This window comes from Mizuhopecten yessoensis, unplaced genomic scaffold (genome assembly GCF_002113885.1).
Source record: "Mizuhopecten yessoensis strain PY_sf001 unplaced genomic scaffold, ASM211388v2 scaffold3627, whole genome shotgun sequence".
NCBI lineage: Eukaryota > Metazoa > Mollusca > Bivalvia > Pectinida > Pectinidae > Mizuhopecten > Mizuhopecten yessoensis.
Window position 1 is genome coordinate 621762 of NW_018405139.1, and position 72089 is coordinate 693850.

The following is a 72089-nucleotide window of genomic DNA, read 5'->3' on the forward strand; positions in this document are numbered from 1 at the left end:
GATATAGACATCTTTCGCCCAGTGTTTTTGTCGGAGTAATTTGTTTCAAAATTCGCTCATTCCTTCCGTCCTAAAACGTTAGAACTCTCTTCCTCCCGACCTTAAAGCAGAACATTTATATGGGCGGTCTAGTAAACTTAACGAACATTTATATGGGCAGTCTAGTAAACCTAACGGACATTAACATTTATATGGGCGGTCTAGTAAACTTAACGAACATTTATATGGGTAGTCTAGTAAACTTAACGAACATTTATATGGGTAGTCTAGTAAACTTAACGAACATTTATATGGGTAGTCTAGTAAACTTAACGAACATTTATATGGGTAGTCTAGTAAACTTAACGAACATTTATATGGGTAGTCTAGTAAACTTAACGAACATTTATATGGGTAGTCTAGTAAACTTAACGAACATTTATATGGGTAGTCTAGTAAACTTAACGAACATTTATATGGGTAGTCTAGTAAACTTAACGAACATTAACATTTATATGGGCAGTCTAGTAAACCTAACGAACATTAACATTTATATGGGCGGTCTAGTAAACTGAACGAACATTAACATTTATATGGGCGGTCTAGTGAACTTAACGAACATTAACATTTATATGGGCGGTCTAGTAAACTTAACGAACATTAACATTTATGTGGGCGGTCTAGTCAACTTAAGTAACATTAATATTGTCAGTCTAGTAAATTTAAGGACCATTTATATGGGCAGTCTATACTTTACGAACATGTATTTGGTAAGTTTAGTAAACTTAGGGAACATTCATATGGGCGGTCTAGTAAACTTAAGGAACATTAAAAGGGTAGTCTAGTAAACATAACGAACATTAACATTTATATGGGCAGTCTAGTAAACTTAACGAACATTAACATTATATGGGCAGTCTAGTAAACTTAACGAACATTAACATTTATATGGGCAGTCTAGTAAGCTTAACGAACAATAACATTTATATGGGGGGTCTAGTAAACTTAACAAACATTAACATTTATATGGGCGGTCTAGTAAACCTAACGAACATTAACATTTATATGGGCGGTCTGGTAAACTTAACGAACGTTTATTTGGTTAGTCTAGTAAACCTAACGAACATTAACATTTATATGGGAGGTCTAGTAAACTTAACGAACATTAATAATTATATGGGCAGTCTAGTAAACTTAACGAACATTAACATTTATATGGGCGGTCTAGTAAACTGAACGAACATTAACATTTATATGGGCGGTCTAGTAAACTTAACGAACGTTTATTTGGTTAGTCTATTAAACCTAACGAACATTAACATGTATATGGGCGGTCTCGTAAACTTAACGAACGTTTATTTGGTTAGTCTAGTAAACTTAACGAACATTAACATTTATATTGGCGGTCTAGTAAACTTAACGAACATTAACATTTATATGGGAGGTCTAGTAAACTTAACGAACATTAACATTCATATGGGCAGTCTAGTCAACTTAACGAACATTAACATGTATATGGGCAGTCTAGTAAACTTAACGAACATTAACATTTATATGGGCAGTCTAGTAAACTTAACGAACATTAACATTTATATTGGCTGTCTAGTAAACTTAACGAACATTAACATTTATATGGGCGGTCTAGTAAACTGAACGAACATTAACATTTATATGGGCGGTCTAGTAAACTGAACGAACATTAACATTTATATGGGCGGTCTAGTAAACCTAACGAACATTAACATTATATGGGCAGTCTAGTCAACTTATCGAACATTAACATTATATGGGCAGTCTAGTAAACTTAACGAACATTAACATTATATGGGCAGTCTAGTAAACTGAACGAACATTAACATTTATATGGGCGGTCTAGTAAACTTAACGAACGTTTATTGGGCGGTCCAGTAAACTTAACGAACATTAACATTTATATGGGCAGTCTAGTAAACTTAACGAACATTAACATTATATGGGCAGTCTAATAAACTTAACGAACATTAACATTATATGGGCAGTCTCGTAAACTTGACGAACATTAACATTTATATGGGCGGTCTAGTAAACCTAACGAACATTAACATTATATGGGCAGTCTAGTAAACTTAACGAACATTAACATTAATATGGACAGTCTATATATAGCTAGTAAACTTTACGAACATTAACATTTATATGGGCAGTCTAGTAAACTTAACGAACATTGACATTCATATGGGCGGTCTAGTAACCCTAACGAACATTAACATTATCTGGGCAGTCTAGTAAACTTAATGAACATTAACATTAATGTGGACAGTCTATATATAGCTAGTAAACTTTCCGAACATTAACATTTATATGGGCGGTCTAGTAAACTTAACGAACATTGACATTCATATGGGCGGTCTAGTAAACTTAACGAACATTAACATTTATATAGGCAGTCTAGTAAACTTAACGAACATTAACATTATATGGGCAGTCTAATAAACTTAACGAACATTAACATTATATGGGCAGTGTCGTAAACTTGACGAACATTAACATCTATATGGGCAGTCTAGTAAACTTTACGAACATTAACATTTATATGGGCAGTCTAGTAAACTAAACGAACATTAACATTTATATGGGCAGTCTAGTAAACTGAACGAACATTAACATTTATATGGGCGGTCTAGTAAACTTAACGAACGTTTATTTGGTTAGTCTAGTAAACCTAACGAACATTAACATGTATATGGGCGGTCTAGTAAACTTAACGAACATTAACATTTATATGGGCGGTCTAGTAAACTTAACGAACATTAATATTATTTGGGCGGTCTAGTAAACTTAACGAACATTAACATTTATATGGGCGGTCTAGTAAACTTAACGAACATTAACATTTATATGGGCGGTCTAGTAAACTTAATGAACATTAACATTTATATGGGCGATCTAGTAAACTTAACGAACATTAACATTTATATGGGCGGTCTAGTAAACTTAACGAACATTAACATTTATATGGGCGGTCTAGTAAACTTAACGAACATTAACATTTATATGGGCAGTCTAGTAAACTTAACGAACATTAACATTTATATGGGCGGTCTAGTAAACTTAACGAACATTAATATTTATATGGGCAGTCTCGTAAACTTAACGAACATTAACATTTATATGGGCAGTCTAGTAAATTTCTTTTGTGGAAGTAAGTATGGTTAGAGTCACTATGCGAGGCTCAGAATGGAACGTAGCTCTCTGAATATTTTTTTTTTACTCAAAATTCTCTCGCACATCTATGACCAAGTATTAAACAAAGCGTAGCTGGATCGAGTCATTTCGGTACATATATAACAACCATTGTAGATGTGGACGACTTGTATACATTTTACTCCTTTGTGTGTATACGCTCCACTGGTCATTTGTCTGATGAAGGTGACAGTGTACATGCTAGTCATCGAAACGTCACATAGAAAATTGTATCGCTTTGTAAAAAGAAACTTTTCATAAAATATGTACAGGAGTGGCTTTTGAAAATGCTTCATAACATAATTGTTTGTTTTTGAAGTACTTAAATCTGAATTAGTATCTGCATTTTTTGTTTAACCTCTTGTCCCTGGAAAGCGCACTGCACTCACCCCCCTCTCATAAATGTACAGTAGGCTCACAACGATTCAGCATCGGTATGTACTTATCTCAAATGACCAGTACTTTTGTTTGACGACGTAAGTAGTAACTTCCATTTGAAGAAACTGGATTGATATAAGCTTTAAGCTTGTTTCCATATCCTGTTTCTGTTTGAACTCAAATTGTGTGTAAAATGAAAGAAACGAAACAAATTTGCACTAATATTCCTTGATGGCGAAGCGAGCTCTCCAAGCCGCAATCGTTACAACTGTATTTCTACATACAAGGCCACCATGCAACTATGTGTAACAAAATTGTGATAAATACTGAAAATTGGGTAATAAATGATGAAGAAAAGAATCATCCTATTCCGTCTTTGCGTATTGCAGAGTTATCTTCTCTTGAGAACAGGTATTGATTGTTACGTCATTGGTTTGTGTGAGAAAATTACGTCGTTTTCTCAAAAATTGATGACGTTACTCTCATAAACAAATGACGGAACAATCAATACCTGTTATCAAGAGAAGATAACTCTGCAATACGCAAAGACGGAATATCATGTAAGATAGTAGGTATCAATACAGAGCAGCACTTTAGCAAAAAGTACATTTGAGGTCAAATCTAACGATTTGGTAAACATCGAGCATTACTTGACGGAGGGACTGTTGAATTGCAGATAGTGCTAAAGGACTATCCATCCATTTCATCCATGGTATTCGAGGTTCGGAAATGTAAGCCTCTGGGGAGAGGCCAGGGAAAGCCTCAGCCAGAGGGGCCTATGGTGGTCCGGGTACAGCACTTGGCGTGCTTTAGAACTTTGTGTTTGATGATGTAACTCTATATAATCTGTGAGCTTGTAGATTTGCTGTCGTGTTCGAGAACTATGTTTAAAAGGACTTTTTATCCATTTTTGGGAGATCTTTCAGAAAGGGGAGATGGAGCCTACTCCGGGATAGGGGTAAAGTCTCTTGACTGTCGCAGTCAAAATACGTAATAGTAATAAACCAATAAAACCACAATGGGGTGTTTAGCGTGTTGTGTTTCATATCCGGAACCTCGGAGCTTAAACATGTATATTACAAATTTTAGGTCAAGATGCTGGTTTTATATTTAGATATATGCTGATGTTAAAATTCTAGAATAAAAAGTATTTTATTACGTTAATTACACGGTTGTGAAATAATCTGTTTTCCAACAAAAATTCATTAAGCAAGAACACTCCGTGGTGGTGGAAAATCTTCGCAAAACTGACGCTTATTTCGGCTTAACTTACAGAAACAAACCAAATCACAAAACGTATTCCGGATACTCTAAGCAACTTTTAGTCTAACAAATAAGCTGTATTAAGTCCGGATAGTTATATAACTAAGTATGATCATACTTGTATGCGTAAAAATCACAAATCTACAAGCTGCTTTTAATATATGATTTATTAAATATCGTTTTATCTCAAAAAGAATATAATCTATATCAAATATAATATATATCCAATTATCAGCATACAGGGTCGTTTCAAAAAGTGTCTTTTAACACTTGAACAGATAAAAATAAATGCAACGGTGCAACCATCACGAGTTTTGGGACTTGTTTTTCACAAAACTTTTCATAATATGTTTAAAATCCTGTTTACACACGACCAAATCTTCCCATCTGGTAAACATCATGACGTCATCATAACAACTACATCTTGTGCGACGACACAGGAAACTGTGACGTTGTAGTGTTTAATATAGGTGAAATGCTAATGCCCTGTGAAGAAAACTATGTTATTCCTAAGACACGTTGATATCAACAAAACTGAGGTCGTTGTCGACACACTGTTGAGCGGCGTGTAAATAGAGGTCAGCTTTGTCCGAACCGTTCTCTTGGTGCCACATATCACGGCAGACTTGTACAAGTTTAAAGATATGTTCGTCGCAATCGCGTGACAGAGTTTTGTTGACAATGTCCTGCCAATCTGAGGTAGTGACGGCACTTCGTGTGATTTTCGGTTTGTTCGTTAGGGCAGGACATTCCTGAGAGAGGTAAGCCGCCAACAAAACACACGTGAACGTTCTCAGCGTATCAATGGCATCTGGAGGTTTAAGCACAGTGATAATCTGACGCAGCGACCACGCCGATGTGACACCATGAACAAGAAAGAAGTTGTTAGGCTGTTCCGACAATGCATAAACAGCAATAGCTTGGTCAACCAACCAATCAGAGACGGCCACGGCGAGGCTAGCTTCGTCCTCGCAATTACTTATAACCGGAACTTTGATTTTATATGCATACTTCATAAGAACGTCGCCCATTCCCATAAGAGCAGCTACAGCGTACTGAAATTGACCAGAATCCCAATCGCTTTGTGAAAGCTTCTTTACTCCATCTCTCATTGACTTTCTCAACTGTTCATCGTCCTTCAGTTCGGCAAGTACTGCTAAAATATCGGTTTCTCCTTTCCCAAAATTGCTGATGTCATTATCTGGATTCATCTCGTCAAACATGAGCGGCTTATAGGAGTGGTGTAGATATGCCAGTCCTTCAGTAACAGTGGTCAGACTTTTTGCACTGTAGCCATACCCAGTGTGTATTAACCCGTGGATAGCCGAGCACACTAACCCTCTACTCAACCTTGGGAACTCTTCTCTCAGCATTTCCTCCATTGATCCATATTCCTGTTGTTTCATATTAAATCGATTCCGTATCTTGTAGTACAATTTTCGTTGTCCAAGAAGTTTGTGAAGTTCGTCGTCAGTTGCGGGTTCTGCGTCAGTACTTTCGTCACTGTGAAGTGGGTGATTTGGTGGTTCAAGGTTGCCTTGATTCCCATAGTCGTCAATAAATCTCTTAACCCTGTCTTGGCCTCCGCCAAGCCTGTCTATAGCGATGATGCCATGTGCTATGTGATTGCTCCGGAACGTCTTATTCTCAATGTAGTATTTCTGCGTTGATTGGTCCTCCAGAATCTCATTCAACCAGGAACCGGAAGTGGTGACCGTTGACATGTTAAATCTACAACAAGAATCAACACACATGTTCATTAATGAAGTACAGTGGCACGTGTTTGAACAAAAAAGGAAAAATGATAATTTACAAAGAAGTGTATATTCATAAAATATGACGACATATATCTAGCTTTCATATTATGAATGATAGCATAACACTGTAATCCTCAAATAGTTAAACATCAATGAAGATGGTCTCCGGAAATCAGCGATATGGTCTCCGGAAATCAGCGATATGGTCTCCGGAAATCAGCGATAGGAGTTGCCACTTCGTGAGTACACGCGTTAGTGAACTAAGCAAAGAAGCATTAAGATTAAGAAATGATTGCCAATTGGTTATTAACGAATACATGAAGTAATTAGAGATTGGTTATGTTATTCGTTGCTAGTAATACAGCGCGGATATTTCAGATCGCAAAGGAAACACTACAGAGATTAGAATACTGTCAAAGCTTTGTTTAATTATCAAGGTAAATGTGAATGACGTGATGTTAGACCAGTATTTCCATTTTAGCCGCTGTTTTGGTCCGAGGTTTGTTCTCAGGACAATGCAACAAAACTCTACCCGGTATGGTAAATACACAGCTATGTTCAGTCGTTTTTCGATGATATTAAACTGGAAATGTTGCATAGTAAATATAACATATGATTCGTGTCTTAAAATGTTTTTAGTCGCAAGGTACATGTATATCCATGTCAAGTTCAAGTTCTTTATTACCTTGGGTCTTTTGACCCATCGGTTTTAAAGTGAGATATATTTACAATATTTACACAATACGATACATGCAACACATACAATACAATACCAGCAATGTACAAACAGTACGTATAGAGAGTGTAACAAGTTAGGTTAATTGGTTTCTTCTTACATTTGTCGCTTTTATATATTTGGCCAAATTGACAAGTTCTTTTTGTGTTATTTACATTAAATAAATTTATCATTTTGACCATACTTGGTTTTTATGTTATAACCTTAACAACTTACTTGGGTAGAGATTTCAGCCCCTATAAGTGACGGCCCGTGTAAGTGCTTTGGCTATATTCCCCAAAATTACCACAATCGCTGTTGCCAGAATTTGGGCGGCAATTTAAGCTGACCACAAACAGGCGACCGATGAGGTGTCTGCAGCGACCGGTTATAGCAGGTTTAAACAAAATTAGTTAACACTATCACGTGCTCACATGTACGTTAACGTGCGTGCATAACTTGTGAGAGGATCCGAAGGATATCTTGTCCCTATCGTTAGCTTACAAAGACTATATATTCTCGTTTAGATAATCTAAATTTACTTGAGTATGTTAAATGTATTTATAGTGGCCTCTTGTATATTGTTACCATCGATATATCTAGGTCTCGGTCGTTTGAATGAAACAATGTTCATACAAGTATCTATTTATTTTTGTAAGTTATAACATTAAGTAGAATTCTAGGAAGACTTGATACACGCAGCTACCGGGCACTTCTGCTTACATTTATGTTGGTACATTTTGAGGTAAGTTTTGATAACTGTTGTAATCGAAGTGTATCAAGGTACGCTTTGTTAAAGGTACATTTTCATCACTTTTATAATCCAAAGTTTGGTATACTATCTAGTTTATCAACTTTTATCTTTGGGTACACTCTTGTGTGGAACATATTTGTTTGGTTAATTTTAATACCATAGTGATCAAGAGTGTACGTCATAAAAGAGGACATAAAGGTACTCTATAGAGTTCCGCCGTTATCGGCCATCGTAAACTTTCTTCCTTCATAACTGTATGCCTATAACTATGGGTAGTCATAAACGGTGGTGTTTTAGCATAAAGGTTTTCAATATTATATAGTTTGATATCTTAATTCACAGTAAATGTTGTATGTTATTTAACGTTTGTTTGTTTTGCGGTAACGCACCACAACCAAGGCGCTTGTAAGCAAAATGTGGCCTAATCATATAAATATACGGATAACATTCAACCGTTGCTCAATAGACAAGGATTGACCAACTAAGCGTCATTAATTCCTATGTAGTACAGTGACCTCATCACTTGACCTACAAAATAGTATACGTACCAGACTTAGACTTTCCCACACCAGACATCTATAGTTCAAAATATCTCAGCCTGGTGTTAGGACCAATTGTTATTATTTACGACAGAAAGGCTAGTTTTAAATGCACATCCTGTAATTTAGTTGACTACGACCACGACACCCACTCATATACCCCGGCAGGACGAACTCGGCTGTTATGGTGCATATTTTCTTACATAATTGAACAAAAAACAATAATTAATAACGGAACATCAGAAAAATATCATCATTCAGAATGCACTTCAAATGGAACGGACAAAGTATTAAGAATGATGAAATATGAAATCGGACTATTGCAAGTCTAATCACCCACACCAGATCAGTGTAGACCACAGGGATGTGAGAATGAATTAATCGATAAATTACCAGAATATTATTACACGTGTTTGGTGAATAAATCAGCACTCGTACTTAGATGTGATAAAGTTCGATGAATTTTACATGAGTTGACCTAAACCCCCAAACGTCTAAAAATACTCCCTTTATTGGCTACACACCAGGAAACGTCCCACACGTAAACCTATAAATGATAGTGTAATGTCACTCCACCTTAGCCATCTAATGTACTTACTGACGGTTGTTTCTCCAGCTCAAACCACACACACCTCCAGCCGCTTGCAAACTAATGGCACGACATCGACACATTCGTAGTAAACATGGCATTCGACGTACACACACGGCTAGGTGTGTCATTGAGGTAAGTAAACAACGTCCACGATAAGAAAACAAGGGGGCCAACCGCAGGGTATTCTTTTCCACAATTAGTACGAGTTATTTCCCTTCCTTCGGGCAACCCCCATTCTGTTTCATATAATGATACTTGTGTGTTTTAACCACTTATTGCATTTTCATACATGACACAATAACAGGATGTATTGTAACTGTTTTTGTAATCGAGAATATTAAAGCTATTTGATGTAAAAATGGCAACTATTCGATGTAAAAGTGTAGTGACGATTTAATGTAATAGTGTGTTTTGCAACTTTCTGAGGCAATAGTTTGTAGGAAGGTAGAACTTGATGTCTTTTATTTTATTTTGTTTAATGGCCTATTAACAGCTAAGGTCAATGTGATGATGTAAAACAATTTGTAACTATTTGTTGTTAAAAGACACGCATATTTGTATTAAACATATCAATATTCAATAAAGGCGATCATGTTTAAGTCACATTATGTAATATACAGGACACTCTGATTTACCGTCAACTATGAGATATGTTTTCACGAGTGTTTTATAATCTAATTTATATATCTAATTGCTCTTTAATTGTTTTTCAGTACTTGTCAAATGGAGGCACAATGAGAGATATTATTTTGAGTAGATTTGGTGTAACTGATCTCGCATAGAAATACAAGAATACAAAATTAAATACACTAAATATGCACTTTTTCAATTAGTAAATAAAAGCACAAACGTACACTGTAATAAAACACAATTAATGCCTTTTTTAATTAATCAAATCCCAGAAATAAGGAAGTCAGATGATTGAAAAAGTGCATGGTAACAGCTAAGTAGTAAGGGTAACTCGCTCCTTCGAATACTGCTTTGTATCGTACAGGTAGGGAGTGAGTCACTGGCGTGAGATACGCACGTTAGTACATGTACACTCCCTCGGATGACGAGCCGAGCTGTAGTATAGTCAACTGTCTGAAGACTTAATTAAGGTGTCATCGATACCATATAAAATTGTATTTCCGTAGTCCAGGCGAGATGCAATCAGCGAAGGAATCTTTCGGATATGATAGAACAATGGTTTTTTAATGGAGTTTACTGTTTCTATGGTCAAAGATTTGTAAAATATACAAAAGAAGAGGGAAGTAGCGCATTTCCTTATTTTGAAATAATGTGCTATGTTTGGGGTTCTTCAACAGAACTAGACCTCCTTTATGTGAGATATTAAAACTACTAGCCAATCAAAATGTATTCTGAAACGTGTTTTAACAATGCCAACTCGGTCTGAACAGTGGTGAATAGGAATGTGTCGCCCTTGATTAGGTATTAAAATAACTTTTTTACATTTCAAGAAAGATTTTATTAGCTATCAAATATTTCATGAAAGTAATTGTTTTTTTACATAACGTAGCCTCTTTAATGTTGCTGAATCGGTTATTTTATGATAAGTAACGATTTTTTTATTTGTTTATTTTATTCTTTTATCCCTATCTGATGTTTTTTTTCACTATATTATCATATTTTACAACTACAACTGTCACCACACACACAGACTCGAACATTGAAGACCACGATGACGACGACAACACGGAGGTCAACATAGCTCCGCCCCTACTAAATTCTGCATTGACATTGTCGGTATATCACGGCATTAATTAAACGTTATTTGTGTGTGACACTTCCATACATATTGTGATAATGTTTTGCATGCTCAACAATTCGATACATTAAATTACAATTTGAAAAAAAACACATATTCTGAAGTTTATTATTTTTTTTTTAAATAAATTCAGTTTGTGTGTGAACACTTGGGTTCAACACGATAAACCCGATATACCGCCAAACTCGTTATATCGCCAAAAAACAGAGGGTGGAAGGTGGCGGTATAACGAGGTTTGACTGTACTTTCAGGTAAGCGTACACTTTTGTTAGATTTGTCGTCGCCATTGTCTTCGCTATCCTTGTCATATTGACGACACGCAAATAGATGGTCATCGAACCACAGGACAGTTGGCATACCATATAGGAAAATAGCAGTTCCCAGCTGAACGCCAACATGCTAATAATCGTCTTCCTCGAAGTGTCAGCAAACAATGGCTTTCCAGCTCAAAGTCGGTGCCAGAACTATTGAGACTGGTCCAGCTGTTGAAAACCTGGGGGTATATTTTTACCTGTTACTACCAAATCAGGAAACATCGGATGTATCCGGCAGTTTATAACTGTAGATGAATGCAAGACTTTAGTGCATTCACTTGTTACCTCTCGGTTAGATCATGGTAATGCCCTGCTCTGTGGTATATCTGACAAACTAACTAGTCGTCTGCAGAGGGTCCAGAACACTGCAGCACGGCTAGTTACTCGTACTCGAAAGAGAGAGCACATCACACCTGTGCTGTATTCATTGCACTGGTTACCTGTATGATACAGGTCACATTACAAAAGTTTGGTGTGCACATACAAGGCACTTCTATTATCCTTGTGCTGTAAAGCGCCTGGGAGTAATTTCGGAAATTATATATGGCTCTAAACAAATATGCTGTATATTATTCCTTAACTGGATACGTGAGTCAGCTGTATCGCATTTCATCAGTTGATCCAGAAGTCAGCTGTATCCGATTTCATCAGTTGATCCGGGAGTCAACTGTATCGCTTTTCATCAGTTGCTCCAGGAGTCATCTGTTTCGCATTTCATCAGCTTGATTCAGGCGTCAGCTGTATCGCATTTCATCAGCTTGATCCAGGAGTCAGCTGTACCGCATTTCATCAGTTGATCCGGGAGTCAGCTGTATTGCATTTCATCAGATGATCACGGAATCAGCTGTATCGCATTTCATCAGTTGATCCGGGAGTCAGCTGTATCACATTTCATCAGTTGATCCGGGAGTCAGTTGTATCGCATTTCATCAGTTGATCCGGGAGTCAGTTGTATCGCATTTCATCAGTTGATCCGGGAGTCAGTTGCATCGCATTTTATCAGTTTATCCGGGAATCATATGTATCGCATTTCATCAGTTGATCCGGGAGTCAGTTGTATCGCATTTCATCAGCTTGATCCGGGAGTCAGCTGTATCGCATTTCATCAGTTGATCTGGGAATCAGCCGTATCGCATTTCATCAGTTGATCCGGGAATCAGCTGTATCGAATTTCATCAGCTTTATCCGGGAGTCAGCTGTATCGCATTTCATCAGTTGATCCGGGAGTCAGCTGTATCGCATTTCATCAGTTTGATCCGGGAGTCAGCTGTATCGCATTTCATCAGCTTGATCCGGGAGTCAGCTGTTTCGCATTTCATCAGCTTGATCCGGGAGTCAGCTGTATCGCATTTCATCAGTTTCATCCGGGAGTCAGCTGTTTCGCATTTCATCAGCTTGATCCGGGGGTCAGCTGTATCGCATTTCATCAGTTTGATCCGGGAGTCAGCTGTTTCGCATTTCATCAGCTTGATCCGGGAGTCAGCTGTTTCGCATTTCATCAGCTTGATCCGGGAGTCAGCTGTATCGCATTTCATCAGCTTGATCCGGGAGTCAGCTGTTTCGCATTTCATCAGCTTGATCCGGGAGTCAGCTGTATCGCATTTCATCAGCTTGATCCGGGAGTCATCTGTATCGCATTTCATCAGCTTGATCCGGGAGTCAACTCTATCGTTTTCATCAATTCATCCGGGAGTCAGTTTTCTATCGCATTTCATCAGCTTGATCCGGGAGTCAGCTGTTTCGCATTTCATCAGCTTGATCCGGGAGTCAGCTGTATCGCATTTCGCCAGCTTGATCCGGGAGTCAGCTGTATCGCATTTCATCAGTTGATCCGGGAGTCAGCGGTATCGCATTTCATCAGTTGATCTGGGAGTCAGCTGTTTCGCATTTCATCAGTTGATCCGGGAGTCAGCTGTATCGCATTTCATCAGCTTGATCCGGGAGTCAGCTGTATCGCATTTCACCAGCTTGATCCGGGAGTCAGCTGTTTCGCATTTCATCAGCTTGATCGTAAGTTGGATGATAATTTGTGTAATTATTGTATTTGAAAATATGAGGATAACCCTCAGATAGCCCAAATCGAAAATACTCAAAACACTATTGTACATTTTATTTTTTAACTTTTATTCGCATTAAACACATTTTGAATAAATCATGATCATATCTACTGGAACAGATCAAGACTTATTTACTTTTAAACAGACACAGGATGTATAATACGAAACAAATTATAATTAAGTCTATCGGAACATGTTCGTGTAGTACAGTCATATCAAACAAAGATTCGCAATTTCCAGATTTTACTAACAAAATATTCATGCGTATTCAAGAATATTGTCTTTGCCTGCTTGTCCCCTGAAAATAATTAAGCACAGCAGGATTCGTTCATCTTAATTGTTCGGATTTCAACTAAAATCGTCCAAGCATGATGTGCCCAGAATAATCAACACTAATTAAAGTTAAACTGGAGTGCTTTTGGTTATATCTACTGCATGGTTTGTACAACATTAAAGCTCCATTTTATCACAGTTCTGCACAGGAAGCAAGCTATTGATGATATCGATAAAAATGATAAACATTTATTTGCAACAACGGGAAGGGACATACTTTGTAAAATGGATTTATGATACACCGATACATTTCCATTCATCAAAACTATCAAATGTGACTTTTTCACGAACCCAGAGCACTTAGTCACAGTTACTGACATCATTGTCTTTGTAGAATATCTTACACTGGATACCGCATACCGGAGAATTTTCGCTGCATTTTAAATTTTCGCCTAACGAAATGAGGGCGAATTTATCATTTCAGCGAACATTTGTTAACAACGTACTATACATAGTAATTAATTGTGAAGGGCGAATTTAATATTGGGCGAATATAGACTTTACTGATGAAGGGCGAAAGTTTGATTGGGCGAAAATATACTTTACTGATGAAGGGCGAAAGTTTGATTGGGCGAAAATGGATTTTAATGGCGAAGGGCGAACGTTTGATTGGGCGAAAAATTCCCGGTTTACAGTATTTCACTATGTTTTCAGTACACATCTTTAATTATGTTTAATGGACATATGGTTGATTCTTGCTATGGTAATCTCAATAGGTTGTTGGATTGATTGACTGAATAGAAAGTCAAAACAAAATGATTCACAGTTAATTACATTCGCTTCAAGATCAACTCATCAACTCATAAAAATTAAAACTATCACAGAACAAATTCTTGATTCTCAATGTCACACTGTCAATGGATTAATGATGTGTGTGTTTGTCAGCAATATATACTCATTCTGACATTGCAATATAACATATAAAGCAGGACACATGGTTCGCGTATGAGATAAATAAAATTTGATCTCAATCAGAACGCACGTTTCGTATATGAGATCAATTAATGAATGAGTTGTTTACAATTTACATTTGTATACTTATGATTTACAATGTAATGTTGCATCAGTCCAAATCATATATAATACTTACTCTTGGCAATGCTAATTTCATGGAAATACTAAGCATGGTTAACGTGCATATGTTTACACAAGATAATGGAATATACTCAGATAACACAAAACATTGATCTAATAAATTGGGCAATCAAGCGGCTATATCCTTCTATTCACAATACTGTAATTTACACTTTATTACATTAACGCAACTTTGAGAATGTTCTGTTAGGTCGTTTATATGTCATCATCAACGTTTGGTATGTTTTGTAAGGTTAAATATCTGGGCCCAGTTGTTCAAAAGATGATTAGCTTAATCACTGTTTAAAGACATTTTACAACCTTTAATAATTCCGTCAATATACAAGGTAAATACTCATTATGTTACACGTATATTTACTCTACCTAATATTTGATATCTGGACAGTTTTAACTCAGTCAATAGTTGTGTTTCAAAGATACACAAAAATTGAAATTTGTGCTAATCACTGATTAAGCTAATCACCCTTTGATATTGTAAAATATTAACACCTCTAACAACTGGGCCCAGCTCCTTAAGGACGCACCTGTTGTAAAGAGCCGACGTGACCTTTAACAGGTTAGTAACATACTTCATTCTCGGGTTGGTGCAAGATTTTATAATTCGTCCTTCATGTTGCAGTTTGTTTGTTAGGTAACCTGCCGCATTCTCAGAGTTAAACATGTTTTGTTAAGGTGTAGAATGTATCTTCAAAATTGCAGATATATTGTAAAATTGTACCCCCAGTAAAGAGACTTTCTGTGATATTTTAACATGTCATCCCAAAAGATGGGACTTGTGTATCTTGTAACTGCAACCACCGTGCATGTTTGACAGGTTATAGAGTAAAACAATGTGTAACAAGCAATACTGAATTGTTCTTTATACTGATCTGCGAGTTAGATATTACTTGTTGACACTAAGTCAATTTTATTGTCATCTGTTGTAGTTCGTATATATGCATGTATGTAATGGATTTATTTTCTATCTTGTTTTGGTTGTTCTGAAAAATGCGTTTAATATTTTACAATATTTCTATAAAAATCAATACGTTTAACCGTCCTTTCGACAAAATGCTGATGGCAATAACAAATTAACATCTTCATATAGGAGGACACATATTCATATGTTTTTGCAACAGTAATGATAAAAGCTCTCACTACAATCTATGGAACATCTTTCTTACACTACAATCACAGGTTTGTATTATATCCATGTAACATCGAAACTCTTACACGCACTTTTAACACAATCATATAGGGAATCATTCAAACATTACATTCAAATATACATACACTCAATTTACGTTGCTGAAAAGTCAGCAATTCATTCATGCTTGTTTACTTATATTCAGTCCCAAAAACAGCAGCTAAACTCTCACGAGGATTGCACTCGAAGCCATATTCCATTTTCTGCACGTGCAAATCCACCCTTTTCCAGTTTCGGAGGCATCTAAAATGAAGCAAAAAACTTAGTAAAAAGAAAGTAGTGATATTTGTACAGACCAGTGTCACCTTTATGAAGGTATATTGAGTTGGTCGACCAGGCTGGTTTCAACAGATTATTTAGGTAAAAATCCAAATAAAATTCTTAATTTAAAACTGTTAGGCAACTAAGGCGAGTTCTGGGTACATGGAGTTTATAAGTATCATATAGGGAAGGATTTCACTTATTGTTTAGTGCATTTAAAAGCTGAATGTCAGTGTTTCGACGTCTCTATCAGACAGGACAATTCAACCTGGATGATAACATTTCAACAATCAGTACTTATCCACGGTATTTGGGCAAAAATAGTAAAGAGTTCCAGTGGCAATGCTCTTAACCACTTGGATCAGTGCTGCTTTACATAGCGACATTTTATCCCTGAAACACCGATTTGTTCCTTACAAATAGACCCTTGATTCCACATCAATTTTGATGACAAGCTTTCGTATATTTTCTTTTTAACAAAAATGAGTCCGGTGTTGAATTACTCGAACAATACCTAAACTATTTTAAACCAATGAGATCCGTCGGTTTTTTTGTACTGATGCGTTCATAAGGAATACGAGTTCGCTCCCTTTCCCTTACCTCTGTCTCTGGTGCCGACTCTAACTTAAAATGCTTCAGAAGATGAACTATGGCCAGTTTGATTTCAAAAACAGCAAATTTTGAAGCAAAACAATGTCTGGGTCCTGCTCCAAATGGTACATACGCATATGTAGGTCTTCTGGCTACTTGTTCAGGGGCAAATCTGCAATTCAATCAAACAAACGGACAATGACAGAGAATACTTATTAAGCTTTGACTTAGCATTAGGACATCGTTATTAATAATATGTGCAAATGGCAATTACACTAGTTTAAGCACATCGGGATATATTCGGTTAGGAGATATTAGAACTGAAAGCACGTTGGTTTGGTAACGTCAGCCACATGTTTTGTTCTCTATTAACCCCCAGAACTTGATGCCACATTTTTTAACCATTTCTCATTTTCAATTGCCCATATGATGCAATGTAGCACATGACCACTCTATGGTATTTTGCTGAATGGTAATTTGCAAGAAATTGATCGGTACATTTGAAACAAAAAACTATTTCAGTGACATTTTCATTCAGTTGAAAATGAACCCGAGCTGAATATTTTGTATGGACAAACTTAAAGTTATAATACCTTTCCGGATCAAATTTATGCGGATCCGCCCAAACCTCTGGATCTCTGTGTAGAGCAAAGATTGGAACAGATACGTCCATGTCACGTGGGATGTGTCGACCGCAAACTGTCACGTCGGACGACGCCCGTCTGTTAAACCTATGAGAACATTTATTATTAATCATAACTAAGCCAAATAGTGATTTCATTGTGTCGTGTGGTATGCTGTATTTCTTCGGACAATGCATCCTGGCTATTATGTTTTTATCTGCATTTTCTGAATAGGTTATGATTCAATATCACATTTTCTCCTAAATTCGACCCATATTCTACGCCCCATGGTAGATTTGCCTATTCCCTATATACACATCTGATAGTTTCTAATAATATCACGCGATATGTTGTATAACAATATCCAACTTTAAAAAGGATACATTGCCCTATTCAATCATAGATACTGTATATTCTATGTACACTACTATCGGTAAGATAAATTCAGGAATTCAATGATATTCTTCTGTAATACTACGCTATTTATCCCGATTTCATAACTATTTCTTTACATACCAAAGTAAATATTTCATGTACGTTATATTCAATATATAATTTGTATTAAGAAATAATTGTTAAAATTAAATAATATTCATTACACAACATTATATAAACATACCTCAACATAGGTGGAAACATTCGGAGCGTCTCGGATACGACCTTATCTAAGTATGGCAAATCCATAATGCTGTCGTAGCACATATCCCCCTGCAAAGACAAGATAACACACCCTTTCATTAACTTTAAATATACAAGTAGTAAAGATTGCAATCCCTCTTTATTTGATCGTCAATTGTATCATCACCATCAAGTTATTTTATTAACATATTTCTTTTTTAACGCACTGCCGAAGCTACGAGATTTATTATCAAACTCATGTCAGTTGTAATTTAAAAATGCATATTAACACTTTTAAAGGTACTAGGGTGTATGTTAAGCCTTATAAATTGACTGTTAGTGAGGTTATGTGTGTTCGACTGTGAGTAGGTGAGCAGGTTTATTAACAAAGTCACATTGAGATAATCACGATTGTGATAACCCATGCTTCTGTTTACTGTGAAGGTGTATATTTCCACGTAATGAACATTTTGCTCCAAGTTGATCATTTATTCAGCTACAACATGAACATTCGACCATATCGATACACCATTAAACATACACTGCATCAATAGTGTCAACACACAAAAAAGTCTACATCTCATAAAGTCTAAAGTGTTCAGCGAAATATTTTACACGCAAAAACTGCGACCTTTACCGTAGTATTTATTCTGTTTTAAAATTCAGATGTGTTACAGGACTGTTCATCATACTATAATGACACGTTAACTACATTGTTTACAATCATTCACCGTTTTTTAAGTCTTAAACACTGTCGTGTGGTCTTCAAGTATGCATTATGATAATTTTTATTAATATATTCCGTACCTTTTTCCACTTAGTTGATAAATGGAATGTTCTATAAGCTAACTAGACTTTAGCAAGTGGACTTTGCCTGGAGGTACACATTGCTAAAACAGTACATATTTATATTATTGACTTAGTACTATCACCACTGCGGTTACAACCAGGACACACGTTGTTTATGTTCTAGGATAGGAGTAAGATATGTGTCTCATTCGTCATAGGAAGTATCTGTATGACTTAATAGAACATGACACATCAGAGTCCAGATTACTTAATATATTTCTATGAAGCAGATCACACTTAATTGGATTGGACAGATTTATAAATGATTTATTAAACAATGTTATAAGACTGTCTGTGTATCAATAAACAGCTTATATAATGTAATACCATTTTGTCATATATTAACAAAGGGAAACCTTGAATATCCAGCCCACTCCGTTTCCAGCAACTATGACCTAATTGTGTCTGAATTATATAGGTAATTTTGTACAGAAAAAGATATCCCTAATATTAATGCTAGCCAGATAGTGGAAGAATAAGAATAATGGTGGCTGGAAAGTGGAACAAAAGAAAAAAAGTGAATAGTGAAACAATCAGAATAATAGGTTCTGGACGGGACATATGATTAATGGTGACTGCATTTTAGAACAATAATAACTATAGAGAAACTGTGAGCGAAATAACAATGATATAACCCTCGCTTCATTTTATCTATGTGCTCAACCTTTGAACGCAGGGAGTATAATACGTCAATCGAAATCCCTTTACACATCATGTATGGTCACTTGCCCTTTAACTTAACAATCTAGCAAACAGTTAAGGTGAAGTTACGCTTGCAAGTTTACCGGAGCAGAAAAGCTTCAAGGGCCTTAAACAAAAGCCCCGGAACATAATTGAATCGCCATTTCCTTTCACATTTAAATGATGACGTACTTTCACTGTACAAAGTTATAAAACAAATCTGACGATAAGTAAGGAGGCGTTGCCCTAACAAGGATTTTTGAGCAGAAATTTAAAGTTTCAAGGGCGATAACTACGGAAATCAGATTGAATCGCAAATTTTCTTCTCCATGCACATCTACATATGATGTACTTTCCAAGTCCCAAATGACAAAAAAGTTTCAACAGAAAGTTAAGAAGGATTTGCACTTACAAGATATCTGTAGAAGAAATTAAAGTTTTAAGGACAATATCTTACTGAAAAATAGTCGAATCGTAATTTCTGTCTTCATGCAAATCTACATACACAAATACGTATGTTGTACTTCCTCTGTGCCAAATCACGAAAATTCCACCAACCAATTAGGACTGTATACAATCACAGAATCTTAAAATCAATCATATCTTACGTTACATCGATAAAATAATGAAACTTGTATAAATGAGATCGTTCAACTGAAAAGACATTTTAAAAACCCGGTTGATAGACATTTATCGTGAGAAATGTACATGACAGATAGGACAGTGTTACAGTTTACATTATGATGTTTACAAAAAATGTATATCTCACGGATTACCTGAGAACCACATTTGCGGTAAGGTAAACACATTATATTATTAAAAATCTTCATTTGATAAATTTGCTTTTTCTATGTACACACTTGAATGAATAATGAATCAACCTGTTATTTAACACATTGACTGTCTGTTATTGGATGATTGTTATCGGGACATATTATGTAATACATATGTGTTTCATGAATAACCACTGCAGTATGGTTTGATATTGGCTTTATATCCAAACAGGATGTAACAGCAGCAGCAGTACCGACAAAACGAAAGTCCCTCCGTTTAACAATAGTAATAACAAAACACATGATATAGAACACTAACCATATATTTATTTCTTTTCCTAATATTTTGTTAAGCATTTATTTTTGTTATGCTGGTAGCCGAAGGCTATTGATAGTGACTAAATATCTGAAGATTTTTATGAAAGTAATCAAGAAAGTCTACTCGCTCAATATTCGAGCATGTGTGAAGGGTTCTTTTTTAAGCAGCTCTATTTTTGCAATTTTCGTAATTTTCGCACATGTATAAATACAATAACTTACTTTACAATCGTTTTATACCTACAAGGATAAGCACAAATTTATACTGTTGGAAAAAATGTGCCCCCACACAGTTTAGTTTACGTCTAATGCACTGCACTGCACGTGTTATGGTACGATTTTAGATCATATCATTTTTGTTGTCTAATTGGTATTCATTTATGCAACGAACGAAGATCTGCTTTCTTATTATTTGTTTTCATTGTGAATGATGGTATCGTGCTATGTCGTAGGCCTGTTGTTAACACTCTGGCCTTCCATGCAGGCGGCCGGGGTTCGATCCCCGAAGTCGCCGTACGCATGGAATATTTAGAGAAAGTGTTTTTCTCCTGCCCACACAACTCCAACAACCCAGATGGAGTATAAAATGGTCTGGGTGGGTGTTGCGGTATCTGTGCTGTAGCATTCAAGTGAGGTGGCACTTTAAATGATACCGTTGGAAGCACGGCCCCACTACAAAACAGAACATAATACATCTCCAGCACACACAGATGCATACACACATAGGGAGATATTAGCCAGGTGGCATAGGACTAGTAGTTAGCGCCTGATAAGGCAGCTCCTGCGAATTCCTCAATATTGTATTGATTAATATATATGCTAATTGTATTGGCTGTATATAATTTTATATCTATGTACTGTAAAGCGCTTTAGAGTGACTTATGTTAGCTAGATAGGGCGCTATATCAAATGTTGTATATTTTATTTATTTTATCTATTTAAGAACGATGTGACCTTGTGAGATATCATGATACTGTCGCTAGGTTACAGTATACCTGTGTGATGTCACGCTCCACTGCCTCCGTCTGTTACCAAACATACCTTGATAATGCTGTTGTTTATCTCGTGTATCAGACGCTCCTGACAGTCAGTGTTTGTGGCGAGATTGTAAGCTAGGAAAGCCAAGGCATTCGCTGTGGTGTCATACCCAGCCATTATAAAGAAGAGAATGTTTGCCGTTATTTCTTCTTCCGTTAGACCTGTACAATTAAAAACCGTATATGATATAACATATATGATATTAATAGCAATTTCAAAAGAATATTTTCATGTGTTGCATCTCCACATTTATTGTCTTTATTTAATAGCTGTACCGTAGAAACATAATACCTTTTTTTGTGATGTTTCATTGTTTCAACCTCTTATCAGCTATAGGATATTAGGATTATTTGAGACAAGTGATAATATATTGCGAAATTAATTCGACAATAACCAAATTTCAATGAAAAGCTTCATTTTTAGGTAATAATTGTATAACTTTGGGAAATAATTGTAAAACTTCATTACATGGACATGAATCGTTTTGTTTGATAATAAGGAAAAACAATGGGTGTTTGGGGGATATTTCCTCTACTTAAAATAGAGAGCAGAGGAGACAGCCATCCTTTTTTTTCGTTTTAAACATAGAAAGCGATCCACGTCTCCGTGAACTATATCGCCCTTCACGCGCCTATGTAAAAGAAATGCCCCCTAACTATTAAACGTATTCCTTCTACATGTTTATGCACGGAAGTCTTATAATATACAAGGGTAATCTTATATGACCACAAGACACGCTACACACACAGCAAGCATCACTTATTGCTCTGTCGGATTTGTTCAAACGTTAAGACATGAAGAAAAACACAATGCCTTTATTAATACGATTGGTAATATTCCACTTGGAAAACTTTATAAGATTATTCGACAAAACAATACATCGCTTGGCTCCATTATCATGTTGTTCTTCGCAATTCATTTCAGAACACAATTTGAACAGAATTTGGCTTGAAACTATCAAAAGAGGTTCGTGTGGTTCGCTGATAAATATAATTTATCGGAACATCTATATCCCGTGTATATATGTTGCTACTACCTGTTAATATGAAATAAAAGGAAATTGGTTAAAGTCAAAATTTTGCGTTTTCCATGCCAATCGGTTAATTATTTAAAATTAACTTCAGTGTTTTCGAAATTGTTGCCTGTTTTGCTGTCTGCAGCGATTCGCGACTTTATCACGTTAACACTGGAGCTATATCGTTATCTAACCGACAAATGGTACCTCTTTCCTTGTTCTTAGCTGAATTGTTGTTGTCATTGTCACTTCTTTCTGTCATGAACTTTAAAAAATCGGATCGAATCTGAAAGCAAATTAGGTAAAAATAAAGATACGTGTATTGGGTTATAATGTTTAAAAAATAGTTTTTTTTTATTATATAATAATAATTTCAAAATATAATAATAGATAAATTTTCAGACATAATTTATCTTAAAACATTCTTAATACGATATGAAAAGGTTGGCATATGTTACTACAATTTACACTTAGAGAAATCATTGTTAAACATTTATGTTATGACAAAGATAAAGTCTAGACCTAGTCTAGATGTTAACCAGATATGTATACATAAACAGTATATAGTTACATAAAGCAAATGTCCCTGTATTGTTACAGAGTTATATATATATATATATTAACCAATTTTAATCAAATACCGATGGTAACCAGATATTTAAACAAACGTTATACATAATTCACACAACCCTGTTTTGTTAGAGAATCATATCTTGAATAACAAATATTTCAAACATATTGATGTTAACCAGACTGGATTTTCTTCTGCCGACCAATAGATTATACCCTGAACGTGATATAGCAGGCATATCGAATAAACTGTTTATAATATTATTTACTCTGTATATAAATACTAACCGGCGCATCTGATTGGTTGATTCTGTCCCTTGTGATGTCTGTGAAAAATTCAATGATGTCCTTAGAACAAGGTGACACGTTGAAATAGTTAAGTACCTTTCTCATCGGAGGACATAATGCTGCCGGAATAAACAGTATAACAGGTATTGTAATACATCGACGTTCATTGGATTAATGATTTGTGTTACATGTTCATGTATATAATCATTTTGTGCAGAAATTAGGCTTCTCTTATTAAACATGTCTGTGCCAGATACATATATATATAAGTGCTTCGGCGATTTATGAAGATCACACAATAAGATAGTCAATGCAAATTATTTGGAATTCGTAACATTTTCATGTATTTTGTCCACTAGATACACAGAGCGTCATAGTGCTATTAAGTTTCATATGAAAACATGTAGGGATAGAGAGAGACACATACATGTAGGGATAGAGAGATACACATACATGAAGGGATAGAGAGAGACACATACATGTAGGGATAGAGAGAGACACATACATGTAGGGATATAGAGAGACACATACATGTAGGGATAGAGAGAGAGAGACACATAGATGTAGGGATACAGAGTGATACATACATGTAGGGATAGAGAGAGACACATACATGAAGTGATAGAGAGAGACACATACATGCAGGGAAAGAGAGAGACGCATACATATAGGGATAGAGAGAGACACATACATGAAGTGATAGAGAGAGACACATACATGTAGGGGTAGGAGAGACACATACATGAAGGGATAAAGAGAGAGACACATAGATGTAGGGAGAGAAAGTGATACATACATGTAGGGATAGAGGGAGACACATACATGAAAACATGTAGGGATAGAGAGAGACACATACATGTAGGGATAGGAGATACACATACATGAAGGGATAAAGAGAGAGACACATAGATGTAGGGAGAGAAAGTGATACATACATGTAGGGATAGAGGGAGACACATACATGTAGGGATAGAGAGTGACACATACGTGTAGTGATAGAGAGAGACACATACATGTAGGGATATAGAGAGACACATACATGTAGGGATAGAGAGTAATACATACATGTAGGGATAGAGAAAGACACATACATGTAGGGATAGAGAGAAGAGAGACACATACATGTAGGGATATAGAGAGACACATACATGTAGGGATAGAGAGTAATACATACATGTAGGGATAGAGAAAGACACATACATGTAGGGATAGAGAGACATACACACATGAAGGGATAGAGGGAGACACACATACATGTAGGTATAGAGAGAGACACATACATGTAGGGATAGGAGATACACATACATGAAGGGATAAAGAGAGAGACACATAGATGTAGGGAGAGAAAGTGATACATACATGTAGGGATAGAGGGAGACACATACATGTAGGGATAGAGAGACATACCCACATGAAGGGATAGAGAGAGACACACATATAAGTAGGTATAGAGAGAGACACATACATGTAGGGATAGGAGAGACACATACATGAAGGGATAAAGAGAGAGACACATAGATGTAGGGATAGAAAGTGATACATACATGTAGGGATAGAGGGAGACACATACATGAAAACATGTAGGGATAGAGAGAGACACATACATGACACATACATGTAGGGATAGAGAGAAGAGAGACACATACATGTAGGGATATAGAGAGACACATACATGTAGGGATAGAGAGTAATACATACATGTAGGGATAGAGAAAGACACATACATGTAGGGATAGAGAGACACACATACATGTAGGGATAGAGAGTGACACATACATGTAGGGATAGAGAGACATACCCACATGAAGGGATAGAGAGAGACACACATATATGTAGGTATAGAGAGAGACACATACATGTAGGGATAGGAGATACACATACATGAAGGGATAAAGAGAGAGACACATAGATGTAGGGATAGAAAGTGATACATACATGTAGGGATAGAGGGAGACACATACATGTAGGGATAGAGAGACATACACACATGAAGGGATAGAGAGAGACACACATATATGTAGGTATAGAGAGAGACCCATACATGTAGGGATAGAAAGAGACACATATTGTAGGGATAGAGAGAGAAACACACCCATGTAGGGATAGAGAGAGAGACACACATACATGTAGGGATAGAGAGAGACACATACATGTAGTGATAGAGAGAGACACATACATGTAGGGATAGAGAGTGATACATCCATGTAGGGATAGAGAGAAACACATACATGTAGGGATAGAGAGACACACATACATGTAGTGATAGAGAGTGATACATACATGTAGGGATAGAGAGAAACACATACATGTAGTGATAGATAAAGACACATACATGTAGGGATAGAGAGAGACACATACATGTAGGGATAGAGAGTGACACATACATGTAGTGATAGAGAGAGACACATACATGTAGGGATAGAGAGTGATACATACATGTAGGGATAGAGAAAGACACATACATGTAGGGATAGAGAGAGACACATACATGTAGGGATAGAGAGTGACACATACATGTAGTGATAGAGAGAGACACATACATGTAGGGATAGAGAGTGATACATACATGTAGGGATAGAGAAAGACACATACATGTAGGGATAGAGAGAGACACATACATGTAGGGATAGAGAGTGACACATACATGTAGGGATAGAGAGAGAAACACATACATGTAGGGATAGAGAGAGACACATGCATGTAGGGATAGAGAGAGACACATACATGTGGGGATAGAGACACATACATTAAGGGATACTGACGTATACAGAGATAGAAGCATAAGTCGGATTAGTGAGATATATAGGGGCTGAGACTATGTAGGAATAGAGACACATATTATGATAGTGATATAAACAAAGTATTAGGAAATTGACACATGTAGGGATTTAGACTGTGTATAGATAGAGACATTCGTAGGGATGGAGACATTTAGGTAAAGATAAATTCGTACGGTCCAAGACACTTGTAACGATAGTGGGTTTAATGTGAATGGTGACAGATGTAGGGACAGAGATATGTGTAGAAATACAGACATTATAGAGGTAGATATATATGTAGATAACGAGACAGCAAATGAGTAGATTTATATGTAGATATAGAAAACTTATAGGGCATAAATATGTTAAATATATGAAGATACTATAGAGGTATATATATAAGAAAATATAGAAACATTGTATGTGTACATATAAATATATATTAGACATATATATGAACAAATAAAGACATTATAGGGATAAATATGTATTTGTAGATATAGAGAGGTTAGAGTATATATCTATATGTAGAAATAGAGGCATTATAAAGGAAGATATATATGTAGAAATAGAGGCATTACAGAGGTTGATATATGCATATAGATATAGAGATATTATAGAAGTAGATAAATGTATATATATATATAGAAACATTATAGAGGTTGATATATGTATATAGGTATAGATACATTTTAACCCTCCAATAATGGGTCAATATCATGAAATGATACATGTTGTAATGAAGGAAACACAGATAATATAACTTATTCATGGGACACACATACCACATATTCCGCCAAGCCGAATACAGCCAGCATTCCCTGCTATCCATGCAACATGAGCTTGTTTTATAAGTACATTTTCTGGATCTTTCGCTGAGTTGACTTTCTGACCAATGACACCCCCCATTAGTATGTCCATTGAAAAGTGACTGCAATGTCTAAAATCGAAAATACACAATGAAATATTATATGTCGGCTCAGCGCATTCAATAACTATTATTATAACATGTTATACTGAATGTCAATCATGATCACAATAGGTCTTTCCACTCTTGTTGTCTACCGTTTTAGTTTTTTCTTTCTTTTATAGTCTCTTAGTCGTCTGAGTATTAAATAATGACAATCCAGCACGAAAAAAACCCCTACTAATAACATTCTGTAGAACACAATACTTACTGCATGAAGTCGAAACTCTGTCCACTCTTTGATGAAATCTTGATGTTTTCGACCATTGTGTCTAAACATTCAGTCAACATTGGACATATCTGTAAATACAATCAACAATGCATTTAAAACTTCGCTAGCGATACCAATGAGGGAACGTCATTGGGAATAAACTTTCTATGGCTATGACGGGCTATCCCAGGGTAAGGCAAAATACGTAAATTATAGATATAAATTATAAATATAAATTATAGATATAAATCATAGATATAAATTATAGATTAATTTATAGATACAAATAAAGATTAAATTATAGATATAAATTATAGATTAAATTATAGATATAAATTAAAGATATAAATTATAGATTAATTTATAGATATAAATTATAGATATAAATTATAGATATAGATTATATATATAGATTATAGATAACTTTGTTAATTACCAACTTATATGAAATTGTTTTTGATGTGTATGCCTTTTCCTGAATAAACATTATTTTTATACAATGAAATTGTACATCATAAGATATTAAAGTTAGTAGTATTTCAGAGTATTATTACTTTTAGTAAAATATCACTGTTTCAATGAGATACTATAATCTCTAATGTAAATATACTTTATCACTGAGGTGAGGTGCTACGTGTTTTACGACTACTCAATGTGTCTTACCTTGACAGTGCAGCATAGTAAATGCATGTATGTGTACATTTATATTGTTACACTAATTAAGAAGCGAGTATTGCACTTTAAGTAACGTTCACATTGACTAATATTGTCCACGTATTAAATATACAATTTTAAGATGACAGGTTCCTAAATCGTTTTCGAAATATCTTATGATAAATACAGAGGTTAAACTTACTACGTACTAATTTATGATAATCGTTTTTATCAAATTCAATTTACTTCCATATTATGTTAAATATCTGAGGTCTACCAAGTTTCTTGAGTTTAGAATAACTAACAATAGTTGTTTAAATATTACTAATTACCATGATTTAAGAAGCACTTACATATTTTATCATATACTCATGATATCAGAGTGTACTTGTATTAGCTTATATTGACTTAACAATGTAACTCATTCATGAAGCAACGTGCTTTATTTCCTTTTACAGCGTCACCTTAATCTGTATCTTTATCTTAACCTTTATCAGCTTCTTATAAATTTGATAAGACTTCGCGATTGCTTAACTAAGTTAGCTCAGTCATATGGCCTAACTTTAAAAGTTAAATATTGATATTTAAATATTGCAGTTTTTGATACCTTCGTGTTTTCAACAGTGGCTGAACCATATATCTCAGTGATCATCCAATTTTCTTGATAAAGAAAATTGCAAACACGTGTCCTGTTTTTGATAAAATGAACAAAAACCTCACTTCTTTATTGATAACTGTATAGTGGGTATATAATGATTGTTAACTTATCATTTCCGTTGAAATATATTGTAAACAACGTTATGATTCCTTAACCGGATCAACTACCTACCTTGTCTATCCTATCCTTTGAAAAAATGGAAGACAACTTCCTGTTAAGAAATCTCCAGTGCGTATTATCAGCAAGGGCCACAGCACATCCGAGAGTCCCGCACATATCAAAAGAGGACTGTCAAGACAAAAGCATAATTTTACAATTAACTGCCTCCTTGTGTTAAAACAAGTGTTTGGTCATTGTTTTTGTAACAAGAACGATTAATAAGACAACGTCTTTTGTCGTATTAAGTGTGTATGTTTTGCCGTTTATTTTTTGACAAAATTATCAATTACTCTTATCCATCACACTATCAAATCAATTGTTGCGTCAAAGAGTAATAAAACGATGAAACTATATAATATTCCGGGATAAATGATGGTGTTATAAAAGAGATAATTCATATAGAGCAATAATGGCGGGATGTATGTCTTTAAGAGTGACATGGAAAGAAACGTTTTTCGCAATATTTCCAAAATTTCATCATGTGATAACACGGATCCATTTTATATGTAGTTATTAAAAGGAAGATCGTGTTTGGCATTCGAAATATACTTGCTATAGTTCTTATTAAAACCGCTGTGACCATTATGGCACAGGAGTAACGTCATTATCATTTTGGCTTACTATTTTCGTCACATAGATACATGATATATCTAACAATTTCCTAACAGCTCCTTGTGTATACAACGGCAAAAAGAAAGGCGATGACTATTTCTTCTGTTTTGATTTCATCTTTCATATTCTCTGACAACCAAAAGTATTGACATAAACAATTGATAATCTTTTGTTTCAATGTGACTATCTTGTAAAGTGGCAAAGTTGCAATCATTAACACAAATTTTACATTTTCTGTATAAGTTTGTTAAACGAGTAAAATATAACATACCGCTCTATTGATGAACACATCTGATCTGTTGATGCAGATTTCTCTGATCATCTCGTGGTCAGCTATTAACGTCACTGGGTTGTGTCCATGGTATATTCTGTAGGTTAAAGGCCAATATACAATTGGTTAGGATAATTGTTTGGATGGTAGATTGATGTTAATAGTGAATACTTTTCAAAACTAAGAAATATCATAAAAGCCCCTGATCGCATGGAAATAAGTAATATTTGAAAATAAAATCTTTAAATAGTAACGTAGACCTTGAGCCTGACCTTTGGGCTTCTCGAAAAAAATACTTGAAGTATTTTCATGCGGCCCTTGTATAAATTTGCATTACTGTATTTTATAACAAATGAAGTTGCTGGACCGATGTCACTAAATTGGATGAGAACATTCTATATATAGCAACGTCGCCATTGACATTGACCTTGAGAACACAGACTCATTCAAATTCTTCTCGTGCTTGGCCTTTCATTAAAGCTTGATCGAAATCCGTCAAGGAATGTCAAGAAAAGCCGCAAGAGCGAAGACAGTAAATCGGGACGGGGCTTGGCGGAATGTCACGAGCACTATATGCAGTAGTTCAATTCACCTTAAATGTTGATGCATGTAACTCAGGAAACTTAAATGTGTTGGTTATATCTATCTCATACCTCTCTGGTTATAGATAACTCACCCGATAAATTTTCCATACGTTGATACAAGCTGCAAATCTGTCCAGGCTAAACCCTAGAAAATATGACATTAGTTATGAAAAATAATTCTATTATGCCGAATTGTTATATGAATAACAGAATATTAGCAATACCATGGATTTTCAATGGTGCATTTAAGAAAGTTTTTTCAATATTTTCCTACTAGTCTTTGGACCAAAAGTGTAATAGTCTACGACTGGTCTTATTGCGACCAATAGTGACCAATTTCTTTTTGATGAATGAACATGAACATATATTACTTGTTGTAAATGTGATATAATAGAACCATTTTACTCCAAATTAGACAAAACATGATTGATGCCGAACAAAGAGCCAACGACATATTCAACTGTAACGAACTGTATTGCATTTCACGCCGACGATAAAAAGTTAGCTGTAACGACCTTTATTACAACTTGTGCCATTGACACAGAGCCATCTGTAAAGACCTCTATTGTAATTCGTACCGACGATTAGACCTTTCTCATTTTGGGGTAGACCTAGCACGGAGCAAGGAGACAGAGACCCAGACAAGTAAATACAGGGATCATTTCAAAAATAATTTTAATGGAACGAAGCGTATAGGGTATGTCAGAGTGTGTACACACGCATGCACCTGACTACAGGTAAGCGAACAGGTAACATCATATGGCGACACAGTTAAGAAATTATGTTACCGGTAGCCACAGCCGTTATAGTCTTTAGTGGCCGTGGTAATTGTGTTTGTGTTCAGTATAAACCGTAATTTAAAAACAAAACGTTTCTAAAAAATTACCCCACTAAGGCGAGATCAGCAAAGAATGGTTTATCAGTTGTACACGTAATGAAAATCAGGGGATGATACTGTTGGTAAGGAGCACTAAAATATCGTTCTTAAGTGTTTTGTCGCAAGCAGGGGACAGCAATCCTTAATACAGATGGAATGAAAAATAATTTTGAGATGTTCCCTGATCTTACTAGTCTCGGTGTCTGTCTCTGGCACCGTGGTAGGTCTGCCTCAAAATGAGAAATGACTACTCAAAGTGATCTGTAACGGCCTCTATTACAATCCGTACCGATGATACAGAGCCATGTGTAACGACTTCCATTACAAGTTATGCCGACGACACACAGTAAGCTGTAACGATCTCTGTTACAACTCGTGCCAACGAAGGACAGCCATGTGTTACAACTTCTTTTACAGTTTATGCCGACGACAAAGAGTGAGCTGTAACGACCACTATTCGTGCCGACCACACAGAGCCAGATGACACGATTTCAATTACAATACGTGCGGACGACACATATATGAGCTAAAACGACCTCTATAACAAATCCTGCCGACGACACGAGTAATCTTTAACGACCTCTATAACAATCCTGTCGACGACACAGAGCGAGCTGTTTCCACCTCTATGACAAATCCTGTCGTTGACAAGAGTGAGCTATAACGACCTCTGTAACAAATAATGCTGATGACACGAGTGAGCTATATCGACCTCTATAACAAATAATGCTGATGACACGAGTGAGCTATAACGACCTTTATAACAATAAATGCTGATGACACAAGTGAGCTATCACGACCTCTATAGCAAATCCTGTCGTTGACACGAGTGAGCTATAACGACCTTTATAACAAATAATGCCGATGACACGAGTGAGCTATAACGACCTTTATAACAAATAATGCTGATGACACGAGTGAGCAATAACGACCTATATAACAAATACTGCTGATGAAACGAGTGAGATATAACGACATATATAACAAATAATGCTGATGACACGAGTGAGCTATAACGACCTTTATAACAAATCCTGTCGTTGACACGAGTGAGCTATAACGACCTTTATAACAAATAATGCTGATGACACGAGTGAGATATAACGACCTCTATAGCAAATAATGCTGATGACACGGGTGAGATATAACGACCTTTATAACAAATACAACTGATGACACGAGTGAGATATAACTACAGCTATAACAATTCGTGCCGTTGACACAGGGCGAGCTGTTTCCACCTATATAACAATTCCTGCCGACGACACAGAGCCAGCTGTAACGACCTCTATAACAATTCCTGCCGACGACACAGAGCCAGCTATATCGACCTTTATAACAAATCCTGCCGACGGCACTGGGCCGGCTAGAACGACCTCTATAACAATTCCTGCCGACGACACTGGGCCAGCTGTAACGACCTCTATAACAAATCCTGCCGACGACAGAGAGCCAGCTATAACGACCTTTATAACAAATCCTGCCGACGACACTGGGCCAGCTGTACCGACCTCTTTAACAATTCGTGCCGACGACACTGGGCCAGATGTAACGACCTCTATAATAATTCGTGCCGACGACACTGGGCCTCTATTACAATTCTAGCCTAATACAAAGAGCCAACTATAACGCCTTCCATTTTAATACGTGCCCCGAGGTTCAGCTTAAATGACCTTTATTACAATATGTTGCGATGACCGGCGTTCAGCTGTAATGACCTCAATTGCAATTCTTCTGGTGAGAGGAGGTCAGCTTATTAAACTCTGTAGCGATGGGATTGGTTTAATATTTTACGATTATTTTTTTCAAAATATTTTAGAGGTCACTTTTAAAAAAATATATAGAATGGTATCACCTAGCGTAAATGTCGACTACCGTCTCCACTAATACACACTCTATCATTATCATCTATCGAGGGGAAAAGAATCAACATTCCTGTATAACATATCACAAGCAGTCCCTCTTTTGTTACTGTTTCAACAGTGGCGTCAAATTTCAGGGGAGTTCATAACCCTTATTCATTCATACGAACATGACACCTGAGTCGTCTGTTGTGTGAAGCATGGTTAACTTAACGTCGAGTAACGTTATATTGCCTTAGAAATATTGATTATTTTGCAGACGTAGCAATTATAGATAAACAATTTATAACACCTCCAAGGATCAACTGATACCTAAAATATGTGGAAGTATGTGTTTGAAATATACACTCGTGTTCTGTGTGACGTTAATAAAGCTGATAGAAAGTGAAGTAAATAGTTCGTCAGAATGATACTTTTTTTTTTTTGTCCTAGTTCTGTTGTATTCGATAACAAATTGTATATAGCACAAGCAATCAATCCAGCCTGACACGTTTTACAGAGCGATGTGTGAAAAGAATAAATGAATAACTGTGTGTGACATTTAAAAATGTTCATACTAAATCATTTATCACCAGATATTGATAAACTGTTAAATAATTTCTGCTTTCGAAAAAATAGCGAAAAGTTAAAAGTAAATACCAAATGAAACTTCAGTGCAAAATAAAGCAGGCCATAAAGTATGTTAATTTATCTATTTTGCTAGTTTGAAACGTTTTTTTAGTAAAAAGGTTAAAAAAGAAAACGTTCCAATATTTAGGACAAGGTGAATGCACATTTTAATTCCGTATATTAAAGAGTGAGACAGATAAGTCAACCGATTTCTCTTAGCCGGGCTCTAGTAGACTAATGACTTACGTCTTTCTTGTAAGTAGGTAAAATACCAAATATAAATTTGGGTTTTGGTCCTGGAATTCCGAGCTTTGAGAACAAACTGTGTTTCCATTTGCTGTACCTGCAATGACATATAAAATTAAACTAGTTGAAATATTAAACTGTACCACAATTGAGAAACAGATACTTATTAGTTAAATTTTTGCAACCTATAACTTGTTGTAATTGAGACACATCATAGGCACGTATGGTACCAACAGTTATATATGTATTTAGGAATAGGACTCCTGAATAAAGACATATGAGTGATCTGGGAAACCGTGCATTCCTACTGAGTATCTTAAGTGATCGTGTGAGGCAACGTTTATAATGTCCCTGCATAATCGGACACTTTCTTTATTGTTCTCTTCTATGGGAACCTTGGGGAAAATATTTTTACTGCTTAAATTCAAATCGTCAGATATCTTACACTTCTGTGTCTCTGTTAGCACACCTAATGTGTGTATCAAATAGCTAGCGTGTGGCCCTGTACGACATGGGCCGTTAAAATATATTATATAATACCACTTGATATCACTTGTCTGTTAGAAAAGAAAAAAAAAGGCAAACCGACTTGTATATCATTGATCAAAGCGTGCATATCACGACAACCTTTTGTTTGTTTGTTTGTGCGAGATTTACTATAGCTAATGTTGTAAATAAAGGTACCACTTTCTCCACTGGTAGACCACCTTCAAATGCTAAACACAGTGTATGTCACCCAACGATGCCGCATTGTCCAACCACAACTGAAGTAAGAGTCTAAGCTAGCACTGTCACTTGCGCTAAGCCAGCTTGAAGTGCTGAACATAGTCGCATGACACCAAGATCGTCACACTAAACTGAAACCCTGCTTGTCATAAATGCCTAGTGAGGAAAAACCGAGTCTAAAAAAACCCATACAGATCCCGAAAAATGCAATGGTGACAGCCAATCATTGTTTTTGTAATATGTGTCAGAAATAAATGGATACAGAGAAGAAGGCTTCTTTTATTATGCCTGGGTCGTGTGCTAATTGCCTCTCGAACATCACGAATCAGGTTGTTTAAGTCTTCCTGGATCGAGAGGGGATTTGTTCATATGGCCTGTACCGGTGCGATATTTCATATTGTGGGAAATGCTTTTTGATAACATCAAAATAGATCTCGTTTTTGATAACGGTTAAGAATTTTTATTTTGATTCTATTTTAGTTCTCGTTTAACAATTCAGAATCAGTAATAAAAGTTTACACATGTTTACACATAAAGTATGGTGTAATGACTTAAACTGTGGGAAATTCCCTCAGCCTTTTAAATCTTTGTTATGCCCGCTGCTTATGTATGTTCATAACAATACGTTTATAATGTAACTATACATACATGTTCATTTACATATCGTTTTTATAAAGTAAGAGGTATGCTTCGTTAAAGGTACGATGTTATGTAAATATACTTTCATGATACAATCAAGTGGTGGCTGGAGTGAAACCAGCGCAGAAAACCAAAATTACACGCTCTCCCAAGATGTGATATTTCCGTGTATTGTATTTAAAAGTTATGATTACCTCCTACAGCAAATGGTAAAATGTGCTAAATGAGAGTCAATTAAAGGTGAAGAGGATGGATGTTATGCAGCTAAATCGAACATGTCGCGTATTTGTGAGAATACAGAATAGTCTGGGAGACTAGTAAAATGCTGAAATAATGAACGATAGTAGTCTAGGACATCTCTGTAGATCCCTTTTTTCTTTCTTTATCTATGTAAGCCGCCTTATTGGATCGTGGAGGAATTTTTCGGAGGGCTAATTGTAGATTAATTTATGCATAACAACAATGAATCAAGATTTTAAGTGTTTAATCAACCTTCTTTTGAATGTTAACACAGATGGTGATACGTCATATACATGATTCATGAACATGGTTGATTGTTTGTAAATTAAAAGGCCCTTTATAAAAATGTTGTTATGACAATTGATTATCGGTTAATTATATTGCTGGTTGATTGTTTGTAATTTAAAGGTGCCTTTATAAAGAAACACACCTGTTCCGGGTGATTGATATCATCGCTATTGAAAAGAATTCATTGTGGCGACGTTGTATGTGATCGACTTTTAAATCCTCATCAGCGACGCTATTGAATGGTCTATTGGTCTTTTATGTGTAGATTGTAAGACATGTCATTCTTTTGAATTGTATTTAAAAACCATAAACTATTCAGATGTTTTGTATATTGTATATACAATGCAATTTTATCACCATTTGTTATGCTTAAATTAAACTACAATTAGCCCTCCGAAAAATCCCTCCAGAATCCAAGATGGCGGCATACATGGATAACGAGAGATGTCCTAGACTACTAACGATCATAAACATAACTGAATGTTTTCAAAATCAAGCAATAGTTTTATCATCCAATGATCGGTAACTAATTAAAAGACACACGCTCTGATAGTAACATGATGTTTGGCGTCCGATGGTACAGGTGTCTTTTTGACCCATATACTAACGGCAACAAGTAGGTCGCGTCTCTATGCAATACGAGGTAATGAACTCTTCAAGCGATAATGCCATACGTCATGTTTAAGTAGGATATTTCCATGCTAAATTTTCAATCTGTAGATATCAAGGGTGTTGTAAAGCACTACAGTTTTGTTTGAACAATGTCTGTGGCTTGAATGGCTCGGTTTTTCTGTTTGATCAAGGGACAACGTCCTTCTATTTTAGTAGTTAGTAAAAACAACGAGGGATTCCGTTTGAGCATCATATTCATCGATGCCAGATACACTGTCCGAACATTTAAGTTTGTGTTTGCAAGGAGACCTAATTATATAAAGTACTAAATCTTAGTTTGTGATCACACGGAAACCTTGTTAGTCCGGACATTTTAGTTTGTGTTTACGATAGTTTTCAGTCGGGATACTTTGGTTTATGTCTTTTTTTAACAAAAAAGAAGAAAAGGGACTGATGAAAGCTAATTAACAATCGTAAGAGGTTATCATAACTGTGAAGTATTGCCTACCGTGTTTTTCTTACCTTTATTTAATTTTGTTTATCACATGGTATCTACTGTTCTAATGATTTGGCGGTAATACGGATCAGGCCTTCATCTGGAATGTTTAATATCGGTTGCAACATTTGTCAGACCTCCAAACGTCTACTAGAGTATAACAATGTTCCATTATATTATTTTATTTAAAAAAAAAACCACAACAGTGAAACGTAACACTTTCAGGGTCGAATTTGTGATATATTGTATGAAAACAGTAGCTGCAAGGGTTTCTTTGGAAGATCACCATTGTGTTTGAAAAGGATTTTGTGTTTGAAAAGGATTTTAAGAAAGATAAAATATTCTGCTTTAAATACAGTGTACGTTACCGTGGGAATACATACGACTAAGGATATACGGGTAAATGATTGCTATTAAAACGCTGAGAAAAAAAATCTAATATAACATCCAGCGTGATAGCCCAACTGACCTATTGTGAATTGTTTGAACATGCCACACAATCACGATCTTGAAACCGTACAACTGACTGACATTAAAAGCGGTTGTTTGACTATATCCTAACGTGACGTTTGGTCATTAAATTGTGTCAAATAAAATGGAGTTTGATTTGTTTGGTTGAATTACCAGAAAGTGTTGGAGGGAGCGAACCCTAGGTCTCGGATTGAGGTCAATACTGACATGGGTGACGAAAATTCCGATCGGGACGGTGAAGTTGTTCAAATTTCGCCGGTGGCTGCTGTTTTGGAAAGAACAAAATCAGAATGAACACAACAAAAGAAATCCCGTGTTCCGATCATACAGACAGGTTGTGGTATAATTAAGCTAAGATTAAGAAAAAGGAACAATATACAGAACGAAACCATGTCTGATATATTCAAAATATATAAAAGAAAGCCGAATAATTAGCTATTTGTAGTGATGAGTTGGCTATAGCGCACACAGTAGCATACACAGTTATGAGAGTTACAGTAGGTAGTGTGAATCCATGCGCGAAACTATTCCCTATGGTGCATATAATGTGTACAAAAGGGGTTTCCCTAGGCGATTGACCTTCATTCACAGTGTCGCGAGTGACCAGCAAGATACAATTCTACGAACCGGGTCTATATGTGAAATGAATCTATTCATCTTATAGATACGAGTATTACATGTAACTGATTTGTAAGAGAGTTAATGTTCCTTGTTTACCTGAATGCGACGTTAAATAAAGTTTTTTGTATCTTGTATCTTGTATGGTGACATTGTCCCTAAATATGATGTACAATGTCACAATTAACTTATTGAATTTGGTTGTTACAAAAGGCATACACCCGTTAACAAAGGACAAACATCCAAGCGATTTCAATTCAAACTATAACAAAAGAGAATTACCCCAAACAAATTAAACAATAGATCCTTATGAACATCAATAACACATGCGCCCAGTCACTATCTATTCAAACTGTAACAAAAGAAAACTACCCCATACAATTTAAACAAAGGCTCCTTTGTTCTTAAACAATAGTAATTTCTATGACGTCATCGGGTATCATCCCAAGAGGGAGGAAATCCTTCGGAGGATATATTTTCCCCATGTTAATCCAATGGAGAAATGTGTGCCAGAACCACAACTTTCCTTACTTCTAACACCTACCATGGCACTTCAACGACATCAACACCTGGCAACACCAACCACCTAATTTTATTGACAACAACACATGTACAGTACCTACCACGACACTATAACGACAACAACACATGTAGAGTAGCTACCACGGCACTATAACGACAGAAACACATGTACAGTAGCTACCACGACACTATAACGACAGCAACACATGTACAGTAGCTACCACGACACTATAACGACATAAACACCTGTACAGTACCTTCCAGGACACTATAACGACAGCAACAAATGTACAGTATTTACCACGACACTATAACGACAGCAACACATGTACAGTACCTACCACGACACTAAAACGACAGCAACACCTGTACAGTACCTACAACGACACTATAGCGACAGCATCACATGTACAGTACCTACCACGACACTATAACGACAGCAACACATGTACAGTAGCTACCACGACACTATAACGACATAAACACCTGTACAGTACCTTCCAGGACACTATAACGACAGCAACAAATGTACAGTATTTACCACGACACTATAACGACAGCAACACATGTACAGTACCTACCACGACACTAAAACGACAGCAACACCTGTACAGTACCTACAACGACACTATAGCGACAGCATCACATGTACAGTACCTACCACGACACTATAACGACAGCAACACATGTACAGTAGCTACCACGACACTATAACGACAGCAACACCTGTAATGTACCTATCACGACACTAAAACGACAGCAATACCTGTACAGTACCTACCACGACACTATAACGACAGCAACACATGTACAGTTCCTCACGGCAGTATAACGACAGCAACACCTGTACAGTACCAACCACGACACTATAACGAACCTACCACGGCACTATAACGTCAGCAACACCTGTACTGTACTTGTGCAGTAGCTACCACGACACTATAACGACAGCAACCCCTGTAATGTACCTATCACGACACTAAAACGACAGCAACACCTGTACAGTACCTACAACGACACTAAAGCGACAGCATCACATGTACAGTACCTACCACTACACTATAACGACAGCAACACATGTACAGTACCTACCAGTACACTATAACGACAGCAACACATGTACAGTAGCTACCACGGCACTATAACGACAGCAACACTTGTGCAGTAGCTACCACGACACTATAACGACAGAAACACCTGTACAGTACGTTCCAGGACACTATAGCGACAGCATCACATGAACAGTACCTACCACGACACTATAACGACAGCAACACATGTACAGTAATTACCACGACACTATAACGACAGCAACACCTGTAATGTACCTATCACGACACTAAAACGACAGCAACACCTGTACAGTACCTACCACGGCACTAAAACGACAGCAACACATGTACAGTACCTACCACGACACTATAACGACAGCAACACATGTACAGTAGCTCCCACGACACTATAACGACAGCAACACATGTACAGTAATTACCACGACACTATAACGACAGCAACACCTGTACAGTACCTACCACGACACTAAAACGACAGCAACACCTGTACAATACCTATCACGACACTAAAACGACAGCAACACCTGTACAGTACCTACCACGGCACTATAACGACAGCAACATATGTACAGTAGCTACCACAAAACTATAGCGACAGCAAAACATGTACAGTAGCTACCACGACACTATAACGACAGCAACACATGTACAGTTCCTCACGGCAGTAAAACGACAGCAACACATGTACAGTTCCACACGACACTTTAACGACAGCAACACCTAACTAACGACAGCAACACATGTACAGTTCCTCCCGGCAGTATAACGACAGCAACACATGTACACAACACATGTACAGTACCTACCACGGCATTATAACGACAGCAACACATGTACACAACACATGTACAGTACCTACCACTACACTATAACTACAGCAATACCTGTACAGTTCCTCACGGCACTATAACGACAGCAGCATATGTACAGTAGCTACCACAACACTATAGCGACAGCAACACATGTACAGTTCCTCACGTCACTTTAACGACAGCAACACCTGTACAGAACCTACCACGGCACTATAACGACAGTAACACATGTACAGTAGCTACCACGGCACTATAACGACAGCAGCATATGTACAGTAGCTACCACAACACTATAGCGACAGCAACACATGTACAGTTCCTCAAGACACTTAAACGACAGCAACACCTGTAGAGTACCTACCACGACACTATAGCGACAGCAACACATGTACAGTACAACGACAGCAACACCTGTACAGTCCCTACCACGGCACTATAACGACAGAAACATTTGAACAGTACCTACCAGGACACTTTAACGACAGCAACACATGTACAGCTTCTCACGGCAGTATAACGCAAGCAACACCTGTACAGTACCTACCAGGACACTATAACGACAGCACTATAACGACAGAAACATTTGAACAGTACCTACCAGGACACTTTAACGACAGCAACACCTAACTAACGACAGCAACACATGTACAGTACAACGACAGCAACACCTGTACAGTACCTCCCACGACACTATAGCGACAGCAACACATGTACAGTTCCTCACGTCACTTTAACGACAGCAACACCTGTACAGTCCCTACCACGGCACTATAACGACACCAAAACACCTGTAAAGTTCCTCACGGCAGTAAAACGACAGCAACACATGTACAGTTTCTCACGGAAGTATAACGACAGCAACACCTGTATCACTATAACGACAGCAATACCTGTACAGTTCCTCCCGGCAGTATAACGACAGCAACACATGTGCAGTTCCTCACGGCAGTATAACGACAGCAACACCTGAACAGTACACCCCACGACATTATAACCACAGAAACACATGTACAGTACTGTACCTACCAGTTCCTCACGGCACTATAACAACAGCAACACATGTACAGTACCTACCGAGACACTATAACGACAGCCACATCTGTACAGTACATACCACGACATTATAACGACAGAAACACATGTACAGTACTGTACCTACCAGTTCCTCACGGCACTATAACAACAGCAACACATGTACAGTACCTACCAGACTATAACGACAGCAACACATGTGCAGTTCCTCACGGCAGTATAAAGACAGCAACACCTGTATAGTACTAACCACGGCACTATAACGACAGAAACATTTGAACAGTATCTACCAGGACACTTTAACGACAGCAAGACATGTACAGTTCCTCACGGCAGTATAACGACAGCAACACCTGTACAGTTCCTCACGGCACTATAACGACAGCAACACATGTACAGTACCTCACGGCAGTATAACGACAGCAACACCTGAACAGTTCATATCACGACATTATAACGACAGAAACACATGTAGATTACTGTACCTACCACGGCACTATAACGACAGCAAAACACCTGTAAAGTTCCTCACGGCAGTAAAACGACAGCAACACATGTACAGTACCTACAAGTACACTATAACGATAGCAACACCTGTACAGTACCTACCAGTACGCTATAACGATAGCATCACATGTACAGTACCTACAACGGCACTATAACGACAGCTACACCTGTACAGTACATACCACCACACTATAACGACAGCAACACCTGTACAGTTCCTTACGGCAGTATAACGACAGCAACACCTGTACAGTACCTACCACTACACTATAACGACAGCAATACCTGTACAGTTCCTCACGGCAGTATAATGACAGCAACACCTGAACAGTACATACCACGAGATAATAACGACAGAAACATATGTACAGTACTGTACCTACCACGACACAATAACGACAGCAACACCTGTACAGTTCATCACGGCACTATAACGACAGCAACACCTGTACAGTTCCTCACGGCACTATAATGACAGCAACACCTGTACAGTACCTACCAGGACACTATCACGACAGCAACACATGTACAGTACATACCACGACATTATAACGACAGAAACACATGTACAGTACTGTACCTACCACGGCACTATAACGACAGCAACACACCCTTTAACGACAGCAAGACATGTACAGTTCCTCACGCCAGTATAACGACAGCAACACCTGTACAGTACCTACCAGTACACTATAACGATAGCATCACATGTACAGTACCTACAACGGCACTATAACGACAGCTACACCTGTACAGTACATACCACGACACTATAACGACAGCAACACGTGTACAGTACCTCACGGCAGTATAACGACAGCAACACCTGTACAGAACCAACCACGGCACTATAACGACAGAAACATTTGAACAGTACCTACCAGGACACTTTAACGACAGCAACACATGTACAGTTCCTCACGGCAGTATAACGACAGTAACACATGTACAGTACCTACCAGGACACAATAACGAAAGCAACACATGTACAGTACCTACCACGACACTATAACGACAGCAACACCTGAACAGTACATACCACGACATTATAACGACAGAAAGATATGAACAGTACCTACCAGGACACTAAAACGACAGCAACACATGTACAGTACCTCACGGCAGTATAACGACAGCAACACCTGTACAGTACCTACCAGGACACTATAACGACAGCAACACCTGAACAGTATATACCAGGACATAATAACGACAGAAACACATGTACAGTACTGTACCTACCACGGCACTATAACGACAGCAACACCTGTACAGTACCTACCAGGACACTATAACGAAAGCAACACATGTACAGTACCTACCACTACACTATAACGACAGCAATACCTGTACAGTTCCTCACGGCAGTATAATGACAGCAACACCTGAACAGTACATACCACGACATTATAACGACAGAATTACATGTAGATTACTGTACCTACCACGGCACTATAACGACAGCAAAACACCTGTAAATTTCCTCACGGCAGTATAACTACAGCAACACATGTACAGTACCTACCAGTACACTATAACGACGGCAACACCTGTACAGTACCTACCACGATACTATAACGACAGCAACACATGTACAGTTCCTCACGACACTTTAACGACAGCAACACCTGTACCGAACCTACCACGGCACTATAACGACAGCAACACCTGTACTGTACCTTTCACGACACTATAACGACAGCAACGCATTACAGTACATACCACGGCACTATAACAACAGCAACACATGTACAGTACCTACCACGACACTATAACGACAGCAACACATGTACAGGACCTACCACGGCACTATAACGACAGAAACATTTGAACAGTACCTACCACGACATAATAACGACAGAAACACACATACAGTACTGTACCTACCACGACAGCAACACCTGTAAAGTTCCTCACGGCACTATAACGACAGCAACACCTGTACAGTACCTACCACGGCACTATAACGACAGCAACACATGTACAGTACCTACCACGGCACTATAACGACAGCAACACATGTGCAGTACCTACCAGTACACTATAACGACAGCAACACCTGTACAGTACCTACCAGGACACTATAACGACAGCAACACCTGACAGTACCTTACACGACACTATAACGACAGCAACACATGTATAATACAAATAGTTTTATTGAGGTGATCATTGTTTCAGTATTGTTTTCAGGTCATTATGATTATAATCCAGTACACTGGTAAATAATATAACTGTTTCATGTTCTATGTATTGAAATCATACTTCAAAGTAGAACAAATACGATATTTGCATATCAAACGACTTAACAAAATAATGGAAACAAATGTATCAAACATTTTGACAGGATGGTAGAAAGAGTCAATACATTTTTACTTGGCTTGCATTAATTTACAAGTTAACGAATATGACGTTTTGTAGAAAGGGTGTATGAAAAACAGCCATACATACTAACCACTTGTTGTTTCACGCCATGATATTATCATACAATGAACCACTTATACACACAGGCGTTATCTTTGCAACTAGGATACGAAATGTGCTGGCGAGGTTTTCCAGGATATGAGACATAATCTAACGATGTTTCCTTGAATGTACACAAACATGTAATACATGTAGTCATAAGATCATAATCCTGTGTGTTAAGTTGTCAAGTGTGGCTACACATGGTTGACCACGATAAAGTTTACCTTTAGACTCACTGAACCTAAAATGTTTGACAATAGTTGGAATAAATTGAATTGAAGTTAAATATATAAATTACTATTTGAATTCAACTCACCGTACATTCACAAGTACATTTCCCATATTTTTTAGTTTTAATACATATTGATTTTACGCCAGACAAACATATTTTTAATTTGATCATCGTTTGTAAAACATACACATATTATTCAATCATACTTGAATATTTTGTAGTATTATTATCAACACAGTAAAATACAATGTAAAAATATTAATAAAATTAATAATTAATGAAAGTCATGTTTCAAGTTCCGATAAATCACACTTGCTAAAGTCCATATTTGTACAACTATGGCCGTGATATACTTAAATTGAAGAGAAACATTAGTATTTAGATAAAAAAAATGATTCGTCTAGGTACATATGGTATACCATGAACTGTTTCGTACATCTTTACATATTTCTAGAGATCAACAAATATCAATGTATCTTTTACTGAAAAATATTTTATCCTTTATCACATTGTATACACCTGCTGAATATAAATATGAATATATATAAAGGAGTGTTTGTAAGCAAGCATGTATTCCAAAGCCATCGTTTGTGACACTGAATAAAATCTATGGATAAGTAATCATTCGAATCTCCGCCATATCACATGCTTCAGTGCAGAGCAAATTATTTAGAAAACACTTTTACATGTCAACAAAAGGTTTCGACGTAAATAACACACCTATCTCACGATAGTTTGTATTAACGTGAACGTAATATCCCACCTTGTCATTCTAAAAGCCTTGTGAGTGTGATTGTAATTGTTGCATTTATAACGCTTGAACACTGCATGTTGTTCAAATAATGATAAGAAAGAGAACTGATTAGAATGTAGACTTGACACCGTGTTAGATCAACGGAACGTAACAGTTAGATCTCATAAACATTGATATCTAAATGATTGTACAGTTTGAATCTTATTCTTTTGGGATACGTGCATTGCACCAGCATGGCAAAGCTAGTGTCAGTATTCGATGTAAAATTAGGTCCTGACGTAACGTCAAAGTATATACCTGGTCAATATATAGTGTTTTATCAATATTTCAGGAATCGGCAGTCCGAAAGCAGAGCTGACATGACCAATTAACCCATTCAACACCGACTGTATTTTTGTTTCTAGGTTTCCTCTGCACATCTAGGATCCGTTTTTTATTGGAGTTTAGTTATGGGTTATGGTATTTCCTTAAGGATTGTAAATGATTTGCTTCGTTCAGCTTATAAGGATTTAAAGGAAGTAATTTCCTCTGATATTAATAGAACCACCAATTATGATAAAAAAACACCTTACTACTAAGTTGTTGTCATTTAATTTTCAATTAAGTATATAACAAGAACCATTATAATTTAATCGGAAATGTTCACCATCAACATGTGGAGTCATAGCGACAATTTCTAAGATAAACAAGGGGTGTAGTTATGCGGTATTCCCCCACATCTAGGATGTCCGGGTAGAGATAATATATACATACGAGGAGTGTTAGTTACAGTTGTTTTTTATCATCTTTTTCTATGGTGTCATAATCTATTTTGAAGTTCCCACGAGTACAGTTATAACAGCCAATGGATGGTTTACGCTCAGGTAAAACAAGTTATATTGTCACATAAAGCCATGCGAGAAAGAGAGCAATTGAATCGGTCAGGTGATTTCATTTTTTCTTTTTTTAATATGATACGTAAGATTGACTTGTTTAACTCTTTCAACGAAATATTACTAAGTTGAGGTTTATGGAAATCACACACGTTTATGATGAATATTCAAGACTTTCGGGCTTTTTTGTTTAAACATAGTTGAAGCCAATTTTTCTACAATGCAGTGGTTGTTTTTATGTATACTAAGCCTAAGAGTAAGCAATCAACAGGACCAACAATAAATATTGAATCATCATTATATAAATAAAACATCTCCAGGGGATACAGTATCCGTGAATCTTTCTCCATGTACACGTACCTATCAATGGAACAGGAAGTAGGAGTAGGCAATCAACATGATCAACAATAAATATTGAATCGTCAATATACATGTATAAATACAACATCTCCATGGGGGTTAAATTATCAGTGGGGGAAAAAAACGACCAATGAACAGGAAGTATATCTATAGTATTAACATATTAACATATATGTCTTGATAGCGTCGTGATAAAATCGCATCATTACCAGAACACATTGTGTTGGTCACTAGGCGTAAAGGATGTGGCCTCGAAAAAAAACCCCATAATTATCACGTACTGTTAATGTTTGGATAGTGTTATGGTTAAGGATACACAAATGCTCAAACACCGAATCACTATGGAGCCCTATAGTAATGTCTGACACAACGTAAGGTGACAAACCAATAACGCCAGGTTTAATCTTTAAAACGTATCATCGTAATCGTAATAAAGTCAATTAAATACTGTTAATTATTCTAGAGAAGTTTACTTAAAAAAACTATCTTCATAATTGAGGAAAATAAAATAGTTTAAAGTACTGTTGTCAAGGACCAAAATTAAATTTAAAAGGAGTACAAATAATTAAATGAGAACTTCTGTACCAATACAGTACTCTCTAGTCTGGCAAGTAGAATCTCCATTCCTCAATTCGTTTCTGAAGGTTAAGATGCAGTGGCCCATATTTGATCTTAATACGAATGTGTTGTTTCTCCAGGTTTCATTTTGTCTAGCCTGGTTAGCGTGATGTAACTTTAGAAACATGTGAATAGGAGATATATCCAGAACTGTTTACATCATTTCATCTATGTATCGCTTGAAAAAATGCCACTACTGAAATCTATAACTATGTGAATACCTTAATATGTAAAACAAGCCTTTAAACAACTAGAGGCTGTTAACATGGCATTCAACACCACTTAGTCTTTTTGTTAACCTAAAAGGAATTTGGTTATTGTATGGCAATAGATGAGTTGGCTTGTTTATTTTACTACATAAACAAGGTTTCGGCAAGAAACCACGCTGACAATAGCAAGACATTAAATACGTAAAATGGTCTTACTCTGTGGGTTATTATTTGACAGGGTCTCTAACTTTGTGAGTTAGTATTTGACTGGGTCTCTAACTTTGTGGGTTATTATTTGACAGGGTCTCTAACTTTGTGAGTTAGTATTTGACAGGGTCTCTAACTTTGTGGGTTATTATTTGACTGGGTCTCTAACTTTGTGGGTTATTATTTGACAGGGTCTCTAACTTTGTGGGTTATTATTTGACAGGGTGTCTAACTTTGTGAGTTAGTATTTGACAGGGTCTCTAACTTTGTGGGTTATTATTTGACAGGGTCTCTAACTTTGTGAGTTAGTATTTGACTGGGTCTCTTGACAGGGTCTCTAACTTTGTGAGTTAGTATTTGACTGGGTCTCTAACTTTGTGGGTTATTATTTGACAGTATATCTAACTCGATAGATTTATATGCTTGTACGTGTACGAATCACGAATTGCACACAATGGAACTTGATGTCCACATTTATCTCTCTTGGGTAGTATGGTTCATAATAGACACGTCGTACAAATTATAAAATTTGAAATTATGCAGTTCTCCTCTTATTAATAGTAAAGGGGGTTTACGTATCTGCTCCTCTGTTTTAACAGAAGTTAAGACTATTTGGATTTCGACCTTTTGACTCCTAGCATCATCGATGAGACCTAGGAGTAAACAGCTGTATGATGCAGTGTAGTTAATGTTTGGCTTACTGTTTCTATTTTCATATTTTAAAGGTACAATCACATGTATGTGTGTGTGTGTGTTCGTGTGTGTGTGTGTGTGTGTGTGTGTGTGTTACGTTAATCTTTGATTGATGCTATATATTATATACGATTAATAGTCGTGATTTCCTAAAGAACGCGGTTCATAAAAATATTAAGATTATGCGTGGCTGACGGCTACTGGTGCTGTGAGAAATAAATATTTAGATATATATTTTGTAAATGGACGTGATGGTTAAGACAAAGCTAAAGGTGAATCTGTAAACGACCAAGCGTGGTTGACTAGTGTGTCGCTAAACTTATATTTGTTAAATCCATACACACTTTTCTTGTTTCCGTTCTGATCCATCTACCCCGATGTCTATCAACCATTGTTTTTGCAATTCGCATTGGCAAAATTGTTAGTAATAACAATAATGTCACTTTTCAGACGAGAAACCAAATAACTTTTTCAAAGTTTCATCCGTGTCCATAGATTACATTGTCTTTGATACATGATTGCCATATTGATGCTATCCCTCTTGATGTCTTGGGAAAATAAAGAGCTTATTTACTGTAATGGGTCCTGATGACAAACCTTACACCACATTAAGTAGTAGTATTCACGTATAATACAATAGACAGGATACTGGTGTCACTTTGATCCTATCTTCACTGGTACTGCCAATAGTGTATTTTGTATACAAATGTATAAAAAACAAAGCGTCCACCACTTGTACAATAGTTTACTCTCAAGTAATGAACGTAAGACACACATTTGTGATTGCATGTACATGTAGGAGTGTCAAATTTACATTTAAAAGGAACTCTGTTTATATAGTGCAGAGATGAAATTAGTAACGAAGGCGTACGTAGCAAGGAAAAGGTTGAATACTAAATAGAACCAAAAATAGATACAGACATGAACTGACAAGACAGGTAAAATCGGAGTGTTTGTCCCAAGGACGTGTGTGTGTAAAGATGTCTACTATTGGATTTGTCAGTCCCCCGAGGTTCGATGTATCCTTGATAGCTACAGCAAATGTTGTTGAGTTCTTACTCGGTATATAATATACGCGTTTTTCTCAATATTAAATTGAAATTAACCCGTATACCTCAATTTTTGAAATTCCTGAAATTAAGGGGTCTTACACCCTTCCCCTTGTATTTCAACAGCTGATTAGACGAATTTTGAATGTCACTTATATGATCCCTGATATCTAGAAGAACGAAACAACTGTATGGTTGAGCGTAATTAATTTTTGACTTACTACATATATAACCAGAGCCGTGGGATAGACAAAAAATCTTGGGTTTGGGATTTATCTGTCACACCTTAAAGGAAGGGGAAGTTGTAAACGAATATTTCAAGTCGACCATTGATCTATTCTGTCCTCTTTTAGTAAAAATCTCCATCATAACATTTGACTTAACATTTTTGATATCTACATTATAAAGATTTTTTAAAAAGTAAAATTTTAAAGAACCCCAGGAGTATGTACACGTAACCCTTTTGATTCGCTTGCGAGAATTGTTTGCTTCAATTATCAAGAACAGAACAAACGCAGGTATGTTAATACGGAAAACCAAGGTGGTTTTTGACAAACAAATTGAACTAAAGAACCTTTTTTCATCAAACAAAAATAATGATGTGCTGTTTAAAACATTTTTAGTGCTTTCCTTCATTGTCAATCACTTTTGATATAGTTTAAAGAATTGGGACTATGGAATCAGTTCTGCGCTAATATGAGATATGCTAAATGTCCAGATCACACTTAAAGATCTGCATGATAATTTGCAGTTTGTGGATGCAGACAAAGCAACTGGTAACGTACTCCTTGATTGCAAACAACAGTACCCTTTCTCTGCTTGTAATTAAAACAAAACAAAAAAACAAAACAAAACTTGGCATCTTTTACATTAAGAAAGATGAAAAACAAAATAATAAAGCTTCTATATTTATCGCAATATGATATATCCGATCTGGACATCTATCAACGAACAATGTTGTTTCCAATTGCTAGGATTGTGCAGTGTCAAAATAAAGATTACATTTAAACTGTACATCCAGGCTGACAGCGCCCAATAGGAGGTATGGAGATATAAAGAAAAATGATAAGAGACATTCGATGACATTTATTATTTAAAACATATGTCACAAGATGCCTTAACTCTTGTAATTCTGCTTATTCGAAATCAGACTATTTCAAACGTTTTATGATATTAAATACAAATCTAAAACTCCATAACAAAGATATAACATGTCTGCCTTAAATATAAAAAAAAAACCTGGCTAAACTATCTAATTACAGCTTGTAAAATGAGGGTAGGCAATACAACTACCCCGTTTATGAAAAGACTTAGCGAGGTGAGTGATCGCAGGAGTAGGGTATACAATGGTTGAGATTGCGAGAAGACGTCGGAGGGGACAGACAGATGAAAACGGTGTCAGGTTCGGGTATTATGTTTACCTATATCATAGGATGGTCTACGTTTATATAACATGCCGCAGTAGGGTTTGTACGTGTATGTTAATTTCTTTAGAAACTTCAGGTGACATTAGATCTCTGATGTTCAAAACTCTAACAGCTTATGTGGTAGTTGTTTGGATTAAACCTAAATGTCTTTGAAGACAGGCTTCATCAATACTTTTTTCTCATATACTTGTAAATTTAACAACTTCAACCGGGTGAAGATGTATAACTGGACTCTGAGTGGACGTATGGAGTAGTGCCTCTAGGGATATTGCTCGTTATTTTTTCGTTTGAATTGCTTTCGATGATACATTGTTGTATATACATTCATTCATTTATTATTGACGGATATATAAGTATGTCTTTTAAATCAATAGATAAGGACAAATTCGAACGAAGCAATGGTTTTGTGGATATGTTCACAACAATGCGACAGCGCACTCTGATGTAAACGACTCAAACCTTCTTTGATTTTGAAAGGTTTATGCTAAATACCAAGTGCATGCCTATGTACCTAAAGTAAACAAGTGGAAAAATCAAATCGATTAGGGGTATTCATAACCCGACTTGTCAAATGTTTAAAGTTTTCAAGGCTAGTCTGAATGACTTAAGATAAAACCTGTCGTACAGTGTAGATGTGTATTACGTTATGCCTATGAACAGTCCTCGCTCATGGCATCATATCCACTTAGCATTTACCCTTGTGTGGCGCTTTAGTATGTTCTTGTGTACAAGTGGTTTTCGTTGTAAGTCTTTTCATATGAAAATGCAGTAGCGTTTTATGTTCGTAATTGTAAATATTTCCAATAAAGCTTGTCAAAAAAACCCGACCCAGATGTATTTAATAAATTTTTCGACATTAGCGAGAACCGATATCAGGTGTTTAACATTTATCAGTTTAACTAGCCATGTTTTGAAATACCCAGATTTTGATTGTTCGTGAAGCGATATTGAAAAAGGAGAAGGTCAACAAGCTTTGCGTAGGTGAAGTCTACCTCGTATTTCGTAAATTTAAGACTGTTTCGCCAAGTGTTATATGTATCGACCACAAAAAAACACCTACATAATTATGTGAATAACATTATCCTTTTTTAACCGTTAAATACAGCAAAACACTGGGCCGTTTTTAACATAAATGAATCATGTGAACCATTTAAAAGATGATGACTTAACAACACACACAAATTCAGTACAAATACTTACTATAGTGTTATAACGTCCACCGTTTATACACAAGAAAACGGCGGGAAATATAGCTAGAGGTCTCTGATTGCAATCTTATAGAGCTCTTCTCGTATTTAAACAGTGTCGGTGGTACACTATGGTCTTAACCTGGTTCTATTGGCTGAATGCCCATGTAAATATTGAAGAGAATACAAAAGATCGACTATGAGACTACCAGATCCATCGTGTCCAATGTTGGTTCAGCTTCACAGCAGTGTGTTTATGAATAGTTAACAGAATGCTTTTATGACACATTACAGGTTTTAAATTTTTAAAATCTATAAATAAACCATGACAAACCAAATCAGAAAGAAATCTTTGAAAATTTATACTAAATGGATTGAAGTTAACAAAAACTTAGTTCTAATGTTGATGTTTTATATGCGTGCGGTACAGTATGCATTTGGTTAAAATAGTATCGAGTTTAGTCACATTGATTTGTACCCAGTGCCCAAAAACAAATTGACATTGGTGTCCACTTGTTTCTAACAGGGATTAAAATGTCTGACAAAGCAATTTTATCTTATTGTATCTGTATAAACTTTTACCTTTAACTTTCTTACAATTCCTGTTACTTCTGTATCTGTTGATTTAATGTCTTTATTCCGTGAAGAGGTCATGCTCAGAACATCGCCGTCATATGGTAGAATCAAAGACATTTAAAGATAGGTGAGGCCCACAACTCTCTTTAACCTGAATTTACTAAAATCAATCTGACAAAATTTCTAGTCCCAAAACGTATTACGGAAAAAAAGCACCATTGTCTAGCCTATTTCACCACGCCATCCTCCCAGACCGCCGATTACGGCCTGGAGTTCTCGGATAGTGATGTAACCCACTGCTAATGTAATTACTGGTTGGTTACGAATTGAAGTACCGCAAGCTGGGAACACATGATACCGGATTTGATCACAAACAATCTGAAGCACAAGTGCCCTATATTATATATACACGGAAGTAAAAGATTTCTGATCTCGTTTCACACGGGCACACTTATATAATATAAAGTAAATAGTAGAATTGTAGGGGATAGATGTCAGAACCGGAATAATGATACGTACTAGTGCTATATAAAAGACAACGGCGAGGGTATAGTTGTCTTCCAGTTACAGTAAAACATGTATTCGACATGCCGTAATATCGACAATTCTGTTAAATCAGACCTCTGTGGCGTTAAACCCACGTTGAGTTGTGGGTGTAAATCAACAGGTATGCTCACATATTATATAATATATAAGACCTAGCTTTGGTGAATAGTGTGTACGCACGCTACTTTTGCCATTTAGTCGTGGTGTCTTATATCATCCTATTCTGACGGCCAGCTTCTTTTTTGACAAGCATTTAAACTAGCCCGATAAAGTGAAGGCATTTGACACAATAGTATGCATGTATAGTCATCAACTGACAAAACATTAAACTGTTCCTATGTGTCGTCCAAGGTTAACCGACGGTCTTTACAACTATACTACCGACAAAGCTTCTCGGTACATTGCATTTATATGTAGTCGGGGACACTCACTTGTTGCCTAACCTTACTAATGCATTGATTGTTAATCAGATCAATTTTTTTTCCACAAGGTTGTGCATGAACACATACATACATGTACATCAAGTCTAACCTCTATTTATATCAACCCTATGCAACGCGTCGTATTACGGAAACAGGTTTATAAAGATTTCCAATCAGGAAGCGATTCGCTTTATTTCAAAAATCACACCCTGTTATACGTGAGTACATGAGTTGTGTTTTGTTTAATCTGCGAAATTCTTTTTTGTTTTGTTTTTTGAAAATCAAATTGGTTGGGAACCACCTATATATGATGATGAATCCTTGTCCCACATATTGTTAGCTTAACAAACACATTTTGATTTTCGAAATCCCCCCTGAATGGATAAGACACATACTTCTTTCACTTTTAGTTATCGGAAGGGGGTTCTGTTTAATAGGTTACCCTATGTACTTTATAAAAATCAAATTAATTTTTTGGGAAAATGCATACCGAATGTGCTTGGTGTCTTTTCAAGCTAACCATGTGAATTATTTTGTAATGTTTACTGACACGATTTTTTTTTTTTTGATATAAAGATATTTCTGTTCAGTACCGTTTCTATCATTACATTTTTATCATATAACAATAAAGAGCAGATCACAGACAGGAAATAACATTTCATATGTTGATATTGATAATGCAATAAGAACACAATTTTCTTTAACTAGAAAATAATGAAAACATTACTTACAAGAAGATACTTAACATCGATGCTATCCCCACAGTCATCCAGGGTGACAGGATAAAGTCCATTATCATAGGTATCGGGATAAACGAGGCGTTGAGAAAGACTTGGCGAGCTACCTGTAACACTTCCCCACCGGTGTACTGTAAATTAACGAATCCGTCACACACACACACACACACACATATATATATACAAAAGGGTTACCCTAGAATATTCTTACGACCAATGAAAAGACACGGGTGAAAATAGCACTGATCCATGCAATCCTCCGGCATAAACTTCATTACCATAATATGTTTTTGTTTGTGCTTAATGTTTATATTTAATCACTTTAATCTTGCCTTTTATTCAGACAGGTATGGATTTACAGTGAATCCTTTCGCTATGTTGATTTGTAATTTTAATGTTTAATTAAGTATTTATATACTGTATATATCAGTCATTTTTGAATTTCAACTTTCTAGTAGTTCAACATGCCACGGTCATGTCCGAATCAGTTTTTGCAACACTTATTATTATTCAGCTGTTTAAGTTTACATAAACAAGAAAAAAAGTATAGTACAGAAGATTTTGCTCATATTACTTAACTTTAGTGCAGAAGATTGTACACATCTCGCCTAACTTTAACCGATCCACTGTCTGTACAGGTCAGCCATGCTACCATCAGTAGAGATTCTCCATACGTAGCAACAGCCGTCCACTTCAAAGGGAAACACTGCAGGACTCGTATTTAGGGTATTCCGTCTTTGCGTATTGCAGAGTTATCTTCTCTTGAGAACAGGTATTGATTGTTACGTCATTTGTTTGTGAGAGTAACGTCATCAATTTTTGAGAAAACGACTGAATTTTCTCACACAAACCAATGACGTAACAATCAATACCTGTTCTCAAGAGAAGATAACTCTGCAATACGCAAAGACGGAATAGGATCATGGAATTAATGTATGTGACGCAATGACCGAAGATTTACGTAACGACAATAATTAATTTATAGAGACATATGATGACGTCATCACTCTGAATCCATACTTTAATTTAACCCAAGTGTACACCACGATTTATATTTTTTGTGAATAGAAATGATGGTGGGCGGAAGCTCTGAACAGTATCAACGGGCAGTAGTCTACTCGTTAAGTGTTTTCGGTGCCACGATTTATGAGAGTGAAGTGCAGAATGTATATGTCAACCTTTCTACTGTTGACTGTTATGCAGACTACAGTCGATCATCACTAACGTTTATATTATGGCAGTATTCCCCTCATTACAACATATCCATATATTCCAATACCGTGGACATTTTGCACAATTTTTTATAAGGTCGCAGTGATAATTTAAATAGGATATATTTCATTACCTTGTGGTATTTAGGTACCATGGTGTTTACTATGTCCTTTATAATTGCTCGTTGTTTTTTCTCGGTTTTTTTTTTCTTTCAGAACGTAATATTACATTGATTTGACCTTGATTTACATGGCGGGTGACGTCAATGAAACAGAAGACGCTCACCCTTCCGGAAAACCTGGCCTGATTCTCCTTCTAAAACAGAATATTGTTGTTTTAATGTTCATAGTTTGCTTTAATCTCATCAATAATGAGTCGGTATACGCATCAGATTTTCTTATTTTCTTTAACCATATTCCAATTAAATTCAATTGTATTGAATATAACATCCTAATAGTATTATAAAAATCGAAAGTCGAATAATTAAAATATTTAACAAAAATTAGTATATGCATGAATGCATATGTTTAAGTAGTTTATAATAAACTTAAGCATGTTGTAAACCTATCAGTCACGGTTCAAAAGCCTTTCAATGAAAAGGATCTTCAAAAAGTTATGGTTTCATGACAGTTATTTTTTTTTAATTATTGTAATCTTTTATAGTAGACACACCTCCATATAGCCAATTGTGTTGATAATGGAGGGCATCTTACGTGCCACATGTTGCATTTAGATAACTGCGATTCATATTTTTGCGTTTTGTCTCCGTGTTATTAAAACCTAATACGCTTATTTCCAACTGAATTCTGCTTTTTTAAACATATCATTTATATAATATATTTTGATTGTTCAACAGGACAATTTTAAAATTAACACAGGCGTATTCAACGTATATTTATATTTGAACACAATTAAGATAGATCGTAGGTACCTTCTACTTCATACCTTGAATGTATACTGTTATACTTGTGTACGGGTATGTTGTGTTCAATAATCAAAAGCTGTATTCAAGCTAATGCCAATGTTAAAAATGTAAATTTTAATACCTGGGTTAAAGTGTTTTTCAAACACTTCATTCACAGAACTTATCATGATGTTGGCGTAATGCATCACTTAGAGAAGATAAACTTTAACAGCAATTAACGGGTGTGTTATTACGTCATAACAACATTTACATAAAAACTTATATAACTGAGTCCACTTAAGCATTTAGGGATACATTAACATGTTTAAAAAAAAAGCTTATTTTGCGAAAGTCGGAAGCGTTTGGTTTGTTTGGTATTTTTTTTTCATAAATGAAATACAGTAAATTCTCACCGAAAGTATTTTATATTTAAACTGCCCGTAATAATACTAGGCGTCACATACCAATCACTAGCCGTGAACATTGACCCGTCATGTGCGTCTTGTTAAAAGCCTTTTCACTCTATCACCCCGATATTTCCCAAACAAACTGACACCTCTGTTATTCGATACCAAGGAGCATAGCTAGTAAAGGGTACTTACCTCCATCGTCTTACAGATGTAATCGGTTCATACTGTAGCCTGGGGTTACTGCGAGGTAACAGCAGGTTGATATGGAAATCCGGTTCAGATTTCCATCACTTGTTAATGACGTTAGTGTGTCGTGCTGATAAACAATTCCATGGTATAACACTATAGCGACATGATTAAAATAAACATACTGAGGTTCAACGATGGTACTAGACCCGTCTTACACTAGGCTCCGTTAACGGGATAGAAATGATCACCACTTTCATATTTCATAAATATTGTAATAAACAAAAATAACCAGTTTAAGTTTGGTCCAAAACGGATATCCCAAAAAAAAACCACTCTTTTTCACCCAAAGATAGTCAGTTAATGTTGAGATTCAAAAGGGATATTCCAAAAAAGTGAGAAGGCTGTTTTTCTTACCAATTTTATAAAGAATATGTGAAATTTTCTTATGAAGATAAGGAATAAGTAATATTTGAAGGGTAATTTATTTCATAATGTGTTTAACCTTACCCGAACTTGAGAAGTTAAAGCGAATCTATCGATGGATAACATTGCACTTGGGTGAACGTTATTGTAGGCATAACAACGTAACATGGCACCATGTTTAAGGTATAATAATAGCAGCACACGAGTTCTAGGATTTGGCAGTAAATATCTAGTTTCTAATAAGACAGAGGCATGTTCGTAAGACAATATTTTTGTGGTTGATTTATCAAGTTTTTTTTACCAATTGAACTTCTTTCAGAAATACAGACATTTTCTTTTCATCTGAAAATGAATATTCTATCGTGATTAGCAATAAAGTCAACAATCGTGTGAAGGAAAAAATTCCGTTGATGAATTACTATACTAGCGACGTTTTACGTTGAAATATCTTTTTGATGTGTAATTAAGGTAACGCTTGCCCGTCTGGAACACCTTGTTTCTCCTCATTGATTTGTTTTCCTCCTCGTTGCTTATGTGCTATAATAACACCTACCCCTACGGCACACCGTGTTTCTGCTCGTTGATAAGTTGATGTAGATAGCCTCTACCATTTTCTCCTCATTGATAGTATAGTGTAGTATAGCTGTAGTAAGCCCATCCTTCTGAAACATCATGTGTCTCTTCGTTGATAGGTGACACTTCCGAACAAAACTGAATTGGTATTTCTTCTAGGATCTTTTGTGCCCCCTCGGTCCTATTAATGCATCCTTGCATCAGTTATGTGTTATTAACATGACGGGTACCGTTTTCCTACTTCACTTGAAGTTGATATGGTATGAAAATGAAGCCATTTTAAATGTTTTGTAATGTTTCAAACAAATCTGTCTTTTTCACTGATTTTACAAAAAATACTAACAAATGCGTTATTTTATTGAATATATATATTTCAGGAAATTCACATGATTGCATTCGCAAATAAGCAGACCAACATACGTTGTAACTTTGATGAAGGAAATACATAGAATTGAAGAAGAAGAGGAAGAAGAAAGGCAACATCGAAACCTTTTATTTAAGCTCTTTCACTCGTAAAGATGCATTCCTTTGCTTGGTACTTGGTTACTCCACTTTTTGTAATTAAGTTATAACAAGCAACCTATTTGGGGTGTCTTTCTACTTATGCCGTATATAGCAACACATATTGCAGTTTTAGCCGTAAAGCAGAGAAAGTTTTACTTCAATAAATGTCTTACCTTATGTAGAGAATTACAAAATGACATGTTATGTTATAAAATATAAAAATGTCATGGAAATATAAATTCACAATAGCGAGATATTGATGAGTTTTTCCAAAACTAACAAAATGTTATTGACGCCAACAATACGGAACTTTTTCTTGTTTATATTAGACGGGTATATCGGTAGATAACACGCGATGGGTTCCGGTAAACAATGGTTTCTAACTGCATTATGTTACACAACACGTGTGAGATACATCTTCTAGCCCTACTGGAAAACGTACAATTATACGGGCTCACAATTGCTTACTGAAGTTAAACGTACATTCATATAGTTTTTACTTTATAATAAAGGTAAATAAATCATCAATTGGAAAAAGAAAAAAAGTATACCTAAATAAAGCTGAATTTACTGCACTTAATATTGAATACTATTTTCACTTCAGAATATGTCCTTGTACACGTGAAGCCTATGACAATCCTCCTTTCATTCTAAACAATGTGTACGAACTTCCTGTTGAAAATGAAAATATAGAATCATAGGGATATAACTCATTATTTGAAGTAAAAAGATGTATGTTGATAAAACGACTACCAATTGTAACATATATAGTACTTAAACAATGCTTTATCTGTCAGTCAGTCCTCCACACAGGACTTCACACAGGACTGATGATTAGTATAGATATAAACACTCACCATGTGGCTATTGATAAGCCGACTTAGGAGGTCCGACTGTTAAAAGCACAGTCCGCTTAGCAAACACTTTTCATCCCAGATATTTTTCACAATTATTCTAATTTACAGTAATAACTGTATGTGGCAGAACTTTAAATTATCCCTAATTTAAACAAAATAATGATAACACCCCTGTACGATTTCTGATTGTTAAAAATATTCCAGTTTTTATAATTTGATTGAGCGACTACTTAAGCTAAACCGAATTTAAAGGAATGAGTTTTAGAATGAAAATTAACTGGAATCGTGTTTTACCGTATTAAAAAAAAATGTATATATGTGGGATTAAATGAAACGTGATGTTAAGTTAATGAAATAAAAACATGTAAATATTTTACTAACAACAAATACTTAAATAGTTATGAAAATATTAGTAAATGACTGTTAAAACCAACCATAAACAATTGCATCCATTGATGTTAAGCAGTTAACCAGTGATCGGAATGTTTGGTATTCAGAAAAGTCAATCATTATGCAGAAATCAACAATAACGTTCAGGAAATCAGTGTATCAGCTTCTTATTGACATAAACTTAGTGAAGGAAACCTTTTTACCTTTTTTTCTGAAAATAAATCGAATAAAAAGTCAATATTTGAATTGTATACCAGGAGTGTTAACAACACTTTAGTGAGAACACATATGTCCCCATTTTACAGCTCACAGGTTAGAAATGAGGACAGGGCAGCTGGTACACACCTTGATTAACGAGGACAGAATACTTGATTAACAAAGACATGAAAAGCTGAGAACATGCCCTGCTGTTACACATCAGGATTAACGAGAACAGGTCATGCTGATGCAAATCAGGACTAACGAAAACATGCCCCGAGTGAAAAGATATAATATCGAATGGTATACCGAAACACAACACATTACTAAAAACGCATATGCCTGATTTTTCTAGTAATGGAAAGATGACAGAGTAATCTCCCTTACAAATATTACATACCTTACTGATTTAAATAACTGTAGGATGATTCTTGTCAATATATGCTATCACATGTTGTGATCTTATGTTTATTTTAATCCATACAGTATCATAAACCAAGATTTTGATTAATGTGTTTTATAAAATTTGTAATAAATTAGATTTTTAATGGGTTAATTCTCATTTCTTATGTTATAATTTCGAACAATGGACCACACACTACTGGAAAAACATAAAAAAATAAAATGAAAATAGAGAAAACAAATCCCCGATTTACAGGAGTGCTGAAATTTTCATAATCTCGCATCATCTCTATTGCATAACAATTATGTGAAAATTGCATCGACCTCCGCTTGCTAATTAAAAATGTCGAACCTCCTTATTGCTTAACCATTTGGAATATATGCAATTCAAAGTTGTACGTTAACTATAAGATATTCTGCCTGCATGAAACATATCTTGCCTCGCAATCCTCCTAAATTCATATGACCGATGCTTTGTCACTGGCCGCCTCGGTTGATCTCATTGATATTTTTCACGTCCTTCCCTTTGCTGACGGCTATGATGATTCGACCAGCTTACGTCAGTAAAACGCTTACACGTCACATCCAATGCAACTCCTTGTCAACTTATTATTTATCGTATTTCATTATTCTTTTTTTCTTTTTGTGTGATAAAAAAAAGTCATCAAACTTTTCTTTCGACAGATTTTTTTTTTCCGTATAAGTTTCAACCGAACGTTTGACAGATGTTTATTGAGACGGAAACCGTGGACGCAATAGCAACGCTAGTGCTACAGAAATGCTTAGCTCAAAGTGAAACAGTCAACGTGTACGGGTCTGTAACTGGGCGTACAAGGTATGTCCGACATTTTAGACATCTTATAATGAATATGACTAGCTTACTGGATTAGTTTTGTTTTATTTTATTTTATTTAATGTCCTATTAACAGCTAAGGTAATTTAAGGCGTGCCTTCATGTGTTTTTGTGTATGCGTGCATGTGTGTATGTGTCCAGGAGGCAGGAAATGTTGGTACATGTTCCCTCCTTGTGATAGCGCGGATCTGATGCCGACTTGCAAGGCACCCAGCAGAATATTCCGCCCGGTCACATTATACTAACAACGGGTGAACCAGTTGTTTGCTTTTCCCTAAACGTTGAACGTTAAGTAGGGAAAAGCAACTGCCATTTTTAAAGACTTTGGTATGTCCCGACCTGGGGACAGAACGCTTTGCCTTCCTCACCTGGGCCAACGTTCAACATTAAAGCCAAATGAGAGGTGTTGCCAAGCAAGGCCATAGATAATTAAAGTAGCTAGAAGTAGAGATAAATATAAAAATCCCAAATATTGTAATGAGTTCAGCAGAACTTAAAAAAAATAAAGTATGTACTTTGTATACAGATATTTTCATTTTGTCGTCTCGATTAGAAAGATACCGCTGTGAAAACAGAGTAAACAGTGACATATTTTGGATGGTTAAATATTAAAGATCAAGCTGTGGGGAAAAGCGAAACTGAATGATTCATTTCAGGGTATATTTATAGTTACATTAACATTGTTTATTATTCAATCAGTAGATCAATAGTCACGACCTTCAACTGTTAGTAGCGATAAGTCAGCGATTACGAGCATACACAGGTTAGGTTTTTGTTTTACAGAAAGAGGCAGATTTTTGAAAACCAATTAAAGTTTACATTTAACATAGGCTGCTGGTTTTCCAGATAAAACAATTTGGTCCTGTTATGACAAGCTCATGTTCAAATCTCTATTTTGGCTAGCATTTCGTTCATCATCACAAGGGTAAACTACCACACACAAACATTTCAAACACAATATCCTGCAACTGAGTAATGTACAGTTTTTCAATCTTAGAATCGGTTTATCCTTTTCGAATGTGATCCAATTATTTTTTCTAAACATTTTCTTCGGGTTGGTTAGTGTGGATTATGAAAAGTTCTTTTTACACAACCAATTAAATTTTCTATATGACGTTTCGATGACTAGTACGATATGTACACTGTCACCTTCATCAAACAAATGACCAATGAAGCATTTGTACACAAAGGTGAAAAATATGTACGAGTTGTCCACAAAATCGATGTCGATTTCGGCTACGCTGTCAGCGTATGTACAATAGTTGTTATATATGAATTGAAATGACTCGATTTAGATACGCATTTTAACTAGAAACAAAGAGCAAAATTCAACAGTCTCCAAAATCCTTATTATTGGACCAATTTCGTAAAACCGGATATGTTTGAGAATGTGATTTTACAAGCTTGTAGATGAGACCAAATGCAGTTAGTGAATGCCTCGGGAATATCGCACTGAAATTTGATTTTTTAGTAAGAACAAAGAAGGACTGTGTAGCTTTCGCGTCTTACAACTTTTCTAGATAGAGAACTCGAAATTGTTTTTCATCATCTTAAATAGTATCCAAACGACATCAGAAAAATGCTGGGCAGGAATCGGTTAATGAATGCCTCATGAACATCGCGTTGAAATTCGTTTTTTTCAGTAAAGACAAAAACAAAAGGACCGTGTAGCTTTCGCGTTTTACACCTTTTCTAGATAAAGAACTTGTTTTGTATCATCTTAAATGGTATCAAAGCAACATCAGTTAAATGCTGCGTGCGAATGCTCTGTAAGTGATCCATTTAGTGTATTTAGTTATGTAGGTGTACCATTTTGTGAATTGAGTTGTGTAGGTATTCCATTTAGTGTATAGAGCTATGTTGGGTTATTATTTTCGTGTATTGAGTTGTGAAGATGTTTTTTTTAAAGTATTGATTTGTGTAGGTGTTCCATTTAAGGTATAGAGTTATGTAGGTCAATGTATTGAGGTATATGTTTGTCATTAAGTGTATAAATTTGTTAAGTGTTCCATAAAGTGAATTGAAATGTGTAGGTATTCTATTTAGTGTAATACGTTTGGAAGGTTTTTCTAATGTATTGAGTTGAGAAGATGTTCTATTTTATGTATTTAGTTGTGTAGGGGTTCCATTTGATGTATTTGGGTGTGAAGGTATTCTATTTAATGTTTTGAGTTGTGTAGGTGTCAATTTAGCGTAAAGACTTTTGAAGGCGTTCCATGTTATGTGTTTCATTTAGGATATTGTTGTTGTGTAGATGTTCTATTTAGTGTATTGAGTTGTGAAGGTTTTCCATTTAGTGTATAGAGTTATGTTATGTTATTATTTTCGTGTATTGAGTTGTGAAGGTTTTCCATTTAGTGTATTGAGTTGTGTAGGTGTTTAGGTTTGGTTTAGTTTTGGTTTACGTTTAGTGTTTCATTTGATGTATTGAGTTGTGAATGTGTTCTATTTGAAAGATTTAGTTGTGTATGTGTTCGTTTTAGTGTATTGAGTTGTGAAGATGCTAGTTTTAGTGTATTGTTGTGTAGGTTTTCCATTTAGCGTGTTGAGTTGTGTAGGTGTTTCTCTGAGTGTATGGAGTTATGTATATGTTCCATTTATTGTATTAAGTTGTGTAGGTAAAACTTTTAGTATATTAAGTTGTGTTGGTGTTCTTTTTGGTTTATTGAGTTATGTAGGTTTTCCATTTAGCGTGTTGAGTTGTGGAGGTGTTTCTTTGAGTGTATGGATTTATATTTACATTCTGTGTTGCATTTGCCTATATGTCGTTATTAAACCAAATTGCAGTATATGAGACTGTATACTACAATTTACAGTGATACAGTCGGTGTAGGAATACAGCTGGTACAAGGTAAACAAACATGGCCGCCCGATACTTTCGGTATCAATAGGCCTATAGTCGGAAAACATTCTGGGTTCGTTAGCATTTAGCAATATAGGTAATCGCCAAAAAAATAAAGCAACCTGACAAATTATGACAATATAAATTTATTATAAGATGTGTAAGTACCACAAAATTATTGTAAGCGCCATTCTAGATACGAAATTACCAAGTTTGTTAACGTTATCACACAGGGGATCGGTTTCGAGATTTTGAGTTATGCATTACATCAGTGAATAACCACAACACTAAAATTCAGCATTTCTAAAACCTTGTAAAAGTGGAAGGTATCGACAAGGTTTTAGAATGTGTCTATTCAGTGATGTCATCCATTACTCAAAATCACGAAACCGAGCCCCTGTGAACGTCGTCTGCTAGAGATGCTAATCTGACCGATTAGACATGGAATCTATTTCAAACGAAATGTCCTTGGAATCGTTATCACCTACTGAAAGGACCACTTTAATTAAACATTTCCGAGTGTATATGCTTCTGAAAATAACGTATTATTCCAGTCGAAGGAAACATAAGCGTTTCCGAGTAAACAATCAATTCCGTTCAGCGCTGCATTACTTGAAAATACATGTATGTAATCTATCAATGCGCGAAAAACAGCTTTAATTTTAAACAAGCAGAAGTTATGCAATTATTAACAATTTTTCAACATATACACACTCATAGGAAATGAATAATAAAGTTAAGTTTGTGTTCAAACCATTTTATGTACGTGTTGTTTTCAATGACACGAGGGACTATATTATTTCTTCTGAAAATGTCGGCTGTTCTAGGATTTGATCTTACTGACGTCACTGATATGATAAGCAGGAAATTCAAACGTATTTTTGCTACAGTTACTATACAAAACAAACTATATACATATAAGTGTAAATATAAACATTAAACTGTTACCAGATGCAGTATACAGTCGATATGAATGCAATTTGGGTGACAGATAAATATTCATGTCGTCCTAACGGGCGACATTCTATTTATCTGTCACCCAAACTGCATTCATGTCGACTGTATACTGCATCTGGTAACAGTTCAATGCTTAAATGTATATGTTCCTTTTAGTATATTGAGTTGTGTTGGTATTCTTTTTAGTTTTTTGAGTTGTGTTGGTGATCTTTATAGTTTATTGAGTTGTGTAGGTTATATTTTTTTGTATAGAGCTATGTTTGTGTTCCTCTATTGTTGTTGTCCGGCTTGATATGATTTTATTTTGTTACCGAGACGCTTAACTTTGTAATGCACAACAAACCGAAATCTTGTCTCAGTACACTGCGTGCTATCTTCCAGTTACCTCCCTCTATAGGTTGGTGAACACTTATACAAGGAGCCTTCACTAATGTATTCAGGTAATTAGACGAATTGCAATTCAAAAGTTAACTGGTTGATTATTTGGTACTAAACGAAGGCATTTATATTATGTATGTGTGCGTGTTTAATTATTTTGAAATCCCTGACGTAGAATCCAAAACGATATTACAGATGCATACATTTGTCGTTGTCTTTAATATCATAATGCAGGTTTATCTAAATTCTGGATACAACGGGCGATGGGATGTGATTAAAATTGATTTTTTTTCTTCATAAAAGTCAGTTATTGTATTCTTAGAGATAACACAGGAACAACACACTTATGTTAAAGCTGCTCAATAGTTTCTGCTTTGCTTTCCTGCTTCTTGGAAGCATACATTTAACATGCATTTGAGAAAAGAGATCGTTACCTTGAAGTAAATTATCCATCTATTTAACTATTTTTGCACAACACACTTATGTTAGAGCTGCTTAATAGATTAGGTGTATTGAGTTGTGTGGGTAATCCATTCAATTTCTAGGGTTGTGTAGGTCTACCATCTAGTGTTTTGAGATGTTTAAGTATTCCATTTAATATATAGAGTTATATAGATCTACCATTAATGTATTGGGGTATATGTGTGTCATTTAGTGTATGAAGTTGTGTAGGGGTTTATACAGTGAATAGAAATGTGTAAGTATTTCATTAAGTGCATTAAATTGTGAAGATTGGTTTAGTGTATTGAGCGGCGTTGGTGTTCTTTTTAATGTATTGAGTTTTGAAGGTGTTCCAATTGATGTTTTGAGTTTAGGTGTTCTATTAAGAGTATAGAGTTGTGTAGGTGTTCGCTTTAGTGTATTGAATGTGTATGTGTTCGCTTTAGTGTATTGAGTTGTGTAGGTGTTTCTTTGAGTGTATGGAGTTATGTATATGTTCCTTTAAGTGTATTAAGTTGTGTGGGTGTTTCTTTGAGCGTTTAAAGTTAAGTATATGTTGCTTTAAGTGTATAAAGTTGTGTAGGTTTTCTTTTTAGTTTATTGAGTTGTGTAGGTGTTTCTTTGAGCGTATGGAGTTATGTATATGTTGCCTTTAGTGTATTAAGTTGTGTAGGTTTTCTTTTTAGTTTGTTGAGCGGTGATTGTGTTCCTTCATTGTTGTTTTTTGACCTGATATGATTTATTTTGTTACCGAGACGCTTAATTTTGCAATGCACAACAAACCGAAATCTGGTCTCAGGACACTGCGTGCTATCTTCCAGTTACCTCCATCTACAGGTTGGTGAACACTTTTGCAAGGAGCCTACACAAATGTATTCAGGTAATTAGACGAATTGCATTACATAAAATAACTGGTTGATTATTTGGTACTTAACGAAATCATTTATAGTATGTATGTGTGTGTGTTTAATTATTTTGAAACCCCTGACGTAGAATCCAAAAAGATATTACAGATGCCCACATTTGTAGTTATCCCTGTCTCTCATATTATAATGCAGGTTTATCTAAATTCTGGACATACAACGGGCGATGGGATGTGATTATAATTGAACTCTTTCGTCAATTTTTTCAATAAAGTCAGTTATTGTATTCTTAGAGATACCACAGGAACACTACACTTATGTTAAAGCTGCTCAATAGTTTCTGCTTTGCTTTCCTGCTTCTTGGAAGCATACATTTAACATGCATTTGAGAAAAGAGATCGTCACCTTGAAGTAAATTATCCATCTATTTAACTATTTTTGCACATTCTAAAAGAAGGAACAGATTTTTTTTAAATTTTAAAATAAGGCTTCACTTTCACAAGAGACATTTTTTAGTAACAGTATTCTGGAATTCTAACGAGTGATTCGGCAGTTAACCAGCAAATCGATTTTTTCAATAACTTTTTTTCTGTCATTAACAGGAAATCTATTTTTTTGCTCTCTTTTTGACCTTCACAGTTCGTTTGACAAAGCTTGATAAAGGACTGTTATTCAAACTGTGCCAGTATGGCATTGATGGTCACTGACGTCTTGGTTATCTAGGTATCTGACTATTCGTTATAAATCTGTAAGTTATGGATTAGCAAGCGTACCGCAAAAATCAGGTTGCCTTTTTTTTTCTTTCTTAATGATCATGATGATCATATAAAATCTTTGGCAAGACTGTTTGCTGATGGTTCGTTCCTAAAGAGTCTACTGTGGAGATAATTGTAATAGAAAATAATCTATCTCGTAACATTAAACGCTACGTGATTGGTCTGATCAGTTACTTATGCAGAGCAGTTGTCCTCTCTCCCAGACAACTGGATGTCATACCCTATCTTATTTGTGACAATGAACAGGTTCCTTTCGCAGACTCTCCTTGTCACCTGGTAGTGTTTTTCAGTAGCAATTTCATAGAAAAGAAATAAATGATTTCAACGTTACTGCCTTAAAGCAATTGTTATAAAAAAAAGTATGAAGGAAACCTTTAAAACTTTAGTCTCCATAAGGTCACCCTCGGATGTATATCCAGTGACCAGAATGATCGATTTTACAAACTTTCAAATGTCCCTGGAAACGATTAAGTCAGAACTCGTGAGGAACTTTATCTTGAAAATGAATTGGTATATTTTAGTTTTTGAAGAGAAGTCTAAACGTTTGAAAAAAAATACTTAAAAGTGTTTAGGTTATCATTTGTAACTCGTAACTAATTGTATTGACTTGACGGAAATGACACGAGTTATGATATATTTTTTATTTGTAACCAATTTAAATTGCATTGCAATAAAAAGGATTTAAACTGAACTAATTACATACATAGCCTTTATGTACTTATCTTTTTATATTTTAATATTGGCAAATGAGACGCATGCTGTGGTGATGTATTATGAAATAGCCTTAAAGACCCAATTATAAACATACTTTATACGTGTATATATGCATCAATTATGTCTATCATCATGTTCATTTCTATTCCTTGACTTTCAAAATATGATATATATATATACAAAATTTGAGAATAAAAATACTACAAAGCATTTAGTTTAATATTTTTCTCAAATTTATGATCAAATTTGCATTTGATGGGATGCTTCAAAATGACTTTGTTTATATTTTAAAGCTTACTTTTCACTCAATAAAGACGTATCTCTCTATACAATCTAAGAGCACGGAAATTTCAATATAATTGCAAATTACATATTGCGAAATAAATCAAAAATGATATATGCATTACTATATCTCGCGTTTTTGAATTAAGTTCTTTTAGTTTGCCGTGCACATTGAAATGTTTGATATCGCTGATATCAGTCAATATATCATGTAAAATATAAATGATTGCATTATTTTTTTCCATCATAAAGTAAGAAATACAAAGGAGAATTATAAATAATTTCTATTCTGGATTACTTTCAAAGTTACATGAATTTAATAATTTTGAAGCAATAATAATATCTTAACGTCCGCCCCTATTTTATAAAAAATGAACGTTGAACACACATTATTTTTGCAGATACAGGAAAGACACAATAACGAATATAGTATTTAAAAGAGGTTAATCAAACGGGTTTAAACGTTCATATATCTTCATTGATGTTTTCAAATGGTATAAATCTACCGCCGACGTCGATTTTCACTTCACAGACTAAACCTGCTTGATGATGTTCATAAAAAACCGCTATCAGTTATAACCTTAATTGTAGTATGATCGGGTTGGATATAAATTTGAGTTCTCTGGCTGTCTCGCGCTATTTTTCTTTCCATTATCTAGAAATCAAGCGTGGCCATGATTATACATGATTATATTTGATGAAGGGAGCATTTCATGAAAATGCGTTAATTCTTTAACATAAATATGACATAAAAACAAATGGTATCGGACTTGTCCCTGTTATAGTATGATCGTCGGTCGAGACGTTTGATGATGGCGATAACAGGCCACAGGTTGCACGTTAACAGACATATCTCATTTTGTAAATGGGTTATGTAATTAAGGTATCGTACCAGGAGGTAGGCGAACTTTAATAGCAGGCTCCGTTAGTCGTATCATACATATGGATTTCATTTAACCATGCAAATTGAAGGCTGCGGTAATATTACAGCTACGTTGTAAACGGAAATAATGACATTTGTTTGTACATATTAACAACTAATGCGTAAACGTGATGATATCAGTTGTGACGGGATGTTGCAATTCTGATGAGGAAAGCGATGTCATCCTAGACGAGATCACAGACGAGTTGGACAGTGAGAACGTTTGTACATGCATGGTATAATACACTTAGATGTATATCTGTATGTAATCTAATTAATAACGTGCATCTGTGACAGAATGTGCATATTAATTTGTCTTTCAGAAACGATTTCCTGGCATCGATGTACATTCAATTATGCCATAGAAGTCTGCTAACGTGTAGCACCAAGGGACACATGTTCTGTGAAAGAAATGCACATGGCGATAATTGTGGGTTTTCTCGATACTTTCACAAAAACAATCTAACTAACAAATAAACAGTAAAACTATATCACTGCTTTAACACACACAAATGTCATTCTAGTGCTCGGAATGAAGAGCAAATACAAACACAACACTATTTGAACCAATGAGAAACTGATTCAAAAGGAAACACATTCAGCTGTCGATATTTGCAATTGTTGAAACATCTTCACACATACGTCTTGAGAACAACGCATGCGAATGAAGCGGTTAACAGTATTTTCATTATTATTATGACCATAAAAATCTCTTCACGCCCTAAACCGTTCGACGTTATGTTATTGTCATCGACAGAAACATGGCACTGTTTGCTGTTGCAATGTTAAATATATATTTTTTTACGATTTCAGACATTGTTCAGTGCTTATGATATAAGCGATAGCATAAAAGGGCCGGCTGGGGTACAGGTTGAATGCACGTTTTCGAATTGTCGAATGATGGTAGTTCAACAAATTAGTCGTCGACAATAAACAAATAAATCTGCATATCAGAAGTGTTTTAAGAAATGAACAAGATTTGTTATTCATTTTGGCCATTAATATCGAGTTGCATAATATAACTTCGCTTACGTTCTCTGCATTCCTGGTATATGTCTTGACTAACTTCTCATAATACACATAATATGTTTTGCAACAGATAACCAGAAAAACAAATAACAAGAAAATAGCGAAATGTCCACTGAACCGTACTTCAAACTCAAAAATCGATAAAACTAGGGAAACAAAGGAAACGTATGGAGACAACTGAAAAGGCAGTATTAGAACGCAGAATAATAGAACTGTTCTGGAACGAATTAAAGTTATGATTAAGGCACCAATCAAAGTAGGTTTCAGGAATACAAAATGTAAGTAGAAATATAGCATTTGAACAAGAAATAAAGTATCTATAATACAAATTAATATAGGTAAACATATATGAAACGTTTATATTGTGTCTTTATTGCAAGCATATTCATATGATTAAGTTTGCATAGGGTAACTTCATGTATTTTTTCCAGATAGTGAATAATACGCATTTAAGTTACTCTTTTGTTTCGAAATATAATCGTTGTTGTAATAATAGACATTTTGATAATGTATTAATAATTATCAATTGAGAATGTTAAAACTTAAGAAGAGTCTGTATGATATACAGTATACAGATATACAACATTACGATGTTTTAAACTTATCAAATGACGCTTACATGGTTTACCACTAAGATACAAATGATATAAATTAGTATCACTTGTAAGTTTCATTATGTATCAATAACTGAGTACTATAACTTAACATAGAGATTGCCAATATTCTAAATGATAAAATCTCGATAAACTACAAAAGCTATGAAAACAGAAATGCAGCAGACATTATCTATTGTACAGTAAGGGCGTTGTCAGGTCATGTTTTAACATTTTAATTCCAACACTGTCCGTGAAATCTATTTCATATATCGTTTTGAAAAAATCGTTGGAATTTGTTCGCCTATTTTAATCAAACATGTTTGTGTTGATGAGTTTAATTGACAGTCAGCCGTGATACTGCGTCAGGACTGAAGGGTGAGTTATTTACAGGTTAGTACGACAAACGTGTGTCTCAGATCTAATAACACTTAATTTGATTGAATTACAGTGTCTTTCATCATGGCGGTGAAAATTATATCGCGTACCTCCCATCCATAAGTTTACAAGAAAATAACTTAATAATTGTCACAGAAATCATACTAATTAAGATACCACGGGAACTCTACTTCGATTTATCAACAGGTATAATTCAATAAACCATTAAACAGTATGCTGAATGTAATTGTGATTTGTCTGTGTCTCTATCATACATTATGTGGTCATCAACATATTCCGCTCATCTCTGTAAACTGGCATTTCCACTGAATGTTCCTATATATAAATAACCCGAGGGAATCGCGTTCATATGGATATAAACACATTGGTAAATGACTCAGTGTCAATCTTACACTTGCCCTCCCGCCACGCATAGTGTAAGACCAAAGTAAGTAGCAAACATTTAGGTGACGTTAGGTTGTTTCATGGATATCTTTAGCGCTTACGATACAGATACTTTGATACCGCACAAATGAAGGAGCATTTATGCAAAAATAACGAA

At 35.7% G+C, this 72089-nt stretch overlaps 2 protein-coding genes across 2 annotated transcripts; both read right to left on the reverse strand.

The window, feature by feature from the left end:
- Window positions 1-4992: 4992 nt before the first annotated feature.
- LOC110447847 lies at window positions 4993-9383 on the reverse strand. The gene is made up of 2 exons (XM_021493794.1): window positions 9206-9383; window positions 4993-6573 (listed from the first exon to the last, which is right to left on the reverse strand). The coding sequence occupies exons 1-2, from the start codon at window positions 9325-9327 to the stop codon at window positions 5352-5354; spliced, it is 1344 nt and encodes a 447-aa protein (XP_021349469.1). The 5' UTR covers window positions 9328-9383; the 3' UTR covers window positions 4993-5351.
- Window positions 9384-13384: 4001 nt separating this feature from the next.
- Window positions 13385-54611, reverse strand: LOC110447849 (cytochrome P450 3A24-like). Its single transcript, XM_021493797.1, has 14 exons — window positions 54432-54611; window positions 34047-34143; window positions 30545-30597; window positions 29869-29965; window positions 28998-29114; window positions 27515-27603; window positions 27122-27276; window positions 23578-23696; window positions 22927-23005; window positions 21708-21865; window positions 18047-18135; window positions 17398-17535; window positions 16814-16976; window positions 13385-16195 (listed from the first exon to the last, which is right to left on the reverse strand). Exons 1-14 carry the CDS (start codon window positions 54497-54499, stop codon window positions 16121-16123), a joined length of 1497 nt encoding a protein of 498 aa, XP_021349472.1. The 5' UTR covers window positions 54500-54611; the 3' UTR covers window positions 13385-16120.
- Between the last annotated feature and the right edge of the window lie 17478 nt (window positions 54612-72089).

Excerpts from the sequence above, each read along its gene's own strand:
- LOC110447847 (XM_021493794.1), bottom strand. The coding sequence starts at position 9,327 with ATGACACACCTAGCCGTGTGTGTACGTCGAATGCCATGTTTACTACGA. Across the intron at positions 6,574-9,205 it reads AGCTGGAGAAACAACCGTCA|ATTTAACATGTCAACGGTCA; the intron begins GTAAGTACATTA and ends TTCTTGTTGTAG.
- LOC110447849 (XM_021493797.1), bottom strand. The coding sequence starts at position 54,499 with ATGATAATGGACTTTATCCTGTCACCCTGGATGACTGTGGGGATAGCA. Across the intron at positions 27,604-28,997 it reads CAAAGGATAGGATAGACAAG|ATATGTCCAATGTTGACTGA; the intron begins GTAGGTAGTTGA and ends TTGTATTTACAG. Across the intron at positions 21,866-22,926 it reads AGCTAAGAACAAGGAAAGAG|GTCTAACGGAAGAAGAAATA; the intron begins GTACCATTTGTC and ends TTAATTGTACAG.